At 44.4% G+C, this 72,089-nt stretch overlaps 1 protein-coding gene across 1 annotated transcript; it reads right to left on the bottom strand.

The window, feature by feature from the left end:
• Positions 1-28,346: 28,346 nt before the first annotated feature.
• LOC120022693 (hippocalcin-like protein 1) lies at positions 28,347-61,550 on the bottom strand. The gene is made up of 4 exons (XM_038966676.1): positions 61,440-61,550; positions 38,447-38,728; positions 28,848-28,953; positions 28,347-28,444 (listed from the first exon to the last, which is right to left on the bottom strand). The coding sequence occupies exons 1-4, from the start codon at positions 61,533-61,535 to the stop codon at positions 28,347-28,349; spliced, it is 582 nt and encodes a 193-aa protein (XP_038822604.1). The 5' UTR covers positions 61,536-61,550.
• Positions 61,551-72,089: the final 10,539 nt, after the last annotated feature.

Below are 72,089 nucleotides of genomic sequence, written 5' to 3'. Positions count from 1 at the left end.
CTTTCTACTGACTGAAAAACACCAAAAGAAAGATGCCCATAGTCTCTGCTCAACTGCGTAAATGTGCCTTGGGCATGCTGCAAGGAGGCATGAAGACTGCAGATGTGGCCAGGGCAATAAATTGCAATGTCCGTACTGTGAGACGCCTAAGACAGAGCTACAGGGAGACAGGACGGACAGCTGATTGTCCTCGCAGTGGCAGACCACGTGTAACAACACCTGCACAGGATCGGTACAGCCGAACATCACACCTGCAGGACAGGTACAGGATGGCAACAACAACTGCCCGAGTTACACCAGGAACGCACAATCCCTCCATCAGTGCTCAGATTGTCCGCAATAGGCTGAGAGAGGCTGGACTGAGGGCTTGTAGGCCTGTTGTAAGACAGGTCCTCACCAGACATCACCGGCAACAACGTTGCCTATGGGCACAAACCCACCGTCGCTGGACCAGACAGGACTGGCAAAAAGTGCTCTTCACTGACGAGTCGCGGTTTTGTCTCACCAGGGGTGATGGTCGGATTCGCGTTTATCGTCGAAGGAATGAGCGTTACACCGAGGGCTGTACTCTGGAGTGGGATCGATTTGGAGGTGGAGGGTCCGTCATGGTCTGGGGCGGTGTGTCACAGCATCATCGGACTGAGCTTGTTGTCATTGCAGGCAATCTCAACCCTGTGCGTTACAGGGAAGACTTCCTCCTCCCTCATGTGGTACCCTTCCTGCAGGCTCATCCTGACATGACCCTCCAGCATGACAATGCAGGAATTGTGCTTGCAATTTTGCAGACTTGGTTTAGGGATTTGGTACATGAGTTTCAGGTTTCGGTGATTGCGTTTCAAGTTCCAATTTTAGTGTGTAAACAATTGGGGAAAAACGGTATAATCTTGTTATTGAGGGATCTCGCCACCTGGTGGCGCCAAAGCACCATCATACATATCCTTGTCTTTGAGTATCTTTTATCAGATCAGTTCAACAACTTTAACTTAGTTTTTAACAGCACCCAATGTTTGTATTAAGGCTCTAGTTTTTTGTCATTTTGTTTCCCAAAGTACTAAGATTATATTAATGTTGTTTACAAATGTAAAATCTAAATCAAAACACAGAGTCACGTATGCCTTTAAATTCCAGACAGATCCTTCCCATTTGTTTTGTAAATAGATGCAAGTGTGGTCTGGATGGACTGACACAAAAAACGTATGAGGGGGTCGGAGGGAGAAGGAAAGAAGGCTGATTGAAACTGTTCTATTGTCAAAACAACATCTGGGCGGATGATGACAAACAACAACAGGTTGTCATGATGGAGACCAGGCGACTGAATTATCCGATTTAGTTACATTTTAATAACTCTTAAATCAGACAATTAACATGCAGTCCACCAAGCTACTACGTGCTAGTCCTCATTGCTAGGTTAGTCATATCCGATTATAACCATGACAGGCATAACCAATCAATTAACGGAGATATCTATTAGACATCACTACATCTCCCCTTTTCTGAGAGAAATCAAGACTATAACTCTCTACCTAATACAAATATTCACCCTGTGGACCGTTTCAATACAAACTATTTGTATTTCTATAACATATATATGTTTTGTAACACTTCACTTCAGTCCAACCCACACTTATACATACGTTTTAAAGAATTTAAATTGAAAGAAGTTTTGTTTTTCTTTAACGACAATACACGTAACTGTGTCAACTAGGACATGGGGGGTAGACAGCCCTTTGTCCACAGCAACGTGAGGATTATGCTGTCCTCAAACAGTTGCTGTTCCAATGCCTCTTTTTTAAATATTTTTGTCTCTCAAGCGTCTCTGAACCTCAGTGGTAGTTTTCCCTCTCGACCTCTGGAGGTCATTCTCGCCATTTGTAGTGAGGCTGGCTGAGGTGGTGATCTGAGCGAGGGGATGGGAGTTGGCTGGCTCACAGGTGGGGCCTGTGTGCTGTCCTCACTGGTAGACTGGGTGACTCTTTCGTTGTTCTGTCTCTCTGTAGTAGGGGACTCTGGAAAATCCCGGAGGTGTTCGCCTGTTTTCTCCGAGCGACGGTGCCGTGTTCAGTTGTTCCACAACGTAGGATCTCAATCTGTCCAGGGTGTAATTGAATGCTTCTTGTTATAGAAGAACTGGTTGGCCTGTTTGTCTTACTGGTCCTTCTGTTTAACACTGCCGTGGCTGATGCATTTTGGTTGGAGTTTCCCCATTCAGCATGGGGACCGTCTTCCGGATCTGACGTCCTGTCGTGCTGGGCTTGCTCCTGTTGTGCTGATGGGGCGTAGCTCGGTAGCACATCAGAACCATACGTGGGTTCTGGTTGTTTAAGAATTTGCTTAGCTGTCTGTACAGCTCTCTCCGCAGCTCCATTTGCCTGTGGATGATGGGGACTGGAGGTGGTATGAGCAAAATCATACTTCTTTCTGGACTCCTTGAACTCAGTGCAGACTAACTGAGTAGCGTTGTCGCTAACGAGCTCGGTAGGTATCCCCCATTTTACAAACATACCTTTGAGGAGGGGGATGACCTGCTGGCTATTGGCAGTGGGCAGGTGAGCTATTTCTATGTCCCTAGAATAGTAATCCAGCACTAGGAGGTATTTCTTGTCCTCTAGCTCACACAGGTTGGCTGTGATCTTCTGCCACGGACCCTTAGGTAAAGGTGTCAGGACAAGTGGTTCTCTCTTTTGAGTTGGTTTGTTGTCTGTACAGAACCTGCATGGCTGATGCCCGGCCACCACACCGACATCTTGGCTCTTTCTCTACACTTTGTCAGCCCACATGTGACCTTTTGTGTATCTGTAGTAGAACTTCTTCTCTCTGTGAAGCCGGGATGACAATCCTTTCTTGATATTGCACAAGCCTGTCCCACTCCGATAGATGTGCTCTCGCTGTGTGGTATCCCTGTAGCGAGTGGGGTAGCTGCTCCATTCTCTGAGGCTGTTCTGTTGTAGCCCGTGAACATTTGGAGGTCTGCATCTTTGCCTTGTCCACCTCTCTGATGTCATCCAGCCTGTGAGCAGACACTGGTCTGCTCTCCTCCACAGCTTCCCATATATGCTTTGAATTCTTCTTCTGTTTGCGACGTGTTTTCGTTCATTGCGATTCTTGACAGTGTGTCAGTCACCACTAACTGCTTTCCCAGGAAACACTGCTTTCACATTGACACTCATGAGGCGCATACTGTTATGAGCAGTCGCTGACACCTGAGTGGTGCTTTGTCCAGGTCGTACGTGTTGATCAATGGAAGGAGTGGCTTATGGTCTGTCTCTATAACAAAGCTGCCAATGCTCTGCCAGGCACTCTCTTTCGATTTGCGTGTACCTTCTCTCAGTCTCTGTTTGTGTGCGTGAACAAAATGCAACAGGACGGAACTCGCAACCATCTTGTTCCTGTAGGAGTGTAGCTCTGAGGCCATAGCTGCTTGCGTCAGCACTGACCACAGTTGGTTTGCCGGTGTCGTAGTATGCCAATACCTGTGTTGACTCTAACATAGCCTTGACCTTGAGAAAGGCCTGCTCCTGTGCGTCTCCCCATATCCACACTGTCTCTTTTTCTCAACAACTCATTGATGGAGTGTAGCACTGATGACAGGCCCGGCAAGAATTTGCCCAAGTAGTTCACCAGTCCCACCATTTGGTGAAGCTCAGTGATGTTTGTCGGACTGGGCATCTCGGCGAGACGGCTTTCACTTTGCTGTCATCTGGCTTAATCTCGTCCTCTCCGATCACAAGACTGGATTTCCGATTTCCCAAAGTGGCTCTGGTCTTTGTTCAGCTTTAATCCTGACTCTTTGATGGTCTGTAACACTTTACTTAGATTCCTGTCGCGTTCTTCCTTGTTCGCATCGTAGACCAGTATGTCATCCATCACAACAACTGTGCCCTCGTGTCCTCTCAGGAGCTTGCTCATCTCCCTCTGAAACATTTCTGGCGCACTGGTTATTCCAAAAGGTAGGCACTTGAAGCAGAATCTCCCCACAGGAGTGATGAAGCTGGGTTCAAGTGCTATCATCAAAAAACCACCAGACTGGACCAAAACTGAACCTTTCATAGATGTATGTTTCACAAGTTTAGTTTATTACATTTACATTTACATTTAAGTCATTTAGCAGACGCTCTTATCCAGAGCGACTTACAAATTGGTGCATTCACCTTATGATATCCAGTGGAACAGCCACTTTACAATAGTGCATCTAAATCTTTTAAGGGGGGGGGGGGGGGGGGGGGGGGGTTAGAAGGATTACTTTATCCTATCCTAGGTATTCCTTAAAGAGGTGGGGTCTGTAAGATGCTGGAGGTGTGAAGATGCTGGAGGAATCAGGTTTATACAGTGAGTAGAGAAAATGAGAATATTGTGGAGTACAGTATATTGTACTGTACAGTACTCTACTGTACTCTAATGAACTATACTCTACTGTACTCTACTGAACTCTACTCTACTGTACTCTACTGAACTCTACTCTACTGTACTCTACTGAACTCTACTATACTGTACGGTACTCTAATGAACTATACTGTACAGTACTGAACTATACTCTACTACACTGTACTGTACTGTACTGTACTGAACTATACTATACTATACTGTACTGAACTATACTCTACTGTACTGTACTGAACTATACTATACTGTACTCTACTGAACTATACAGTACTGAACAATACTCTACTGTACAGTACTGAAGTATACTGTGCTGAAGTTTACTGTACTGTACTCTACTCCACTGAACTATACTCTACCGAACTATACTCTACTGAACTCTACTCTACTGAACTCTACTGTACTGAACTCTACTGTACTGAACTATACTCCACTGAACTATACTCTACTGAACTATACTCTACCGAACTATACTCTACTGAACTATACTCTACTGAACTCTACTCTACTGAACTCTACTGTACTGAACTCTACTGTACTGAACTATACTCTACTGAACTCTACTGTACTCCACTGTACCGAACTATACTCTACTGAACTATACTCTACTATACTCTACTGTGCTGAACTATACTCTGCTGTACTCTACTGTACTGTACTGAACTATACTCTACTGTGCTGAACTATACTCTACTGTACTCCACTGTACCAAACTATACTCTACTGAACTATACTCTACTATACTCTACTGTGCTGAACTATACTCTGCTGTACTCTACTGTACTCTACTGTACTGAACTATACTCTACTGTGCTGAACTATACTCTACTGTACTCCACTGTACCAAACTATACTCTACTGAACTATACTCTACTATACTCTACTGTGCTGAACTATACTCTGCTGTACTCTACTGTACTCTACTGTACTGAACTATACTCTGCTGTACTCTACTGTACTCTACTGTACTGAACTATACTCTACTGTGCTGAACTATACTCTTCTGAACTATACTGTACGGAACTATACCCTACTCTACTGTACTGGACTTTACTCTACTCTGCTGAACTCTACTGTGCTGAACTATACTGTACTGTACTATTCTGTACTGAACTATACTGTATACTAAACTATACTGTATGGAACTATACCCTGCTGGACTGGACTGAACTGTACTGTAGGGTACTCTACTGAACTATACTGTACTGAACTATACTCTACTCTAATGAACTCTACTGAACTGTACTGAACTATACTCTACTGTACTAAACGTACTGTACTGTATTCTACGCTAATGTACCCTACTGTGCTCTGCTGTACTGTGCTGTGATGTATAAACTTGTGAAACAAGCAGAGAATGACATTCATATCCATAATTATGCATTTCTGTGTAGTACAGATCAGGGATCCATGATGTAATTACGTTACCACTTTTCCGTTACCGGATGTCAATCCACTACATTTCCTGTAGTTCAACAACCAAAATAGATGTTTTCAAACTCAAGGTGTCACCCCATTCTTCTTGCAGACGTCTTCGAATCATCATTCGGAGCAGATATTTACTCGTTTCTGGAAAACATGATCGCATAAAAACCTGAGGGAGATTTTAACGTAATTCCTTTTAAAGTTTGCATCTGACTTTATTTACTATGTGAAATCTTTCAGATACTGTTGAGCGTGTGGCTTCAGCCTGGAGGACCAGTTGGCCATTTTAGTCCATTTCAACAGGCAAGCACATCAAGCACAAGGTACCACGTTCATCTGTACAAACAATAGTACGCAAGTATAAACACCATGGGACTACGCAGCCGTCATACTGCTCAGGAAGGAGACGCGTTCTGTCTCCTAGAGATGAACGTACGTTGGTGTGAAAAGTGCAAATCAATCCCAGAACAACAGCAAAGGACCTTGTGAAGATGCTGGAGGAATCAGGTACAAAAGTATCTATATCCACAGTAAAACGAGTCCTATATTGACATAACCTGAAAGGCCGCTCAGCAAGGAAGAAGCCACTGCTCCAAAACCGCCATAAAAAAAGCCAGACTACGGTTTGCAACTGCACATTGGGACAAAGATCGTACTTTTTGAAAAAATGTCCTGTGGTCTGATGAAACAAAAATAGAACTGTTTGGCCATAATGACCAACGTTATGTTTGGAGGAAAAAGGGGGAGGCTTGCAAGCCAAAGAACACCATCCCAACCGTGAAGCACGGGGGTGGCAGCATCATGTTGTGGGGGTGCTTTGCTGCAGGAGGGACTGGTGCACTTCACAAAATAGATGGCATCATGAGGGAGGAAAATTATGTGGATATATTGAAGCAACATCTCAAGACATCAGTCTGGAAGTTAAAGCTTGGTCACAAATGGGTCTTCCAAATGGACAATGACTCCAAGCATACTTTCAAAGTTGTGGCAAAATGGCTTAAGGACAGCAAAGTCAAGGTATTGGAGTGGCCATCACAAAGCCCTGACCTCAATCCCATAGAAAATTTGTGGGCAGAACTGAAAATCATGTGCGAGCAAGGAGGCCTACAAACGTGATTCAGTTACACCAGCTCTGTCAGGAGGAATGGGACACAATTCACCCAACTTATTGTGGGAAGCTTGTGGAAAGCTATCTGAAACGTTTGACCCAAGTTAAAACCTGTTTGGGCTGCAGGGGCAGTATTGAGTAGCCGGATAAAAGGTGCCCATTTCAAATGGCCTCGTACTCAATTCTTGCTCGTACAATATGCATATTATTATTACTATTGGATAGAAAACACTCTCTAGTTTCTAAAACCGTTTGAATTATATCTGTGAGTAAAACAGAACTCGTTTTGCAGCAAACTTCCTGACAGGAAGTGGAAAATCTGAAATCGATGCTCTCTTCTAGGGGCTGCTTATTAAAGTCCTTGATATTTATTAGTTTAGATGCACTTCATACGTCTTCCACTAGATGTCGACAAGCAGTGAGAGAAGAAATTGAGTGTGTAACTTGATCTGGGGTCGCATAATAGCTCTTGGCATGACGTGTCACCAGTTTCCTGTTTTCTGGAGAGCGCGCGAAGGGACCTGGTTTTGCCTTCTGTACAGCTGTCGTTATAGACGACTAATATCTCCGGCTTTGATTTTATTTGATACATGTGACAATATCATCGTAAAGTATGTTTTTTCAATATAGTTTCATTAGATTATTGAAATTTTTTCGGGACGTTAGGCGTGTTGCGTTGTGTGCCTTTGTTCAGGAAGGAGAGCTTAGCGCCACTTTGCTAGCTTTCCGTGCTAATTGACTGGAGAAGAGGACATTCTAAATCCAAACAACGATTGTTCCCGACAAAGGACCCCTTGTACAACATTCTGATGGAAGATCATCAAAAGTAGGACCCATTTTATGATGTTATTTCATATATCTGTCGAACATGTGAACTAGTCGTTTGCGGCCAGGTTTTGGGTACTCTCTCGCCATAACGTAAACTGCATATCGTAATGAAGTTATTTTTAGAATTCTAACACGGCGATTGCATTAAGAACTAGTGTATCTATCATTTCCTATACAACATGTATTTTTTAGTTATGTTTATGAATAGTTATTTGGTCAGAATATGTGTGTCAGAAAAAGTGTCAGAAAAATATCCGGACATTGTGGGAAAAAGATGTTACGTTAGCACAATGTATAACCACTGATTTCAGCTCTAAATATGCACATTTTCGAACAAAACATAAGTGTATGTATAACCTGATGTTATAGGACTGTCATCTGATGAAGCTTATCAAGGTTAGTCAAAAATTATATATCTTACTGGTTTATTCGCTATCGCTAACGTGCCTATTGCTATCGCTAACGTGCCTTGATGAATGAATGCGGTAGTGTGGTAGGCTATTGTAGTAAGCTAATATAATGCTATATTGTGTTTTCGCTGTAAAACACTTAAAAAATCGGAAATATTGGCTGGATTCACAAGATGTTTGTCTTTAATTTGCTGTACACCATCGATTTTTCAGAAATGTTTTATGATGAGTATTTAGGTATTTGACGTTGGTGTCTGTAATTGTTCTGGCTGCTTTCGGTGCAATTTCTGATTGTAGCTGCAATGTAAACTATGATTTATACCTGAAATATGCAAATTTTTCAAACAAAACATAGATTTATTGAATAACATGTTATAAGACTGTCATCTGATGAAGTTGTTTGTTGGTTAGTTTGGTTGGTTCTTGGTTAGTTAGGTTGGCTTTGTGCATGCTACCTGTGCTGTGAAAAATGTTAGTGCTTTTTTGTATTTGGTGGTGAGCTAACATAAATATACGTGCTGTTTTCGCTGTAAAACATTTTAAAAATCGGACATGTTGGCTGGATTCACAAGATGTGTACCTTTCATTTGCTGTATTGGACTTGTTAATGTGTAAAAAATATATTTTGAATTTCGCGCCCTGCACTTGAAGTGGCTGTTGTCATATTGTGGCCGGCCTCGGGCTTGCAGCCAGAAGAAGTTAAACAATTTAAAGGCAATGCTACCAAATACTAATTGAGTGTATGTAAATATCTGACCCACTGGGAATGTGATGAAAGAAATAAAAGCTGAAATAAATAATTCTCTCTAATATTATTCTAACATTTAACATTCTTAAAAAAAAGTGGTGATCCTAACTGACCTAAAACAGGGAATTTTTACTAGGATTAAATGTCAGGAATTGTGTAAAACTGAGTTGAAATGTATTTGGCTAAGGTGTATGTAAAGTTCCGACTTCAACTATACAATGACAGCCAAACCTGGATGACGCTGGGCCAATTGAGCGCTGCCTATGGGACTCCTAATCACAGCCGGATGTGATACAGCCTGGATTCAAACCAGGTACTGTAGTGACGCCTCTTGCACTGAGATACAGTGCCATAGACCGCTGCGCCACTCGGGAGCCCACGTACTGTAGTGAGGCTGTGTTTGGAGAGAACCAGAGATTGTTCTAGAGATGTGTAGGTCATGTTTAACAGGTATTAATGCCTGTGACATCTCCACTGAATTCGCCACTGGCGCCCTGTGCTCTTGACAGATGAAAGCAGGTTCACACTGAGCACATGAGCACATGTGACAGACGTGACAGAGTCTGGAGACGCCGTGGAGAACGTTCTGCTGCCTGCAACATCCTCCAGCATGACCGGTTTGGCGGTGGGTCAGTCTCTGATCTGTTCTGTATTGGTAGTTGATTGATCCTGTATTATCTCTGATCTGTTCTGTATTGGTAGTTGATTGATCCTGTATTATCTCTGATCTGTTCTGTATTGGTAGTTGATTGATCCAGTATCATCTCTGATCTGTTCTGTACAGTCATAGGAAGCGGATAGTTCCAATCTCAGAATATTTATTATAGCAAAGGGGGCAGGGACAAGGCAGGTCGAGGGCAGTCAGCGACAGAACAGCAGGATCAGAACAGGCAGAACGATCAGAACCGGGAAGACTAGAAAACAAAGACTTGAGAATAGGCGAAACAGGAAACCCGCTGATAAGACCTGACACAAAACAAGACGAACTGGCAACAGACAGACATTAAACGCAGGTATAAATACACAGGGGAATAATGAGGGGAGATGGGAGACACCTGGTGGGGGGGTGGAGACAAAGACAAGTGAAACAGATATGGGTGTGACAGCCTCTACATTTCAGATGTGTGCCTGTGAAGTCTTTGCTGTAGTGATATGAGAATGCATGTCTGTCTATGGGGGAAATGTTTTTAGAGCTGTGTTGTTTGTCGAGTGAACGGTTTTTGGTTCCTGTGATGCTTTACTTCCTGTATTCTCTCTCCTCTGTCTCTTGGTGATTGGCACTGATTTCTCCCTCCATTTATTTTTCCTCCTTTTTTCTTCTTTAATTTCGGTCTTTCCCTCTGGTTCTCCTGTTTCCTGTTTCCTGTCAGATGAAAGAGAATTGACTGTTTTTCTGTCATTGGAGTTATTTTTGATCTCTTGAAGGAAACTTTATTTCCCTTCAAAAACGGGGAGGTTGGAAGACTGGGCAAGTGAACGCAATCTCCTCGCTCTCTGTTTCTCACTCTCTCGCTAGCTCACTCACGCTCTCTCTCGCTCTACAGTCTTCTCTCTCTTTCTCGACAGTCTTCTCATTCTCTCTCTCTCTCTCTCTCTCTCTCTCTCTCTCTCTCTCTCTCTCTCTCTCTGTCTTGCTCTCTCTCTCTTGCTCTCGCTCTCCCTCTACAGTCCTATGTCTCTCTCTCTCTCTCTCTCTCTCTCTCTCCCTCTACAGTCCTCTGTCTCTGTCTCTCTCTCCCTCTCTCTCTCTCGCTCTCCCTCTACAGTCCTCTGTCTCTCTCTCTGTCTCTCTCTCTGTCTCTGTCTCTCTCTCTCTCTCTCTCTCTCTCTCTCTCTCGCTCTCTCTCTCTCTCTCTCTCTCTCTCTCTCGCTCTCCCTCTACAGTCCTCTCTCTCTCTCTCTCTCTCTCTCTCTCTCTCTCTCTCTCTCTCTCTCTCTCTCTCTCTCTCTCTCTCTCTCTCTCTCTCGCTCTCTCTCTTGCTCTCTCGCTCTCCCTCTACAGTCCTCTGTCTCTCTCTCTGTGTGTGTCAGACATGGTTGTTGTTTATGATCAGCATGTTTGCTAATCTTCTGGCCACAGCCTCTGGCGTTGGTCTGCCTGTTTCCGTAGTGAGGACCATAGTTCATGGGGGGCGGAGCCTCTTGACTCACTGCTGGTTCCCAGACGCTATTGGCTATGCCAGCATCACCTACGAGTACCCCTTCGACCCCACACGTATTTACTTAAGTCACATATGGAGTGTGTGTGTTTAGTGGGTCATGATGATGTATTCATTTTATGTAACCTTAATTTAACCAGAACATTTATTTTGTGAGGGAGACCTGGTAAAAGGCAGTACTGGTCAGTGTTACATACAACAACACAATTCCAGCGGTCAACAACAATTTCCTCTTAGTGAGATGGATGTGGGATATTACCAGAAGTGTGTGTGTGTGTGTGTGTGTGTGTGTGTGTATGTGTGTGTGTGTGTGTGTGTGTGTGTGTGTGTGTGTGTGTGTGTGTGTGTGTGTGTGTGTGTGTGTGTGTGTGTGTGTGTGTGTGTGTGTGTGTGTGTCAGTCAGTCAGTCAGTCAGTCAGTCAGATGGATGTGGGATATTCTGGAGGGTTACACTACATCATGGAGAGTCGGAGATACACCAGTCCTGGAGGGTTACACTACATCATGGAGAGTCGGAGATACCCCAGTCCTGGAGGGTTACACTACATCATGGAGAGTCGGAGATACCCCAGTCCTGGAGGGTTACACTACATCATGGAGAGTCGGAGATACCCCAGTCCTGGAGGGTTACACTACATCATGGAGAGTCGGAGATACACCAGTCCTGGAGGGTTACACTACATCATGGAGAGTCGGAGATACACCCGTCCTGGAGGGTTACACTACATCATGGAGAGTCAGAGATAGACCCGTCCTGGAGGGTTACACTACATCATGGAGAGTCAGAGATAGACCAGTCCTGGAGGGTTACACTACATCATGGAGAGTCGGAGATACACCCGTCCTGGAGGGTTACACTACATCATGGAGAGTCGGAGATACCCCAGTCCTGGAGGGTTACACTACATCATGGAGAGTCGGAGATACACCAGTCCTGGAGGGTTACACTACATCATGGAGAGTCGGAGATACACCCGTCCTGGAGGGTTACACTACATCATGGAGAGTCGGAGATACCCCAGTCCTGGAGGGTTACACTACATCATGGAGAGTCGGAGATACCCCAGTCCTGGAGGGTTACACTACATCATGGAGAGTCGGAGATACCCCAGTCCTGGAGGGTTACACTACATCATGGAGAGTCGGAGATACCCCAGTCCTGGAGGGTTACACTACATCATGGAGAGTCGGAGATACCCCAGTCCTGGAGGGTTACACTACATCATGGAGAGTCGGAGATACCCCAGTCCTGGAGGGTTACACTACATCATGGAGAATCACCTGGGTAACCAGGTACACAGTCCCACTGGTCCTTGACTATTTGAATGGTTATTTGTATAAAAAACAAATACTTTGCCAAATTGTATTTCAAATACTAAAATACACTGACTCAAATACACTCCCATGCATTTAACCCAGGTGTTGGAAAATAGTATTTAAAATGCGTATTTGAAAATACTGTCATACTTTCCAAGTCAATTTCCAAATACATTCAAATATTCAACTATTCAACTACTTAACAAATATAATACTTGAATACTTACTTGTATGTGAAAGTCTTTGAGATATTAGAACCCTTGTCTGCTTGTCTTAGAGATGGAACCTGATTGAAACCATGGTAACCAGGTCCAGATATGCTAATTATCAGTGGTGTAAAGTACTTAAGTAAAAAATACTTTCAAGTACTACTTTAGTAATTTTGGGGGTTATCTGTACTTTACTATTTCTATTTTTGACAACTTTTACTTCACTACATTCCTAAAGAAAATAATATAATTTTTACTCCATACGTTTTCCCTGACACCCAAAAGTACTCTTTACATTTTGAATGCTTAGCAAGACAATAAAGTGGTCTAATTCACACACTTATCAAGAGAACATTCCTGGTCATATCTACTGTCTCTGATCTGGCGGACTCACTAAACACATGCTTTGTTTGTAAATTATGTCTGAGTGTTGGATAGCGCCCCTTGCTATCTGTAAATAAAAACTAGAAAATGTGGCTGGAATTTGAAATTATTTATAATTCTACTTTTATTTTTTGATACTTAAGTATATTTTAGCAATTTCGTTTACTTTTTACACTTAAGTATATTTAAAACCAAAAACTTTTAGACTTTTACTCAAGTAGTATTTTACTGGGTGACTTTCACTTTTACTTGAGTCATTTTCTATTAAGGTGTCTATACTTTTACTCAAGTAGGACAATTGGGTACTTTTTCCATCACTGCTACATAATCTAGCCAATGGCATCAAGGAAAAACCAGTTGGGTCATGCTAGTTTTCTGTGAAGTGATCTGACCAGTATAGCTTGCAATCCTACAAACACTAGTCTACAGTGGCACTCAACACTTGCTTCTTCCTAGAAGCAGACTGTGTTTGTACCAGGGGCGTATTGAATGTTATGTAAGATGTGTTTCATCATGAATGCCAGAGACAGTTCCTGAGCTAGGCTTTAGTTCCCACCACAGAGACTGGCTTTGCGTTCCAAAATCAGCGTTCTGAACCTCACGGTGTCTCTCCTGTCATCTGGAAGTTTGGAAGGACTTTTTTCTCTCCCTGCTACTGATTTTCACTCTCCAGTGTAAATTAAATAATCTGTCTGATTTTCCTCAAAGCTGAGACTTCCTCTTCTTCCTTGTAATTTCTCACAGATCATTTCTCAGGTAAACTCGTTCTTGCAAACACATTCCTGGCACACTTTTCTCAATTTTCTCTTTCTGTCTCTCCAGAATACAAAACAGATTTTGTGGGTGACTCTGGTCGTAACTTTCAAAGTCCATTTGGGTGTTTTCTGTACAGACAAACACACACACACACACACACACACACACACACACACACACACACACACACACACACACACACACACACACACACACACACACACACACACACACACAGTGAAAAAGAGCGCCGACACACACACACACACACACACAGTGAAAAAGAGCGCCGACACACACACACACACACACAGTGAAAAAGAGCGCCGACACACACACACACACACACACACAGTGAAAAAGAGCGCCGACACACACACACACTGACCGGTCTCGCTCCTCTCTCCAGAGCACTACCGATCCTGTGTGGTTCCTCTGATCGTGACCTGTGTAGTCCGGCTGGTGATGCTGTGTGGTTCCTCTGATCGTGACCTGTGTAGTCCGGCTGGTGATCCTGTGTGGTTCCTCTGATCGTGACCTGTGTAGTCCGGCTGGTGATCCTGTGTGGTTCCTCTGATCTTGACCTGTGTAGTCCGGCTGGTGATCCTGTGTGGTTCCTCTGATCGTGACCTGTGTAGTCCGGCTGGTGATGCTGTGTGGTTCCTCTGATCGTGACCTGTGTAGTCCGGCTGGTGATGCTGTGTGGTTCCTCTGATCGTGACCTGTGTAGTCCGGCTGGTGATCCTGTGTGGTTCCTCTGATCGTGACCTGTGTAGTCCGGCTGGTGATCCTGTGTGGTTCCTCTGATCGTGACCTGTGTAGTCCGGCTGGTGATCCTGTGTGGTTCCTCTGATCGTGACCTGTGTAGTCCGGCTGGTGATGCTGTGTGGTTCCTCTGATCGTGACCTGTGTAGTCCGGCTGGTGATCCTGTGTGGTTCCTCTGATCGTGACCTGTGTAGTCCGGCTGGTGATGCTGTGTGGTTCCTCTGATCGTGACCTGTGTAGTCCGGCTGGTGATCCTGTGTGGTTCCTCTGATCGTGACCTGTGTAGTCCGGCTGGTGATGCTGTGTGGTTCCTCTGATCTTGACCTGTGTAGTCCGGCTGGTGATGCTGTGTGGTTCCTCTGATCTTGACCTGTGTAGTCCGGCTGGTGATCCTGTGTGGTTCCTCTGATCGTGACCTGTGTAGTCCGGCTGGTGATGCTGTGTGGTTCCTCTGATCGTGACCTGTGTAGTCCGGCTGGTGATGCTGTGTGGTTCCTCTGATCGTGACCTGTGTAGTCCGGCTGGTGATGCTGTGTGGTTCCTCTGATCGTGACCTGTGTAGTCCGGCTGGTGATCCTGTGTGGTTCCTCTGATCGTGACCTGTGTAGTCCGGCTGGTGATGCTGTGTGGTTCCTCTGATCGTGACCTGTGTAGTCCGGCTGGTGATGCTGTGTGGTTCCTCTGATCGTGACCTGTGTAGTCCGGCTGGTGATGCTGTGTGGTTCCTCTGATCGTGACCTGTGTAGTCCGGCTGGTGATCCTGTGTGGTTCCTCTGATCGTGACCTGTGTAGTCCGGCTGGTGATCCTGTGTGGTTCCTCTGATCGTGACCTGTGTAGTCCGGCTGGTTTTCTCAGCGCAGCGTTTCTCTGTTTATGTCTTTCTTGGGTCTAACCTGCTGTCCTTACAAGAAGATCAGGCCCAGACACCACGGCAGAACTGTGAGGTTTTGGTTCTTCTCAGCCACCGTCCAGCCATAAGATATTTTTTTCAGTTTTCTCATTGACATTATTTATACCTGGGTTCAGTGTAGCGTACATATTGCAAATGAGTATTCGATCCATTCAGTTCTAGTCAGTGTTGATCAGCTACTGTTGATGGATGCTATGTATTACATATGCGTGTGTGTGTGTGTGTGTGTGCGCGCGCGCGTGCGTGTGCATATGCATTTCAGATAGCTGCAGTAGCGCCAGCTGAGTCGTCCAACTCTCCCTAGCTCCGTGCCCCAACATGCTCCTCCTCATCTTCATCACTCGGCCTCATCTCAAGCAAGTCCCAGCACCAACCTCTTCATCATCCTCAGCAGTATCAGAACCTGAGAGATGGGCAGCCTGACGGGAGGAGGAGGGGGGGGGGGCAGCTGAGACCGCAAGAGGAACATGAGCTGCTGGAACAAGGTTCCCAGCAGAGATCCAGCTTCTGGATATAACGATGAACAATGGACACCCAGATACGGCTCCGTACCCATCTATCAAACCCTTAACCCAGATACGGCTCCATACCCATCTGTGAAACCCCTAACCCAGATACGGCTCCGTACCCATCTATCAAACCCCTAACCAGATACGGCTCCGTACCCATCTGTGAAACCCCTAACCCAGATACGGCTCCATACCCATCTGTGAAACCCCTAACCCAGATACGGCTCCGTACCCATCTGTGAAACCCCTAACCCAGATACGGCTCCATACCCATCTGTGAAACCCCTAACCCAGATACGGCTCCATACCCATCTATCAAACCCCTAACCCAGATACGGCTCCGTACCCATCTGTGAAACCCCTAACCCAGATACGGCTCCATACCCATCTATCAAACCCCTAACCCAGATACGGCTCCATACCCATCTGTGAAACCCCTAACCCAGATACGGCTCCGTACCCATCTATGAAACCCCTAACCCAGATACGGCTCCATACCCATCTATCAAACCCCTAACCCAGATACGGCTCCATACCCATCTATCAAACCCCTAACCCAGATATGGCTCCGTACCCATCTATCAAACCCCTAACCCAGATACGGCTCCATACCCATCTGTGAAACCCCTAACCCAGATACGGCTCCATACCCATCTATCAAACCCCTAACCCAGATACGGCTCCATACCCATCTGTGAAACCCCTAACCCAGATACGGCTCCATACCCATCTATCAAACCCCTAACCCAGATACGGCTCCGTACCCATCTATCAAACCCCTAACCCAGATACGGCTCCGTACCCATCTATCAAACCCCTAACCCAGATACGGCTCCGTACCCATCTATGAAACCCCTAACCCAGATACAGCTCCGTACCCATCTGTGAAACCCCTAACCCAGATACGGCTCCATACCCATCTATCAAACCCCTAACCCAGATACGGCTCCATACCCATCTATCAAACCCCTAACCCAGATACGGCTCCATACCCATCTATCAAACCCCTAACCCAGATACGGCTCCGTACCCATCTATCAAACCCCTAACCCAGATACGGCTCCGTACCCATCTATCAAACCCCTAACCCAGATACGGCTCCATACCCATCTGTGAAACCCCTAACCCAGATACGGCTCCGTACCCATCTATGAAACCCCTAACCCAGATACGGCTCCGTACCCATCTGTGAAACCCCTAACCCAGATACGGCTCCATACCCATCTATCAAACCCCTAACCCAGATACGGCTCCGTACCCATCTATCAAACCCCTAACCCAGATACGGCTCCGTACCCATCTGTGAAACCCCTAACCCAGATACGGCTCCATACCCATCTATCAAACCCCTAACCCAGATACGGCTCCGTACCCATCTATCAAACCCCTAACCCAGATACGGCTCCATACCCATCTGTGAAACCCCTAACCCAGATACGGCTCCGTACCCATCTATCAAACCCCTAACCCAGATACGGCTCCGTACCCATCTGTGAAACCCCTAACCCAGATACAGCTCCATACCCATCTATCAAACCCCTAACCCAGATACGGCTCCATACCCATCTATCAAACCCCTAACCCAGATACGGCTCCGTACCCATCTGTGAAACCCCTAACCCAGATACGGCTCCATACCCATCTATCAAACCCCTAACCCAGATACGGCTCCGTACCCATCTGTGAAACCCCTAACCCAGATACGGCTCCGTACCCATCTGTGAAACCCCTAACCCAGATACGGCTCCATACCCATCTGTGAAATCCCTAACCCAGTGATGAACAGCCAGACCTGCCTCCATTTACGAAATCCTTACACCAGCCCACGCACCCCTCATAGACCCCCTCAACCAGCCTTAACATATAACACACGCCTCCCCACATTTACCATATCCTGACCTCACCCCAGTTTATTGGCTACTACTGTGCTGCTGTCTGTCTGTGCTCAACTGGTTAGGCCTGCCCTGCCCAGACTGTACTAGATGATCCAGCCTTCCTGCCTTTGTAGAGGACTGATATCCCATATGGCACCCTATTCCCTATATAGTGCACTACTTTTAACCAGATCCCTATGGGTGTCCTTTCCTTTCCTGACTTACCCACTCTTTCTTCTTTTGATAGGACTCTGTGGTTCCCGTGTCAACAGCCTGGTGATTGTGTGTGTGTGTGTGTGTGTGTGTGTGTGTGTGTGTGTGTGTGTGTGTGTGTGGAAATATCTGCATTATCCAGCAATCGGACTCCCCCCTCCCCAAAAAGTGATTGGTGTTTGCATATGAATATTATATATATATATACATATTTAATTTTCCATTAAAAAAATTCCTGATTTGTTGTCACCTTACTTACTTTAATCCAGCGAGTCCCACCGAAACGCCGACACGTTTTGGACCCCTTTTAAACATTATGTGCTGGAGTTCAGACTTCTTGGTTTCATAATTTATTCTGTATCCGTAGGTTCTAATTATTAGTCTGTGTGATTTAATGGGGGCTGAGTAAGAGTGGTGTTTGTCTGTGTGATTTAATGGGGGCTGAGTAAGAGTGGTGTTTGTCTGTGTGATTTAATGGGGGCTGAGTAAGAGTGGTGTTTGTCTGTGTGATTTAATGGGGGCTGAGTAAGAGTGGTGTTTGTCTGTGTGATTTAATGGGGGCTGAGTAAGAGTGGTGTTTGTCTGTGTGATTTAATGGGGGCTGAGTAAGAGTGGTGTTTGTCTGTGTGATTTAATGGGGGCTGAGTAAGAGTGGTGTTTGTCTGTGTGATTTAATGGGGGCTGAGTAAGAGTGGTGTTTGTCTGTGTGATTTAATGGGGGCTGAGTAAGAGTTGTGTTTGTCTGTGTGATTTAATGGGGGCTGAGTAAGAGTGGTGTTTGTCTGTGTGATTTAATGGGGGCTGAGTAAGAGTGGTGTTTGTCTGTGTGATTTAATGGGGGCTGAGTAAGAGTGGTGTTTGTCTGTGTGATTTAATGGGGGCTGAGTAAGAGTGGTGTTTGTCTGTGTGATTTAATGGGGGCTGAGTAAGAGTGGTGTTTGTCTGTGTGATTTAATGGGGGCTGAGTAAGAGTGGTGTTTGTGAAACAAGGCCAGATTCCGGAGGGGGGACAGGTCTTTTTTACAAAAGTATCTGTTTTGCTCTATGATGCACCTCTACTATGGGCTCCCAGTTCACTGCCCCCTGCACCTCTACTATGGGCTCCCAGTTCACTGCCCCCTGCACCTCTACTATGGGCTCCCAGTTCACTGCCCCCTGCACCTCTACTATGGGCTCCCAGTTCACTGCCCCCTGCACCTCTACTATGGGCTCCCAGTTCACTGCCCCCTGCACCTCTACTATGGGCTCCCAGTTCACTGCCCCCTGCACCTCTACTATGGGCTCCCAGTTCACTGCCCCCTGCACCTCTACTATGGGCTCCCAGTTCACTGCCCCCTGCACCTCTACTATGGGCTCCCAGTTCACTGCCCCCTGCACCTCTACTATGGGCTCCCAGTTCACTGCCCCCTGCACCTCTACTATGGGCTCCCAGTTCACTGCCCCTGGTGAGAGTCGTTAGAAGGTAAGAGGTTAAGAGTCGTTAGAAGGTAAGAGGTTAAGAGTCGTTAGAAGGTAAGAGTCGTTAGAAGGTAAGAGGTTAAGTCGTTAGAAGGTAAGAGGTTAAGAGTCGTTAGAAGGTAAGAGGTTAAGAGTCGTTAGAAGGTAAGAGGTTAAGAGTCGTTAGAAGGTAAGAGGTTAAGAGTCGTTAGAAGGTAAGAGGTTAAGAGTCGTTAGAAGGTAAGAGGTTAAGAGTCGTTAGAAGGTAAGAGGTTAAGAGTCGTTAGAAGGTAAGAGGTTAAGAGTCGTTAGAAGGTAAGAGGTTAAGAGTCGTTAGAAGGTAAGAGGTTAAGAGTCGTTAGAAGGTAAGAGGTTAAGAGTCGTTAGAAGGTAAGAGGTTAAGTCGTTAGAAGGTAAGAGGTTAAGAGTCGTTAGAAGGTAAGAGGTTAAGTCGTTAGAAGGTAAGAGGTTAAGTCGTTAGAAGGTAAGAGGTTAAGAGTCGTTAGAAGGTAAGAGGTTAAGAGTCGTTAGAAGGTAACGACTCTTAAGAGACTCTTAAGATATATATATATATATATATATATATATATATATATATACAGTGCATTCGGAAAGTATTCAGACCCCTTGACGTTTTCCACATTTATGTTACGTTACAGCCTTATTCTAAAATTGATTAAAACTAAAAAATGATCATCAATCTACACACAAAACCCCACAGTGACAAAGTGAAAACAGGTTTTGAGACATTTTTACAAATTTAGATTTAAAAAAAATGGAAATACATTATTTACATAAGTATTCAGACCCTTTACTATGAGACTCGAAATTGAGCTCAAGTGCATCCTGTTTCCATTGATCATCCTTGAGATGTTTCTACAACTTGAGCGGAGTCCACCTGTGGTAAATTCAATTGATTGGACATGATTTGGAAAAGCACACACCTGTCTATATAAGGTTCCACAGTTGACAGTGCATGTCAGAGCAAATACCAAGTCATGAGGTATTTGAGCCACGGGACAGGATTGTGTTGAGGCACAGATCTGGGGAAGGGTACCAAAAAATGTCTGCAGCATTGCAGGTCCCCATGAACACAGTGGCCTCCATCATTCTTAAATGGAAGAAGTTTGGAACCACCAAGACTCTTCCTAGAGCTGGCCGCCCAGACAAACTGAGCAATCAGGGGAGAAGGGCCTTGGTCAGGGAGGTGACCAAGAACCCGATGGTCACTCTGACAGAGCTCTAGAGTTCCTCTGTGTAGACGGGAGAACCTTCCAGAAGGACAACCATCTCTGCAGCATTCCAAAAATCAGGCCTTTAAGGTAGAGTAGCCAGACTGAAGCCACTCCTCAGTAAAAGGCACATGACAGCCCGCTTGTATTTTGCCAAAAGGGACCGAAAGACTCTCAGACCATGATAAACAAGATTCTCTGGTCTGATGAAATCAAGATTGAACTCTTTGGCCTGAATGCCAAGAGTCACTTCTGGAGGAAACCTGGCACTATCCCTGTTTTTCAGCGGAAGGGACTGGGTGTCACGCCCTGACCATAGAGAGCTGTTTATTCTCTGTTGGTTGCGGCGTGATAGTGACTAGGGTGGGTCATCTAGGGGAATTGTATTTCTATGGTGGCCTGATATGGTTCCCAATCAGAGGCAGCTGTTTGTTTATCGTTGTTGCTGATTGGGGATCATATTTATGCAGCCATTTCCCCTTTGTGTTTTGTGGGATCTTGTCTACAGTTAGTTTCTTGTGTGCACACCAGTAGTTTCACGTTTCGTTTGTGCTTTTGTTGTTTTGTTTGGTGAGTTTCTGTTTATTAAAAGATGTGGAACTCTACGCCTCGGTCCGATTACTATGACGAACGTGACACTGGGAGACTAGTCAGGATCGAGGGAAAGATGAACGGAGCAAAGTACACAGAGATCATTGATGAAAACCTGCTCCAGAACGCTCAGGACCTTCAACTGGGGTGAAGGTTCACCTTCCAACAGGACCACGACCATAAGCACACAGCCAAGACAATGCAGGAGTGGCTTCGGGACAAGTCTCTGAATGTCTTTTATATTTATTTTATTTGACCTTTATTTAACTAGGCAAGTCAGTTATGAACAAATTCTTATTTTCAAATGACGGCCTAGGAACAGTGGGTTAACTGCCTTGTCCAGGGGCAGAACGACAGATTTTTACCTTGTCAGCTCGGGGATTCGATCATGCAACCTTTCGGTTACAAGTCCAACGCTCTAACCACTAGGCTTTGAGTGGTCCTGTCAGAGCCCGGACTTGAACCCGATCAAACATCTCTGGAGAGACCTGAAAATCGCTGTGCAGCGACGCTCCCCATCCAACCTGACAGAGCTTGAGAGGATCTGCAGAGAAGAATGGGAGAAACTCCCCAAATACAGGTGTGCCAAGCTTGTAGCGTCATACCCAAGAAGACTTGAGGCTGTAATCGCTGCCAAAGGTGCTTCAACAAAGTACTGAATAAAGAGTCTGAATACTTATGTAAATGTCATATTTCAGATTAAAAAAAAAAATTGTTGCCTAAATGTCAGAACCTGTTAACTTTGTCATTATATATTTGTATTACTTTATTAATATGTGTATATATATATATTGTGTGTGTATGTTTTCAATGTTTTGGCGTCAAACCGGTGGCAGTTGTGACAGAAATCAGTCGTTTGAAGAGCTGCAGAGTTAATTGAAAATAATTCCATTGTTGATTAGATGCTTTTATCATTAATTAGGCTATTTATTTTTAACCATATGGTCCATCTACTATAAACTTACGGACAATATAGACACAGCGATAATAAATTAATAGTATATAAGAATAGATTTTTTTTTTTAATTATTAAAATATAAATTACCAAAGTTACGATAGATTGCCATAGATTTTCTGTTTAAAACCTCTTGAGCCTATGGGGGGTGCTATTTCGATCTTGGAAAAATTGGTCTCCAAATTAAACTGCCTCGTACTCAATTCTTGCTCGTACAATATGCATATTATTATTACTATTGGATAGAAAACAATCTCTAGTTTCTAAAACCGTTTGAATTATGTCTGTGGGTGAACCAGAACCCTTTCTGCAGCGAAATCCATGACAGGAACTGCGAAGGTCTGAAAACGAGGCTCTGTTCTCAGATCAGTTTAAAGCTCTGTATGTATCCTATGGGTCGACATGAACTGCACCAGCCTTCCCCTGGATGTCAGTAACCAATGAGAAGTGGAATGGAGTTTCTACGTAGTTCTCAGAGCTTATAAAAGGCCAAGGAACGAGGGGAGCTCTCTTTTCGACGTTCGTCATTGCGCAAAGCAAGACCTCAGGATGGCATTTTGAAACGCTCAGTTATCAACCTTAGATATATCCATCTGTAATTGAATTCGATATAGGTGTTAGAAACATCATAACGAAGTTATTTTAAACCGAGTTATATCAGTTTATGCGAGTATATTGCTATTTTCGGAATTTCCTTAGTATTGCGTTTTGAGGATTTGGGCATGTTGTGGCCACATAGCTATTGTTAGCTGCTAATTCCGAAGTTGAAGACGACGATTTACAACCAAGCAACGACTCTTTTGGACAAAGGACCACTTGCCCAAGATTCTGATGGAAGCTCGTCCAAAAGTAAGAGCTATTTATGATGTTATTCCGTATTTATGTGGAAAAATGTAAACGGATTTGTCCGCCATTATTGCGGCACTAGTCTGGCTGTAACGCACACTGTATGTCTAGTAACGTTAATTTTAAAAATCTAACTCAGCGGTTGCATTAATAACTAATGCATCTTTCATTTGATGTCCAACCTGTATTTTTTAGTCAAGTTTACGATTATTTATTGATTAGATTAGGTGCCTTTCCAAGATGGCGCCGGCCAGAATGCATGACCTGTTGCCACTGATCACATTGTATAACCACGATTTGTGCTGCTAAATATGCACATTTTCAAACAAAACCTATATGCATTGTGTAATATGATGTTACAGGACTGTCATCTGAAGAATTCTGAGAAGGTTAGTGAAAAATTAATTTATTTTGGTGGTGAATACGTTATCGCTATGTTTGGCTGGAATCAATGCTGTTGTCTGGTTTGCTATTGTGGTAAGCTAATATAACGATATATTGTGTTTTCGCTGTAAAACACTTAGAAAATCTGAAATATTGTCTGGATTCACAAGATCTGTGTCTTTCAATTGCTGTACGCTGTGTATTTTTAAGAAATGTTTTATGATGAGTAATTAGGTAATACACGTTGCTCTCTGTAGTTATTCTAGTCGCTTTGGTGAGAGTTGTGATGGTGGCTGCAATGGTAAACTATGATTTATACCTGAAATATGCACATTTTTCTAACAAAACATATGCTATACAATAAATATGTTATCAGACTGTCATCTGATGAAGTTTTTTCTTGGTTAGTGGCTATTTATATCTTTATTTGGTCGAATTGGTGATAGCTACTGATGGAGTGAAAAAATGGTGGAGTAAGAAAAATTGTGTCTTTTGCTAACGTGGTTAGCTAATAGATTTACATATTGTGTCTTCCCTGTAAAACATTTTAAAAATCAGAAATGGTGGCTGGATTCACAAGAAGTGTATCTTTCATCTGGTGTCTTGGACTTGTGATTTAATGATATTTAGATGCTAGTATTTACTTGTGACGCTATGCTAGGCTATGCTAGGCTATGCTAGTCAGCTTTTTTACTGGTGGGGGTGCTCCCGGATCCGGGTTTGGGAGGAACTAGAAGTTAATTATCTAAATAACTGAAGATTCCTGAAAGGAATGACATGTTACCACACACACAGCAGTATCTCTCTCCACCTCCCTGAGTGGTATTAACAGTGAGCTCTGTCTTTGTCCAACACGTCAGAGAAAACAGAGATATGCATTGAGTAGAACTAAAATGATTTTCTGTCATACGGAACACTGAATGTCATACGGAACACTGGAACACTGAATGTCATACGGAACACTGAATGTCATACGGAACACTGAATGTCATACGGAACACTGAATGTGTTCTATACATCTGACATCTTTTATCATTTGCACGTTTTACTCCTAATAAACTCTTAACCAGAATCATAATATTCCTTAAAATGACTTGTTTTAATACAACCATAAGAAAAACCCAGACACGCACATGTTTGAAACACAGAAGGTATATTTGTTATCGATTTCGGGTCAAAACAGAACAATCCATCCTCACTAGAGGTTGTCATGCAACAGAAAAAAGGGAGGAAGAAAGAGTTAAAAAAAATATCTTGATCCAACTCAAGTTATTAGTCTGAGGCAGTTAGAACAGAAAAAGGGTAGGTAGGACGGTATAGGGTAACTTTACCACATTGTCCAGGTTTTTCCAGAAATCCAAATTGGAAGAATTCCTGGAATAAGCAGGACATCTGGGAATCTTTTTTTTTATCAGGATTTCTAGAAAACCTGGACATTTTGGGAATGTTACCAAAATTTTGCAGCAAATATTCCCCATCCAACCACCAGGGGGCAGTGAACTGGGAGCCCATCCAACCACCAGGGGGCAGTGACCCTGGAAGCTCATCCAACCACCAGGGGGCAGTGACCCTGGAAGCTCATAGGTGAGGTGCAGTGCAGTACACATTGTGGGAAACTAGGGGTGCATTCCAAATAATATGTCCTTTCTCCTGAAGTGTCCACTCGGTAACGCTTTATTTGAAGGGTTTGTAATAAATAATGTATAAGGCATGTCTAAAGTGTGTGTGTTCACCATGTATTAATCATTAATCCAACGTTTGTAAACCATTTACTAATCACCAGTAAGGTATTTTTGCAGGCCCTAATCTAAAGTGAACGCCATTTATGTTATAAATACTTTATAACATGGAGTGAGCAGTGTAATTTGTCACAACAAGATGGAGTTGGTAGACATTCCAGCAGTACCTGGTGATAGAACCAACACACAACACAGGATGTTTAAGGAACTATATATACACATGTCTGAATAACTAGCTTCCTGACATTACACATGTCTGAATAACTAGCTTCCTAACATTACACATGTCTGAATAACTAGCTTCCTGACATTCATTCATTATATTTTTATGTACATATTCGTATTCATTCCTTTACACTTGTGTTTGTATAAGGTGGTCGTTGTGAAATTGTTAGGTTAGATTACTCGTTGGTTATTAGTGCGTTGTCGGCACTAGAAGCACAAGCATTTCGCTACACTCGCATTAATAACATCTGCTAACCATGTGTATGTGACAAATAAAATTAGATTTGACATTTACACATATGGGAGTCATGATTAATACATGGTGAGCAAACGGTTTATAAATGCCTCATTAATGGTTTATTAATGGTTTATAAATGGTTTATTAACTACCCTTATACTAAAGTTTTACAGTGCGCTCATTCAGAGTCCTCTGGGCCTTGACGGTCACCAGTAGTGGAGTGTATAGGGTTCAGGGTGTCACTTGGAATGCAACCTCTAAGTGATCAGTGCCTTAAAACAATTCCACTATCTACTGATCGATGTCTCGGTTAACACATTGAAAAGGAAGGTAGAACAGCACTGGGATTGAGATAATCAAGACCAGCAGGGGTAGAGATAATCAAGAACAGCACTGGGATAGAGATAATCAAGAACAGCACTGGGATAGAGATAATCAAGAACAGCACTGGGATAGAGGTCATCAAGACCAGCACTGGGATAGAGATAATCAAGAACAGCACTGGGATAGAGATAATCAAGAACAGCACTGGGATAGAGATAATCAAGAACAGCACTGGGATAGAGATAATCAAGAACAGCACTCGGATATCGATAATCAAGACATGCACTGGGATAGAGATAATCAAGACCAGCACTGGGATAGAGATAATCAAGAACAGCACTGGGATAGAGATAATCAAGACTAGCACTGGGACAGAGATAATCAAGAACAGCACTGGGATAGAGATAATTAAGACCAGCAGAGATAGAGATAATTAAGACCAGCATTGGGACAGAGATAATCAAGAACAGCATTGGGACAGAGATAATCAAGAACAGCATTGGGACAGAGATAATCAAGACCAGCAGGGATAGAGATAATCAAGACCAGCAGGGATAGAGATAATCAAGACCAGCAGGGATAGAGATAATCAAGACCAGCAGGGATAGAGATAATCAAGCCCTTAGTGTATTGTGCTCTGTGTCTGGCAGAAGGCGGGAGGGAGGGGGTTTGTCCCAAAGTGACACACACACACAAGAGTGCGCAAAGACGGCATGTCGGTGTGTCTTCTGTGTGCGGTCTGGTAGGCTGAAGGGACAGTGCTGCTGAAGAGAGTAGAGCTATAAAATGGAACTGTTTTGTGATGTTTTTTGTTGTTGTGTTGTTTTGTGTACCATGCAGTGAGGTGTGTGACGATGTGGCTACTGTACTTCACTGCTCAGTGATGCGATAAAGTGTTAAAATAACTAACTTTAAATACTTATATGACATATTAATAATAAACAACACAAATGTATTATACTGTTAAAGTTTAAAGCCTGGACATGCACACAAACCGTACACATGCATACTATACACACATGCACACAAAAACATACACATACACACACTCAGACATACACACACATACATGCATGCATACACTTGTGGAGACTCAAATTATATGATGTGTTGCTACTGGTTTCATTGATCAAATGCATTATGGAATCACCTGATATAAATATTCTAGAATTTTCCAATTTTTCCCTTCCAATGCCAAATTTTGGAATCTCAACATTCCATCTTGGACAGATATGTGACGGACGGTTTCCAAAGACAAGTCATTGTCCATATGTGACGGACGGTTTCCAAAGACAAGTCATTGTCCACATGTGACGGACGGTTTCCAAAGACAAGTCATTTGTCCACATGTGACGGACGGATTCCAAAGACAAGTCATTATCATTTCTTTCTTTTTTTCTTTCCAACGATTCCTCTCCAGTACTGTGTCATAATCATCTTCAATGACAAATCAAATTAAAACCACAATAATGAAAATAAATAAATACAAGTAAACAACATGAGGAAAACAATATTATGTACAAAAAAATAATAACAATAAAACATTTAAATGAATCAATATAACAATACATTTAAGTACATCAGTATTAAAAACCCAATGGGGTCTTCAACAGCTTTCTTTTCCGCAGTGAAAGATCACATATCAGAAAGATCACAACTTCCTGTCCCGGTCCCATGTTCCCTCTATGAACAAACGGTTAGGCAATTCCCATATCGGATCAGAGCAAATAAAACATCTACATGATACTGCCTTCTGAATGCAACAAGAGTTATAAAGACAGATATATATACTTGCCTATTCATTTCGTATAATGTCATATACACATGTATATACACATAAATATGGATATAAAAGTGGAAGAGGATTGGAGGAGCTGTGCCTTAATTGGAGGGAAACAGAATCTATGGAACAGAATGATTAGAACACAGATGGCCCATGCATGGTTCTCAGGATGGAATGTTCCCTTCATTTTCTTCCCCATAATAAACAGACTGTAAAAATGGCAGACGGACTTTCTGACGATGTGAGGCAGCGGAGCTCAGTGGAATTCCATCCCGTTCTTCCAGAATTCCATCCCATTCTTCCAGAATTCCATCCTTCCGGACCCAGAGAGAGACAGTAAAACACATCGGACAACGGCTTGTTTTTTGTATTCTCAGTTGTCGTATCATCTTCTGAATAATAATGTATGCATGCCCCTTCTTTCCTTTAAAAAAAAAAGGTTAAGTAAAATGATCATGATTTTTGCTTTATCTCCTTTTAAAACTCTTCCCCCATCTTGTACACCAAAAATATATGAGTGATGAGAACCATCATAAACTAATTGGAGTTACTATTTCCATAGCAATCAGGGTGGGCGTGGCAGGCCAGGTGGGCGGGGTTAGAACTGGGAGGCGGAGCTGGGGTCACACTGTAACAGACGCACGATGGAGGGGTCACTTTTAGCCCCTTTAATGAACTCTTCCAGAGACAGTTTACCTGGGGGGGATGGAGGGAAAGAGAGAGAGAGAGAGAGAGAGAGAGAGAGAGAGAGAGAGAGAGAGAGAGAGAGAGAGAGAGAGAGAGAGAGAGAGAGAGAGAGAGAGAGAGAGAGAGAGAGAGAGAGAGAGAGAGAGAGAGAGAGAGAGAGAGAGAGAGAGAGAGAGAGAGAGAGAGAGAGAGAGAGAGAGAGAGAGAGGAAAGGAAAAACGATACAGGGAGGGGAATGTTAAAAGGGGAACAGAGAGGGGGAAGAGAAAGCGATAGGAGAACAGGAATAGAAAGAGAGTAAAGGGAAGAATTGTAATACTCAGACAAATACTGCTCAGACACTCTCAAAACTGTAACATGACAGTGATCCCCACCCAATTCTCCCCCATCCCTTGTCCCCTCCCTCTCTCACCATCATTATTGAGGTCCATCTGTCTGAAGATCTTGTCTGTTCTCTTCTCCGGCGTGGCCTCATCCTCCGGCATCTTCATCACAGATGACACCATCTTATAAATGGCCTAAGGAGAGAGGGAGGGAGCAAGTAAGCGAGGGAAGTAGGGAGAGGAAGGGAGGTAGGGAGAGGGAGAAAGAGAGGGAGGTAGGTAGGGAGAGGGATGGAGGTAGGGAGAGGGATGGAGGTAGGGAGAGGGAGAAAGAGAGGGAGAGGGGTAGGGAGAGGAAGGTAGGTAGGGAGATGGAGAGGGAGAGCGAGGGAGGGAGGGAGGGAGAGGGAGGGAGGTAGATAGGGAGAGGGGGGAGGTAGGGAGGGGGAAAGAGGGAGGGAGAGGGAGGTATGTAGATAGGGAGAGGGAGGTATGTAGATATGGAGAGGGAGGGAGGTAGGGAGGGAGGGAGAGAGGGAGGGAGGTAGGGAGAGGGAACGAGAGAGGGAGAGAGGGAGGGAGAGGGAGGTAGGTAGGGAGAGGGAGGTAGGGAAAGGGAAAGAGAGAGGGAGAGAGGTAGGGAGAGGGAGGGAGGTAGGGAGAGGGAAAGAGAGAGGGAGAGAGGTAGGGAGAGGGAGGGAGGTAGGGAGAGGGATGGAGGTAGGGAGAGGAAAAGAGAGAGGGAGAGAGGGAGGGAGGTAGGGAGAGGGATGGAGGTAGGGAGAGGAAAAGAGAGAGGGAGAGAGGTAGGGAGAGGGAGGTAGGTAGGGAGAGGGAGAGAGGTAGGGAGAGGGAAAGAGAGAGGGAGAGAGGTATGGAGAGGGAGGTAGGTAGGGAGAGGGAGGGAGAGAGGGAGAGAGGTAGGGAGAGGGAAAGAGAGAGGGAGAGAGGTAGGGAGAGGGAGGTAGGTAGGGAGAGAGGTAGGGTGAGGGAGGGAGGTAGGGAGAGGGATGGAGGTAGGGAGAGGAAAAGAGAGAGGGAGAGAGGTAGGGAGAGGGAGGTAGGTAGGGAGAGGGAGAGAGGTAGGGAGTGGGAGGTAGGGAGAGGGAAAGAGAGAGTGAGAGAGGTAGGGAGAGGGAGGTAGGTAGGGAGAGGGAGAGAGGTAGGGAGAGGGAGGTAGGGAGAGGGAAAGAGAGAGTGAGAGAGGTAGGGAGAGGGAGGTAGGGAGAGGGAAAGAGAGAGTGAGAGGGAGGGAGGTAGGGAGAGGGAAAGAGAGAGAGGGAGAGAGGGAGAGGGAGGGAGCAGCTTCTTCTTGTTTTTAGCTGATAGAAGTGGAACCCCGGTGTGGTCGTCTGCTGCAAATAGCCAATCCGTGACGAGGATCAACGAGTTCTGAGATGCCGTTCTGCACATCACTGTTGTACTGCGGCGTTATTGTCCTGTTTGTTGCCCGTCTGTTAGCTTGCCCGATTCTTGCCATTCTCGACAATTAGCTGTTTTCGCCGCTGACTGGATGTTGTTTGTTTGTCGCCCCGTTCTCAGGAAACCCTCGACAGTGGCGTGCATGAAAAGTCCAGGAAGGCAGCTGTTTCTGAGGTCCTGGATCCTCCCACGCTCAACGTCGCTTAGGTCACTAGTTTTGCCCATTCTAACGTTCAAATGAACAGTAAGTGAATTCCTGTCTGCCTGTCTGCCTGTCTGCCTGTCTGCCTGTTTTAATGAGTAACTACGGACATGTGACTCACAGTCTGTAGGAGTGATCGTTTTCGGTGAACGGAGTGGTGTACCTGATAAGCTGGCCAGTGAGTGTAGGATAGTAATAGCAATAGTTAAATAGGATAGGCCTTGACTAGAATACAGTATATACATTATACATATGAATTGGGTAAAACACTGTGTAAACCAGTGTTACATGACTATGTACATAGGGCAGCAGTCTCTAAGGTGCAGGGTAGAGTACCGGGTGGTAACCCGCTAGTTTAAGTGTCTGAGGTTCAGGGCAGGGTACCGGGCGGAGGCTGGCTAGTGGTGACTGTTTAACAGTCTGATGGCATGGAGATAGAAGCTGTTTATCAGTCTCTCTGTCCCAGCTTTGATGCACCTGTACAGGGTCCACACCTCCTCCTTCTAGATGGTAGCGGGGTGAACAGGCCGTGGCTCGGGTGGCTGAGGTCCTTGATAATCTTCTAGATGGTAGCGGGGTGAACAGGCCATGGCTCGGGTGGCTGAGGTCCTTGATAATCTTCTAGATGGTAGCAGGGTGAACAGGCCGTGGCTCGGGTGGCTGAGGTCCTTGATAATCTTCTAGATGGTAGCAGGGTGAACAGGCCGTGGCTCGGCTGGTTGAGGTCCTTGATGATCTTCTAGATGGTAGCAGGGTGAACAGGCCGTGGCTCGGGTGGCTGAGGTCCTTGATAATCTTCTAGATGGTAGCGGGGTGAACAGGCCGTGGCTCGGGTGGCTGAGGTCCTTGATAATCTTCTAGATGGTAGCGGGGTGAACAGGCCGTGGCTCGGCTGGTTGAGGTCCTTGATGATCTTCTAGATGGTAGCAGGGTGAACAGGCCGTGGCTCGGGTGGCTGAGGTCCTTGATAATCTTCTAGATGGTAGCAGGGTGAACAGGCCGTGGCTCGGGTGGCTGAGGTCCTTGATAATCTTCTAGATGGTAGCGGGGTGAACAGGCCGTGGCTCGGGTGGCTGAGGTCCTTGATAATCTTCTAGATGGTAGCGGGGTGAACAGGCCGTGGCTCGGGTGGCTGAGGTCCTTGATAATCTTCTAGATGGTAGAGGGGTGAACAGGCCGTGGCTCGGGTGGCTGAGGTCCTTGATGATCTACTTCGCCTTCCTGTGACACCGAGTGCTGTAGATACCTGGAGGGCAGGCAGTGTGCCTCCGGTGATGAGTTGGGCTGATCACACCACCCTCTGGAGAGCGGACGGTGTGCCTCCGGTGATGAGTTGGGCTGATCACACCACCCTCTGGAGAGCAGGCAGTGTGTCTCCGGTGATGAGTTGGGCTGATCACACCACCCTCTGAAGAGCAGGCAGTGTGTCTCCGGTGATGAGTTGGGCTGATCACACCACCCTCTGGAGAGCGGACGGTGTGCCTCCGGTGATGAGTTGGGCTGATCACACCACCCTCTGAAGAGCAGGAAGTGTGCCTCCGGTGATGAGTTGGGCTGATCACACCACCCTCTGGAGAGCGGACGGTGTGCCTCCGGTGATGAGTTGGGCTGATCACACCACCCTCTGGAGAGCGGACGGTGTGCCTCCGGTGATGAGTTGGGCTGATCACACCAACCTCTGGAGAGCAGACAGTGCAATTGCCGTACCAGGCGGTGATACAGCCCGACAGGATGCTCTCAATGGTGCTTCTATAGAAGAGTTTCTGAGGGTCTTTGGGGCCAAGCATAATTTCTTCAGCCTCCTGAGGTTGAAGAGTAGCTGTTGCGCCTTCTTCAACACACTGTCTGCGTGAATGGAACATTTCAGGTTGTCCAGTGATCTGCACTCAGAGTAACTTGAAGCTTTTCACCCTCTCCACTGTTTACAATGTAACTCCCTTCTCCCTCTCTCTCTATAGCTAGCTCTCTTTCTCTCCACACCCTTCATCACCCCTCATCCATCTCTCTCTCTCTCCACACCCTTCATCACCCCTCATCCATCTCTCTCTCTCTCCACCCCCTTCATCACCCCTCATCCATCCATCTCTCTCTCTCCACCCCCTTCATCACCCCTCATCCATCTCTCTCGCTCTCCACCCCTTCATCACCCCTCATCCATCTCTACCCCCTTCATCACCCCTCATCCATCTCTCTCTCTCTCTCCACCCCTTTCATCACCCCTCATCCATCTCTCTCTCTCTCCATCCCACCATCCTCAGTGATAATATCTTGGCCTCTCCCTCTCCTCTCATCTCTTCCTCTCCTTGCCTCCCTCTCCCTTCTCCTCTCTCCTTTTCTTATTTCCTCTCTCTCTCCTCCTCTCCCCTCTCTCTCCTCCTCTCCTCTCCCCTCCCTCTCCTCTCCTCCGTCTCTCCTCCTCTCATTCACCAGAGCAGAACCTCAGTGAGCCAGGGGATAATCCCAGTATTCTGCATACTCAGGGATAAACCCTGGTTAAATTTAACTCACTAATCCTGGAACACACAGCGCTTGCAACCATACTGCTCTCAGTACAATACAGACCCATCTATTCTCTCCACCCGTTCTCATTCTCTTTATCAAACTTTCCCTATATCTATGTACCCCAATCTGTCTCTTCCTCACTCTCTCTTGTAACTGTCTCCTCAGCTAAACTGGTAAAGACTTCCCAGTTACAACAAAAACTCGAAAGAACACACAACACTGTAATTCCCGCCCCAAAATATTCATGACCAACCCTACGTAACCTCTTTACTGGCCAGCTAACGAAACAATGCTGATGTCACAGGTGTGGCTAATTGCCTTCCCATTGGGCACACACTGGATTGAATCAATGTTGTTTATACGTCATTTCAATGAAATTAAGTTGAACCAATGCAGAATAGACTTTGAATTGACGTCTGTGCCCAGTGGGTTACAATCAAGACAGAAATGTCATTGGTTCAATTGACAAATTAGTTGTTTATTTTGTTGTGTTTCTCTCTGTTTGAGGTGTGGCCACCCACACGAGGGGCTGCAGTTCAGAGGCGTGGTTTGTTTCTGGGGAGCATTTGGGGAAAATGGATGGATGAGGGAGACAATATGGATGCCTGCCTTCCTGTTCGGAACAACTTCCCCTGTCTTTTTAGCTCCTTTGATTGTTCCGTTAGTGTCATTTTAAACGGTGTGTAAGATGTTCCCTGAGCCAGCTGAAGAATGACTAACCATACCCAAATTCTGTATTAACTGCTGACCCTGGTCCTGTTGTGTTTGGTCTCTACTTCACTCTGCCTGCTCAACCTAGATCCTAAGAATCAGTCACTTTCCACCACTTGACACTAGCATCTCTAACAACCATGCTGACAGCAAACTATGCAACGCTCAGCCGTTCCTTCTATTGGATTGTGCAGCAAACAATCTCCCCACTAGGGGGCAGACTTCTTCACTTCTATCTGTCAATCTGAGAATCCTTTGCATTGTTTGTCCAGATGTTTTACCATATGACAGCATTAGTCCTAATCCCTTATACAGGGATGGTTTGAGGTGAACGTTTTTATTTTAGTACAGTTGTAGCAGTAAGATGGTGGATGTAGTTAAACCGATCAAGCGATGAGGTTCCTTAAGGTTAACTTCTCTAGGGTAGGGGGCGGCATTTTCACGTTTGGATGAAAAGCATACCCAAATTCATCTGCCAGCTACTCATCCCCAGGAGATAAGATATGCATATTATTAGTAGATTTGGATAGAAAACACTCTGAAGTTTCTAAAACTGTTTGAATCATGTCTGTGAGTAAACAGAACTTATTTAGCAGGCGAAACCCCGAGGACAAACCATTCAGATTTTTTTCTTTTTGAGGTCAGTGTCTTTTCAATGAGCTTTCATTGGGAAACCAGATTTCTAAGCGAATTGCTTGCAGTTCCTACGGCTTCCACTAGATGTCAACAGTCTTGAGAAATAGGTTGAGGTTATTCCTTTGTGTAATGAAGAAATACGGCCATCTTGAAGTCGAGTCACTCCAGGTGTCGTGTTTGATTGAAGTGCATGTCCAAAAGGCATGCTACATTTCGTTTTAATCCTGTATTGAACACAGATCATCCCGTCTTCAATTTTATCGATTATTAACGTTAAAAAATACCTAAAGTTATATTACAAAAGTAGTTTGACATTTTTTGGCAAAGTTTACAGGTAACCTGTCCTATGTTGCTATGTCTTGCTTGTTCTATGTTGCTATTGTCTATATTGTAATTGTTTTTAATAACCTGCCCAGGGACTGCGGTTGAAAATTAGCCGGCTGGCTAAAACCGGCACTTTTACTGAAACGTTGATTAATGTGCACTGTCCCTGTAAAAATAAAAATAAACTCAAACTCAAACCTTTGAGATATTTTGTCGTCACGTTTGAGCAAGTTGGAAGCGGTGTTTTTCTGGATCAAACGCGCCAAATAAATGGACCATTTGTGATGTTTATGGGACATATTGGAGTGCCAACAACAGAAGCTCGTCAAAGGTAAAGCATGAATTATATTTTTATTTCTGCGTTTTGTGTCGCGCCTGCAGGCTTGAAATATGCTTCTCTCTCTTTGTTTACTATTGTGCTATCCTCAGATAATAGCATCGTATGCTTTCGCCGAAAAGCATATTTGAATTCTGACACGTTGGCTGGATTCACAACCAGTGTAGCTTTAATTTGGTATCTTTCATGTGTGATTTAATGAAAGTTTGATTTTATAGTAATTTTCATAGTAATTAATATTAATTTGGCGCTCTGCATTTTCTCAGGCTTTTTGCCAAGTGATACAATAGCGTCTTGCCTAAACTCAGATTTTTGGATATAAATATGAACTTTACCGAACAAAAAATACATGTATTGTGTAACATGAAGTCCTATGAGTGTCATCTGATGATCATCAAAGGTTAGTGATTAATTTGATCTCTATTTCTGCTTTTTGTTACTGCTCTCTTTAGCTGGAAAAATGGCTGTCTTTTTCTGTGACTTCGCTCATACCTTACATAATCGTTTGGTGTGCTTTCGTCGTAAAACCTTTTTGAAATCGGAGACTTTGGCTGGATTTACAACAAGTCTATCTTTAAAATGGTGTAAAATACTTGTATGCTTGAGGAATTTAAATTATGGGATTTCTGTTGTTTTGAATTTGGCGCCCTGCAGTTTCATTGGCTGTTGACGAGGTGGGACGCTACCGTCCCACATACCCTAGAGAGGTTAAAGCTTTTAGTACAGTTGTAGCAGTAAGATAATGGATGTAGTTAAACGGATCAAGCGATGAGGTTCCTTAAGGTTAAAGCTTTCAGTACAGTTCGATAGTCATACACTACTGGTCAAAAGTTCTAGAACACCTAGTCATTCAAGGTTTTTTCTTAATTTTTACTATTTTAATACATTGTAGAATATTAGTGAAGACATCACAACAAGAGTGTGCAAAGCTGTCATCAAGGCAAAGGGTGGCTACTTAGAAGAATCTCCAACATAAAATATATTTTGATTTGTTTAACACTTTTTTGGTTACTACATGATTCCATATGTGTTATTTTATAGTTTTGATTTCTTCACTATTATTCTACAATGTAGAAAATAGTAAAAATAAAGAAAAACCCTTTAAAACGTTTGACCGATAGTGTACAATAAACAGATTACGTTTACCGTGGTTGCAGCTGTTAAACTAGTTGTTGACATGCTTTTGGGTTCATTTTAAGGCTAAATGTTTTAATACAGTAGGATAGTAGTATATTTAAGCAATATGGCCTGAAGGGGTGTGGTATATGGCCAATATACCACGGCTAAGGGCTGTTCTTAGGTACGAGGTGATGCGGAGTGCCTGGATAGTCCTTAGCCGTGGTATATTGGCCAGATACCACAAACCCCAGAGGTGCCTTATTGCTATTATAAACTGGTTACCAACGTAATTAGAGCAGTAAAAATATGTTTTTGTCACACACCCGTGGTATATGGTCTCATATACCACTGTTCTCAGCCAATCAGCATTCAGGATTCGAACCACACAGTTTATAATACAAACATATAAAGCTTTACTCTTGTACCGTATATTTTCGGAATGTCCAAATGGTCAATGACGGGTAATTCTCAGAGTAAAAGGGACACTACTAGTCTCACGCCATACGGCAGAGGGTTGAAAACATAATTCTGTTAACACTCTCACTGCCTTGCAAGATTCTACTTTACTTTCTATCTAAATACAAAGCTGGAATCACCCAGGTTTAAAAAAGGCTTATTTTAGGAAAGTTACATTATTTTATTTTTTTTGCGTGATAATCTGGCCAATGACACATAGACCGGGTGGTGATGACGGCCCAGTACATCACTGGGGACCGTGCTGTCACCCATCCAGGACATCTACTACTTGAAAGTACGAGCTGTTTTCTCCCTTACCATCTGGCCAACAGTAAGGGAGTGAACAGCTCGTGGCTGGGGGGGGGGTGTGGGGGTCCTTGATTATGTGTGGGGTCTGTCACCCTATGGGCTCTAGTGAAAAGTAGTGCACTATATAGGGAATAGGGTTCCATAGGGCTCTGGTCAAAAGTAGTGCACTATATAGGGACTAGGGTGCCATTTGGGATGCAACCGGTACTCTAAAAGTTCATAAAAGTAGTTCAGGATTCCCAGCTGGTACAGCTTGTAGAGACAACACAATGCTACAGTTGGCTAAGCTAGCAATGAACAGTTCACCTCTGTTACATTTGCCATCTTAGTGCTAAACAATTTCAGCCCAAAAAAAAACCAAACTGTTTTCTCTGTTTCTCCTGTAGGATCTCCATCCCTTCATCATGACTGGTGTGTCTATTGTCCTGTAGGATCTCCATCCCTTCATCATGACTGGTGTGTCTATCGTCCTGTAGGATCTCCATCCCTTCATCATGACTGGTGTGTCTATTGTCCTGTAGGATCTCCATCCCTTCATCATGACTGGTGTGTCTATTGTCCTGTAGGATCTCCATCCCTTCATCATGACTGGTGTGTCTATTGTCCTGTAGGATCTCCATCTCTTCATTGTCCTGTAGGATCTCCATCCCTTCATCATGACTGGTGTGTCTATTGTCCTCTAGGATCTCCATCCCTTCATCATGACTGGTGTGTCTATTGTCCTGTAGGATCTCCATCCCTTCATCATGACTGGTGTGTCTATTGTCCTCTAGGATCTCCATCTCTTCATTGTCCTGTAGGATCTCCATCCCTTCATCATGACTGGTGTGTCTATTGTCCTGTAGGATCTCCATCCCTTCATCATGACTGGTGTGTCTATTGTCCTGTATAATCTCCATCCCTTCATTATAACTGGTGTGTCTATTGTCCTGTAGGATCTCCATCCCTTCATCATGACTGGTGTGTCTATTGTCCTCTAGGATCTCCATCCCTTCATCATGACTGGTGTGTCTATTGTCCTGTAGGATCTCCATCCCTTCATTATAACTGGTGTGTCTATTGTCCTGTAGGATCTCCATCCCTTCATCATGACTGGTGTGTCTATTGTCCTCTAGGATCTCCATCCCTTCATCATGACTGGTGTGTCTATTGTCCTGTAGGATCTCCATCCCTTCATCATGACTGGTGTGTCTATTGTCCTCTAGGATCTCCATCCCTTCATCATGACTGGTGTGTCTATTCATCAATCAATCAATTTCAAATGTAATTTATGAATCCCTTTTCACATCAGCTGATGTCACAAAGTGCTGTATAGAAACCCGGCCTAAAACCCCAAAGAGCAAGCAATGCAGAGGAAGAAGCACGGTGGCTAAGAGCAACTACCTAGAAGGCAGGAACCTAGGAAGAAACCCAGAGAGGAACCAGGAGGAAGTATTTAACCACATTTAAATGAGAAACATAGGTTACTAAAACGAGCTGGGCAAGCTTGAGCATTGCTTACTTAAACGAGCTGGGCAAACTGGAGCAGAAACTGAAGTGGACCTCCTCACCTGTACGACCTCCACCAGGACTACAAATCCCACGTCTCACCTGTACGACCTCCGCCAGGACTACAAATCCCACGTCTCACCTGTACGACCTCCACCAGGACTACAAATCCCATGTCTCACCTGTACGATCTCCAACATCTCATCACGGCTGATGTACCCATTCCCATCCAGGTCATACATGCTGAAGGCCCACTTCAGTTTCTGCTCCAGCTTTCCCCGTGACGTGACACTCAGCGCAATGATGAACTCCCGGAAGTCGATGGTTCCGTCGTTGTTGGTGTCGAACGTTCGGAAGACGTGCTCGGCGAACTTGGAGGCATCTCCGTACGGGAAGAAGTTGGCGTAGATCTTCTTGAACTCCTCCACGTTCAGGTTGCCGCTGGGACAGTCTTTCAGAAAGCCCTAAGGAGAGCGAGAGAGAGAGAGAGTGTGAGAAAGAGAGAACAGAGAGAGAGAGAGAACAGAGAGAGAGAGAACCGAGAGAGAGAGAGAGAGAGAGAGACAGAACAGAGAGAGAGAGAGAGAACAGATAGAGAGAGAGAGAGAGAGAACTGAGATAGAGAGAGAACAGAGAGAACAGTGGGAGAGAGAGAGAGAGAGAGAGAACAGAGAGAACAGTGGGAGAGAGAGAGAGAGACAGAGAGAGAACTGAGAGAACAGTGGGAGAGCGAGAGAACAGAGAGACCAGAGAGAGCGAGAGAGAGAGAACAGAGAGAGGTACTTGCAGGTTCCTTCTCAACAACTAAACAACAATAAGAACATATAAAATATAAGACGAGGAACTTAAAGTAAATGGCTCAGTAGAATAGAACATTTTTTATATAAATAGAGTAAAATAATACAAATTTGAGCACAAGTATAAATCAAATCAAATGCTATTTGTCACATACAGGTGTAGACTAAATGCTATTTGTCACCTACAGGTGTAGACTAAATTCTATTTGTCACATACAGGTGTAGACTAAATGCTATTTGTCACCTACAGGTGTAGACTAAATGCTATTTGTCACATACAGGTGTAGACTAAATGCTATTTGTCACATACAGGTGTAGACTAAATGCTATTTGTCACATACAGGTGTAGACTAAATGCTATTTGTCACATACAGGTGTAGACTAAATGCTATTTGTCACATACAGGTGTAGACTAAATGCTATTTGTCACATACAGGTGTAGACTAAATGCTATTTGTCACATACAGGTGTAGACTAAATGCTATTTGTCACATACAGGTGTAGACTAAATGCTTACTTATGGGTCCTTTTCCAAAAATGCAGAGTTAAGATAAAGATTTTTTTTTTTAAATACATAAACAAATTAATATAGTGACATGAGGAATAAATACACAGTGAATAACGAATAATAATAACAAATAAAAGTAACATGGCTGAATACTAATCAAATCAAAAAGTGTATTTCTTACATACGCCTAATACAACATGTGTAGACCTGTACGCCTAATACAACATGTGTAGACCTGTATTCCCTGACAAAGGCCATGCAGCTGAAACGCGTCAGAGGTTTTAAACTTCTTTTCCATTGAACATGCCATACAAATACAGATATTTTAATGAATTATATGAAGAGTGCCTTGGTCCTCCTTTCTTTCTGATGACCGTGAAATGCTTACTTAAGAGACCTTACAAGCCCTACAGAAAGTAGAAAGTACCATGTTTATATACAGGAAGTAGAAAGTACCATGGCTATATACAGGAAGTAGAAGGTAACATGGCTATATACAGGAAGTAGAAAGTAACATGGCTATTTACAGGAAGTAGAAAGTACCATGTCTATATACAGGAAGTAGAAAGTACCATGTCTATATACAGGAAGTAGAAAGTACCATGTCTATATAAAGGGAGTAGAAAATACCAGCACCGAGTCGATGTGCAGGGGTGCGCAATAATTGAGGTAGCTTTGAGCATATATACAGTGCCTTCAGAAAGTATTCAGACCCCTTGACTTTTCCACATTTTCTTACATTACAGCCTTATTCTAAAATGGATGAAAAAAAAAAATCCTCATCAATCTACACACAATTCCCCATAATGACAAAGTGAAAATAGGTTTTTAGAAATTTTTGCAAATGTATTCAAAATAAAAAGAGAAACACCTTATTTACATAAGTATTCAGACCCTTTGCTATGAGACTCCAAATTGAGCTCAGGTGCATCCTGTTTCCATTGATCATCCTTGAGATGTTTCTACAACTTGATTGGAGTCCACCTGTGGCAAATTCAATTGATTGAACATGATTTGGAAAGGCACACACCTGTCTATATAAGGTCCCACAGTTGACAGTGCAAGTCAGAGCAAAAACCAAAGTCATGAGGTCGAAGGAATTGTCCGTAGAGCTATGAGACAGGATTGTGTCGAGGCACAGATCTGGGGAAGGGTATCAAAAATGTCTACAGCACCATGTCTATATACAGGAAGTAGAAAGTAACATCCCCAAGAACACAGTGGCCTCCATCATTCTTAAATGGAAGAAGTTTGGAACCACCAAGACTCTTCCTAGAGCTGGCCGCCCAGACAAACTGAGCACTCGGGGGAGAAGGGCCTTGGTCAGGGAGGTGACCGAGAACCTGATGGTCACTCTGACAGAGTATGAGAGGAGAAGGGCCTTGGTCAGGGATGGTCACTCTGACAGAACAAAGTTGGTGGTACTACGCACATCCTTAAAAACATAGGTGCTGGGCTAATAAAGAATACTAGTATAGAATAACTCTCTGACAGAGCTCCAGAGTTCCTCTGTGGAGATGAGAGAACCTTCCAGAAGGACAACCATCTCTCCACCACGTCCGTGGTTGAAGGAAGATCAAAGTGCAGCGTGGTGAGCGTACATTTTCCTTTATTACGGAATGACGCCAACAAAACAAGAAACAAAATAAACGACCGTGAAGCTTCCGAGGGCTATAGTGCCACTAACACAAGTCAACTACCCACAATCACAGGTGGGAAAAAGGGCTGCCTAAGTATGATTCCCAATCAGAGACAACGATAGACAGCTGTCCCTGATTGAGAACCACACCCGGCCAAAACATAGAAAACCAAATCATAGAAATAAAGGACATAGAATGCCCACCCAAATCACACCCTGACCAAACCAAATAGAGACATAAAAAAGGCTCTCTAAGGTCAGGGCGTGACAACAGAAGCCACTCCTCAGTAAAAGGCACATGACAGCCCACTTGGAGTTTGCCAAAAGGGACCTAAAGGACTCTCAGACCATGAGAAACAAGATTCTCTGGTCTGATGAAACCAAGATTGAACTCTTTGGCCTGAATGCCGAGCATCATGTTTGGAGGAAACCTGGCACCATCCCTACGGTGAAGCACGGTGGTGGCAGCAGCATCATGCTGTGGGGATGTTTTTCAGTGGCAGGGACTGGGAGACTAGTCAGGATTGAGGGAAAGAAGAACAGAGCAAAGTAAAGAGAGATCATTGGTGAAAACTTGCTTTGGAGCGCTCAGGACCTCAGACTGGGGCGAAGGTTCACCTTCCAACAGAACAACGACCCTAAACACACAGCCAAGACAACGCAGGAGTGGTTTCGGGGCAAGTCTCTAAATGTCCCTGAGTGGCCCAGTCAGAGACCGGAAATGAACCCGATCAAGCATCTCTGGAGAGACCTGAAAATCAATCAATCAAATGTATTTATGAAGCCCTTCTTACACCAGCTGATATCTCAAAGTGCTGTACAGAAACCCAGCCTAAAACCCCAAACAGCAAGCAATGCAGAAGTAGAAGCACGGTGGCTAGGAAAATCTCCCTAGAAAGGCCAGAACCTAGGAAGAAACCTAGAGGGGAACCAGGCTCTGAGGTGTGGCCAGTCATCATCTGGCTGTGCCGGGTGGAGATTATAACAAGATGTTATGTTCAAATGTTCATAGATGACCAGCACGGTCAAATAATAATAATATCAGTGGTTGTCGAGGGTGCAACAGGTCAGCACCTCAGGAGTAAATGTCAGTTGGCTTTTCATAGCCGATCAATAGCTGTGCAGCAACGTTCCACATCCAACCTGACAGAGCTTGAGAGGATCTGCAGAGAAGAATGGGAGCAACTCCCCAAATACAGGTCTGCCAAGCTTGTAGCGTCATACCCAAGAAGACTCAATGCTGTAATCGCTGCCAAAGGTGCTTCAACAAAGTACTGAGTAAAGGGTCTGAATGCTTATACAAATGTGATATTTAAGTTTTTTATTTGTAATAAATTAGCACATTTTTTACAAAACTATTTTTGCTTCGTCATTATGGGGTATTGTGTTCAGATTGATTAGGATTTTTTTTTCTCCAGAAATTATAGAATAAGCCTGTAACTTTTTTAAAGTCAAGGGGTCTGAATACTTTCGTAGGCACTATAGGTAGGGGTAAAGGATAGATAAGACAGTAACAGCAGTATACTGTAGGTAGGGGTAAAGGATAGATAATAGACAGTAACAGCAGTATACTGTAGGTAGGGGTAAAGGATAGATAATAGACAGTAACAGCAGTATACTGTAGGTAGGGGTAAAGGATAGATAATAGACAGTAACAGCAGTATACTGTAGGTAGGGGTAAAGGATAGATAATAGACAGTAACAGCAGTATACTGTAGGTAGGGGTAAAGGATAGATAATAGACAGTAGCAGCAGTATACTGTAGGTAGGGGTAAAGGATAGATAATAGACAGTAGCAGCAGTATACTGTAGGTAGGGGTAAAGGATAGATAATAGACAGTAACAGCAGTATACTGTAGGTAGGGGTAAAGGATAGATAATAGACAGTAACAGCAGTATACTGTAGGTAGGGGTAAAGGATAGATAATAGACAGTAGCAGCAGTATACTGTAGGTAGGGATAAAGGATAGATAATAGACAGTAACAGCAGTATACTGTAGGTAGGGGTAAAGGATAGATAATAGACAGTAACAGCAGTATACTGTAGGTAGGGGTAAAGGATAGATAATAGACAGTAACAGCAGTATACTGTAGGTAGGGATAAAGGATAGATAATAGACAGTAACAGCAGTATACTGTAGGTAGGGGTAAAGGATAGATAATAGACAGTAACAGTAGTATACTGTAGGTAGGCGTAAAGGATAGATAATAGACAGTAACAGCAGTATACTGTAGGTAGGGGTAAAGGATAGATAATAGACAGTAACAGCAGTATACTGTAGGTAGGGGTAAAGGATAGATAATAGACAGTAACAGCAGTATACAGTAGGTAGGGGTAAAGGATAGATAATAGACAGTAACAGCAGTATACTGTAGGTAGGGGTAAAGGATAGATAATAGACAGTAACAGCAGTATACTGTAGGTAGGGGTAAAGGATAGATAATAGACAGTAACAGCAGTATACTGTAGGTAGGGGTAAAGGATAGATAATAGACAGTAGCAGCAGTATACTGTAGGTAGGGGTATAGGATAGATAATAGACAGTAGCAGCAGTATACTGTAGGTAGGGGTAAAGGATAGATAATAGACAGTAGCAGCAGTATACTGTAGGTAGGGGTAAAGGATAGATAATAGACAGTAGCAGCAGTATACTGTAGGTAGGGGTAAAGGATAGATAATAGACAGTAACAGCAGTATACTGTAGGTAGGGGTAAAGGATAGATAATAGACAGTAACAGCAGTATACTGTAGGTAGGGGTAAAGGATAGATAATAGACAGTAGCAGCAGTATACTGTAGGTAGGGGTAAAGTGACTAGACAACAGGATAGATACTAGACAGTAACAGCAGCGTATTTGGTGTGTGAATGTGTGTGTGTTGGTGTGTGGCGTCAGTATGCGTGTGTTTGGGATGTCAGTGTCAGTGTGTGTGAGTGTGTTGGGTAGAGTCCAGTGTGTGTGTTGAGTAGAGTCCAGTGTGTGTGAGTGTGTTGGGTAGAGTCCAGTGTGTGTGAGTGTGTTGGGTAGAGTCCAGTGTGTGTGAGTGTGTTGGGTAGAGTCCAGTATGTGTGAGTGTGTTGGGTAGAGTCCAGTGTGTGTGAGTGTGTTGGGTAGAGTCCAGTGTGTGTGAGTGTGTTGGGTAGAGTCCAGTGTGTGTGAGTGTGTTGGGTAGAGTCCAGTGTGTGTGAGTGTGTTGGGTAGAGTCCAGTGTGTGTGAGTGTGTTGGGTAGAGTCCAGTATGTGTGAGTGTGTTGGGTAGAGTCCAGTGTGTGTGTATAGAGTCAGTGCAAGACAGTTAGTGCAGTTAGTTCGGGTAGCCATTTGATTAGCTATGTAGCAGTATTGTTTAGTAGTCTTATGGTTTGGGAGTAAAAGCTGTTCAGGGTCCTGTTGTTTTCAGACTTGGTGCACTGGTACCGCTTGCCATGCGGTAGCAGAGAGAACAGTCTATGACTTGGGTGCCTGGAGTCTTTGACACTTTTTCGTGGGCCTTCCTCTGACACCGCCTGGTGTAGAGGTCCCGGATGGCAAGGAGCTCGGCCACAGTGATGTACTGGGCTGTATCACCACCCTCTGTAGCGCCTTGCAGTTGCCGTACCAAGTGGTGATCCAGCCAGTCAAGATGCTCTCGATGGTGCAGCTGTATAACTCTTTGAGGATCTGAGAGCCCATGGCAAGTTTTTACAGCCTTCTGAGGGGGAAGAGGCACTGACATGCCCTCTTCACGACTGTGTTGGTGTGTGTGGAGCATGTTAATTCCTTCGTGATGTGAACATCGAGGAACTTGAAGCTCTCGACCCAAATCCACTACAGCCTTGTCGATGTGAATGGGGGCGTGCTCGCCTCTCCATTTCCTGTAGTCCACAATGAGCTCCTTTGTCTTGCTGACGTTGAGGGAGAGGTTGTTATCCTGGCACCACACGGCCAGCTCTCTGACGTCCTCCCTATAGGCTGCCTCATCATCGACGGTGATCAGGCCAAGCAACTTGGTGTCGTCAGCAAACTTAATGACGGTGTTGGAGTTGTGTTTGGCCACGCAGTTGTTGGTGAACAGGGAGTACAGGAGGGGACTAAGCACATGCCCCTGAGGGGCCCCCGTGTTGAGGATCAGCGTGGTGGATGTGTTGTTACCTACCCTTACCACCTGGGGGTGGCCCGTCAGGAAGTCCAGGATCCAGTTGCAGGAGGGAGGTGTTCAGTCCCAGGGTCCTTAGCTTAGTGATGAGCTTTGAGGGCACTATGGTGTTGAACACTGAGCTGTAGTCAATGAACAGCATTCTCACATAGGTGCACCTTTTGTCCAGGTGGGTGAAGGCAGTGTGGATTGCAATAGAGATTGCATCCTCTGTGGATCTGTTTCGGGCGGTATACGAATTGAAATGGGTCCAGGGTTTCTGGGATGATGGTGTTGATGTGAGCCATTACCAGCCTTTCAAGTATAATACTGGAAGGAACGATTTATAGTGAAATATTTACACATGTTTTGGGGGAAGGGAGAATTGTCTGGAAAAGTGTTCAAATTGTGCAGTATTTTACAATAATAATAAGAGACTGGAAGCAGCAGATGTGATGTGTGTCTGTAGCTTGTGTGCGTGTGTGTGTGTGTGTGTGTGTGTGTGTGTGTGTGTGTGTGTGTGTGTGTGTGTGTGTGTGTGTGTGTGTGTGTGTGTGCGTTAAGGTGTGTTAAGGTATGCGTGTGTGTGTGTGTGTGTCTGTCTGTAGCTTGTGTGTGTGTGTGTGTGTATGTGTGTGTGTGTGTGTGTGCGTGCTAAGGTGCAGAGAATCAGAGCAGGTGGTCCGTCCAGTTCAAGTGTTCAGCAGTCTGATGGCTGAGCCCAGAGCCCAAAAGGGACCAGAACCTAGGGAGCCATTTGAGATGCAGCCCAGCCTGCTGATGAAGAGGAAGGGTAGAGGAAGAGGACAGATAGGCGACAGCTCCATATGCTTGTTGTTAAGCTGCTTAGGGGGTTAGGGTTTAGGGGGTTAGGGGTTAGGGGTAATCGGTTAGGGGTAAGGGGTAAGGGTTTAGGGGGTTAGGGGTAAGGGTTTAGGGGTTAGGGTTTGGGGGGTTAGGGGTAAGGGTTTAGGGGGTTAGGGTTTAGGGGGTTAGGGGTAAGGGGTTAGGGGGTAAGGGGTAAGGGGTAAGGGTTTAGGGGTAAGGGTTTAGGGGTAAGGGTTTAGGGGTAAGGGTTTAGGGGTAAGGGTTTAGGGGGTTAGGGGTAAGGGTTTAGGGGTTAGGGGTTTCCCTGGTTAATTCAGTATTATCGTTTCAGTAGTGGTTTCCCTGGTTAATTCAGTATTATCGTTTCAGTAGTGGTTTCAGTGGTCTGAAAAGGCCAGGGATAAACACCTGTTGGAGATTAGGAATATGGTCTATCCATCTGTCCGCTGTCACCTTCTACCACTATATTAGGAATAAGGTCTGTCTGTCGGCTGTCACCTTCTACCACTATGTTAGGAATAAGGTCTGTCTGTCGGCTGTCACCTTCTACCACTATGTTAGGAATAAGGTCTGTCTGTCTGTCTGCTGTCACCTTCTACCACTATGTTAGGAATAAGGTCTGTCTGTCTGTCTGCTGTCACCTTCTACCACTATGTTAGGAATAAGGTCTGTCTGTCCGCTGTCACCTTCTACCACTATGTTAGGAATAAGGTCTGTCTGTCCGCTGTCACCTTCTACCACTATGTTAGGAATAAGGTCTGTCTGTCGGCTGTCACCTTCTACCACTATATTAGGAATAAGGTCTGTCTGTCGGCTGTCACCTTCTACCACTATGTTAGGAATAAGGTCTGTCTGTCGGCTGTCACCTTCTACCACTATGTTAGGAATAAGGTCTGTCTGTCGGCTGTCACCTTCTACCACTATGTTAGGAATAAGGTCTGTCTGTCCACTGTCACCTTCTACCACTATGTTAGGAATAAGGTCTGTCTGTCCACTGTCACCTTCTACCACTATGTTAGGAATAAGGTCTGTCTGTCGGCTGTCACCTTCTACCACTATGTTAGGAATAAGGTCTGTCTGTCGGCTGTCACCTTCTACCACTATGTTAGGAATAAGGTCTGTCTGTCTGTCGGCTGTCACCTTCTACCACTATGTTAGGAATAAGGTCTGTCTGTCTGCTGTCACCTTCTACCACTATGTTAGGAATAAGGTCTGTCTGTCTGTCTGCTGTCACCTTCTACCACTATGTTAGGAATAAGGTCTGTCTGTCTGTCTGCTGTCACCTTCTACCACTATGTTAGGAATAAGGTCTGTCTGTCGGCTGTCACCTTCTACCACTATGTTAGGAATAAGGTCTGTCTGTCGGCTGTCACCTTCTACCACTATGTTAGGAATAAGGTCTGTCTGTCGGCTGTCACCTTCTACCACTATGTTAGGAATAAGGTCTGTCTGTCGGCTGTCACCTTCTACCACTATGTTAGGAATAAGGTCTGTCTGTCGGCTGTCACCTTCTACCACTATGTTAGGAATAAGGTCTGTCTGTCGGCTGTCACCTTCTACCACTATGTTAGGAATAAGGTCTGTCTGTCGGCTGTCACCTTCTACCACTATGTTAGGAATAAGGTCTGTCTGTCGGCTGTCACCTTCTACCACTATGTTAGGAATAAGGTCTGTCTGTCGGCTGTCACCTTCTACCACTATGTTAGGAATAAGGTCTGTCTGTCGGCTGTCACCTTCTACCACTATGTTAGGAATAAGGTCTGTCTGTCTGTCTGCTGTCACCTTCTACCACTATGTTAGGAATAAGGTCTGTCTGTCTGTCTGCTGTCACCTTCTACCACTATGTTAGGAATAAGGTCTGTCTGTCTGTCTGCTGTCACCTTCTACCACTATGTTAGGAATAAGGTCTGTCTGTCTGTCTGCTGTCACCTTCTACCACTATATTAGGAATAAGGTCTGTCTGTCCACTGTCACCTTCTACCACTATGTTAGGAATAAGGTCTGTCTGTCTGTCCGCTGTCACCTTCTACCACTATGTTAGGAATAAGGTCTGTCTGTCAGCTGTCACCTTCTACCACTATGTTAGGAATAAGGTCTGTCTGTCTGTCCACTGTCACCTTCTACCACTATGTTAGGAATAAGGTCTGTCTGTCTGCTGTCACCTTCTACCACTATGTTAGGAATATGGTCTGTCTGTTTGTCCGCTGTCACCTTCTACCACTATGTTAGGAATAAGGTCTGTCTGTCTGCTGTCACCTTCTACCACTATGTTAGGAATAAGGTCTGTCTGTCTGTCTGTCCACTGTCACCTTCTACCACTATGTTGGGAATAAGGTCTGTCTGTCAGCTGTCACCTTCTACCACTATGTTAGGAATAAGGTCTGTCTGTCTGCTGTCACCTTCTACCACTATGTTAGGAATATGGTCTGTCTGTTTGTCCGCTGTCACCTTCTACCACTATGTTAGGAATAAGGTCTGTCTGTCTGCTGTCACCTTCTACCACTATGTTAGGAATAAGGTCTGTCTGTCTGTCGGCTGTCACCTTCTACCACTATATTAGGAATAAGGTCTGTCTGTCTGTCTGCTGTCACCTTCTACCACTATGTTAGGAATAAGGTCTGTCTGCTGTCACCTTCTACCACTATATTAGGAATAAGGTCTGTCTGCTGTCACCTTCTACCACTATGTTAGGAATAAGGTCTGTCTGTCTGTCCACTGTCACCTTCTACCACTATGTTGGGAATAAGGTCTGTCTGTCAGCTGTCACCTTCTACCACTATGTTAGGAATAAGGTCTGTCTGTCGGCTGTCACCTTCTACCACTATGTTAGGAATAAGGTCTGTCTGTCGGCTGTCACCTTCTACCACTATGTTAGGAATAAGGTCTGTCTGTCCGCTGTCACGTTCTACCACTATGTTAGGAATAAGGTCTGTCTGTCTGTCTGTCTGTCCACTGTCACCTTCTACCACTATGTTGGGAATAAGGTCTGTCTGTCTGTCCACTGTCACCTTCTACCACTATGTTAGGAATAAGGTCTGTCTGTCAGCTGTCACCTTCTACCACTATGTTAGGAATAAGGTCTGTCTGTCGGCTGTCACCTTCTACCACTATGTTAGGAATAAGGTCTGTCTGTCTGTCCGCTGTCACCTTCTACCACTATGTTAGGAATAAGGTCTGTCTGTCTGTCCACTGTCACCTTCTACCACTATGTTGGGAATAAGGTCTGTCTGTCTGTCCACTGTCACCTTCTACCACTATGTTAGGAATGAGGTCTGTCTGTCAACTGTCACCTTCTACCACTATGTTAGGAATAAGGTCTGTCTGTCGGCTGTCACCTTCTACCACTATGTTAGGAATAAGGTCTGTCTGTCGGCTGTCACCTTCTACCACTATGTTAGGAATAAGGTCTGTCTGTCCACTGTCACCTTCTACCACTATGTTAGGAATAAGGTCTGTCTGTCGGCTGTCACCTTCTACCACTATGTTAGGAATAAGGTCTGTGTCTGTCCACTGTCACCTTCTACCACTATGTTGGGAATAAGGTCTGTCTGTCTGTCCACTGTCACCTTCTACCACTATGTTAGGAATAAGGTCTGTCTGTCGGCTGTCACCTTCTACCACTATGTTAGGAATAAGGTCTGTCTGTTTGTCCGCTGTCACGTTCTACCACTATGTTAGCAATAAGGTCTGTCTGTCTGTCCACTGTCACCTTCTACCACTATGTTAGGAATAAGGTCTGTCTGTCGGCTGTCACCTTCTACCACTATGTTAGGAATAAGGTCTGTCTGTCTGTCCACTGTCACCTTCTACCACTATGTTAGGAATAAGGTCTGTCTGTCTGCTGTCACCTTCTACCACTATGTTAGGAATAAGGTCTGTCTGTCTGTCCACTGTCACCTTCTACCACTATGTTAGGAATAAGGTCTGTCTGTCTGTCCGCTGTCACCTTCTACCACTATGTTAGGAATAAGGTCTGTCTGTCTGCTGTCACCTTCTACCACTATGTTAGGAATAAGGTCTGTCTGTCTGTCCGCTGTCACCTTCTACCACTATATTAGGAATAAGGTCTGTCTGTCCGCTGTCACCTTCTACCACTATGTTAGGAATAAGGTCTGTCTGTCCACTGTCACCTTCTACCACTATGTTAGGAATAAGGTATGTCTGTCTGCTGTCACCTTCTACCACTATGTTAGGAATAAGGTCTGTCTGTCTGTCGGCTGTCACCTTCTACCACTATATTAGGAATAAGGTCTGTCTGTCTGTCTGCTGTCACCTTCTACCACTATGTTAGGAATAAGGTCTGTCTGCTGTCACCTTCTACCACTATGTTAGGAATAAGGTCTGTCTGTCGGCTGTCACCTTCTACCACTATATTAGGAATAAGGTCTGTCTGCTGTCACCTTCTACCACTATGTTAGGAATAAGGTCTGTCTGTCTGTCGGCTGTCACCTTCTACCACTATGTTAGGAATAAGGTCTGTCTGTCCACTGTCACCTTCTATCACTATGTTAGGAATAAGGTCTGTCTGTTTGTCCGCTGTCACCTTCTACCACTATGTTAGGAATAAGGTCTGTCTGTCGGCTGTCACCTTCTACCACTATGTTAGGAATAAGGTCTGTCTGTCGGCTGTCACCTTCTACCACTATGTTAGGAATAAGGTCTGTCTGTCGGCTGTCACCTTCTACCACTATGTTAGGAATAAGGTCTGTCTGTCGGCTGTCACCTTCTACCACTATGTTAGGAATAAGGTCTGTCTGTCCGCTGTCACGTTCTACCACTATGTTAGGAATAAGGTCTGTCTGTCTGTCTGTCCACTGTCACCTTCTACCACTATGTTGGGAATAAGGTCTGTCTGTTTGTCCGCTGTCACCTTCTACCACTATGTTAGGAATAAGGTCTGTCTGTCGGCTGTCACCTTCTACCACTATGTTAGGAATAAGGTCAGTCTGTCGGCTGTCACCTTCTACCACTATGTTAGGAATAAGGTCTGTCTGTCTGTCGGCTGTCACCTTCTACCACTATGTTAGGAATAAGGTCTGTCTGTCGGCTGTCACCTTCTACCACTATGTTAGGAATAAGGTCTGTCTGTCTGTCTGCTGTCACCTTCTACCACTATGTTAGGAATAAGGTCTGTCTGTCCGCTGTCACCTTCTACCACTATATTAGGAATAAGGTCTGTCTGTCGGCTGTCACCTTCTACCACTATGTTAGGAATAAGGTCTGTCTGTCGGCTGTCACCTTCTACCACTATGTTAGGAATAAGGTCTGTCTGTCGGCTGTCACCTTCTACCACTATGTTAGGAATAAGGTCTGTCTGTCGGCTGTCACCTTCTACCACTATGTTAGGAATAAGGTCTGTCTGTCGGCTGTCACCTTCTACCACTATGTTAGGAATAAGGTCTGTCTGTCGGCTGTCACCTTCTACCACTATGTTAGGAATAAGGTCTGTCTGTCGGCTGTCACCTTCTACCACTATGTTAGGAATAAGGTCTGTCTGTCCACTGTCACCTTCTACCACTATGTTAGGAATAAGGTCTGTCTGTCGGCTGTCACCTTCTACCACTATGTTAGGAATAAGGTCTGTCTGTCGGCTGTCACCTTCTACCACTATGTTAGGAATAAGGTCTAGCTGTCTGTCCACTGTCACCTTCTACCACTATGTTAGGAATAAGGTCTGTCTGTCTGCTGTCACCTTCTACCACTATGTTAGGAATAAGGTCTGTCTGTCTGTCTGCTGTCACCTTCTACCACTATGTTAGGAATAAGGTCTGTCTGTCGGCTGTCACCTTCTACCACTATGTTAGGAATAAGGTCTGTCTGTCGGCTGTCACCTTCTACCACTATGTTAGGAATAAGGTCTGTCTGTCGGCTGTCACCTTCTACCACTATGTTAGGAATAAGGTCTGTCTGTCGGCTGTCACCTTCTACCACTATGTTAGGAATAAGGTCTGTCTGTCGGCTGTCACCTTCTACCACTATGTTAGGAATAAGGTCTGTCTGTCGGCTGTCACCTTCTACCACTATGTTAGGAATAAGGTCTGTCTGTCGGCTGTCACCTACCACTATGTTAGGAATAAGGTCTGTCTGTCGGCTGTCACCTTCTACCACTATGTTAGGAATAAGGTCTGTCTGTCGGCTGTCACCTTCTACCACTATGTTAGGAATAAGGTCTGTCTGTCGGCTGTCACCTTCTACCACTATGTTAGGAATAAGGTCTGTCTGTCGGCTGTCACCTTCTACCACTATGTTAGGAATAAGGTCTGTCTGTCTGTCTGCTGTCACCTTCTACCACTATGTTAGGAATAAGGTCTGTCTGTCTGTCTGCTGTCACCTTCTACCACTATGTTAGGAATAAGGTCTGTCTGTCCGCTGTCACCTTCTACCACTATATTAGGAATAAGGTCTGTCTGTCCACTGTCACCTTCTACCACTATGTTAGGAATAAGGTCTGTCTGTCTGTCCGCTGTCACCTTCTACCACTATGTTAGGAATAAGGTCTGTCTGTCAGCTGTCACCTTCTACCACTATGTTAGGAATAAGGTCTGTCTGTCTGTCCACTGTCACCTTCTACCACTATGTTAGGAATAAGGTCTGTCTGTCTGCTGTCACCTTCTACCACTATGTTAGGAATATGGTCTGTCTGTTTGTCCGCTGTCACCTTCTACCACTATGTTAGGAATAAGGTCTGTCTGTCTGCTGTCACCTTCTACCACTATGTTAGGAATAAGGTCTGTCTGTCTGTCTGTCCACTGTCACCTTCTACCACTATGTTGGGAATAAGGTCTGTCTGTCAGCTGTCACCTTCTACCACTATGTTAGGAATAAGGTCTGTCTGTCTGCTGTCACCTTCTACCACTATGTTAGGAATATGGTCTGTCTGTTTGTCCGCTGTCACCTTCTACCACTATGTTAGGAATAAGGTCTGTCTGTCTGCTGTCACCTTCTACCACTATGTTAGGAATAAGGTCTGTCTGTCTGTCTGTCCACTGTCACCTTCTACCACTATGTTGGGAATAAGGTCTGTCTGTCAGCTGTCACCTTCTACCACTATGTTAGGAATAAGGTCTGTCTGTCGGCTGTCACCTTCTACCACTATGTTAGGAATAAGGTCTGTCTGTCGGCTGTCACCTTCTACCACTATGTTAGGAATAAGGTCTGTCTGTCCGCTGTCACGTTCTACCACTATGTTAGGAATAAGGTCTGTCTGTCTGTCTGTCCACTGTCACCTTCTACCACTATGTTGGGAATAAGGTCTGTCTGTCTGTCCACTGTCACCTTCTACCACTATGTTAGGAATAAGGTCTGTCTGTCAGCTGTCACCTTCTACCACTATGTTAGGAATAAGGTCTGTCTGTCGGCTGTCACCTTCTACCACTATGTTAGGAATAAGGTCTGTCTGTCTGTCCGCTGTCACCTTCTACCACTATGTTAGGAATAAGGTCTGTCTGTCTGTCCACTGTCACCTTCTACCACTATGTTGGGAATAAGGTCTGTCTGTCTGTCCACTGTCACCTTCTACCACTATGTTAGGAATGAGGTCTGTCTGTCAACTGTCACCTTCTACCACTATGTTAGGAATAAGGTCTGTCTGTCGGCTGTCACCTTCTACCACTATGTTAGGAATAAGGTCTGTCTGTCGGCTGTCACCTTCTACCACTATGTTAGGAATAAGGTCTGTCTGTCCACTGTCACCTTCTACCACTATGTTGGGAATAAGGTCTGTCTGTCTGTCCACTGTCACCTTCTACCACTATGTTAGGAATGAGGTCTGTCTGTCAACTGTCACCTTCTACCACTATGTTAGGAATAAGGTCTGTCTGTCGGCTGTCACCTTCTACCACTATGTTAGGAATAAGGTCTGTCTGTCGGCTGTCACCTTCTACCACTATGTTAGGAATAAGGTCTGTCTGTCCACTGTCACCTTCTACCACTATGTTAGGAATAAGGTCTGTCTGTCGGCTGTCACCTTCTACCACTATGTTAGGAATAAGGTCTGTCTGTCCACTGTCACCTTCTACCACTATGTTAGGAATAAGGTCTGTGTCTGTCCACTGTCACCTTCTACCACTATGTTGGGAATAAGGTCTGTCTGTCTGTCCACTGTCACCTTCTACCACTATGTTAGGAATAAGGTCTGTCTGTCGGCTGTCACCTTCTACCACTATGTTAGGAATAAGGTCTGTCTGTTTGTCCGCTGTCACGTTCTACCACTATGTTAGCAATAAGGTCTGTCTGTCTGTCCACTGTCACCTTCTACCACTATGTTAGGAATAAGGTCTGTCTGTCGGCTGTCACCTTCTACCACTATGTTAGGAATAAGGTCTGTCTGTCTGTCCACTGTCACCTTCTACCACTATGTTAGGAATAAGGTCTGTCTGCTGTCACCTTCTACCACTATGTTAGGAATAAGGTCTGTCTGTCTGTCCACTGTCACCTTCTACCACTATGTTAGGAATAAGGTCTGTCTGTCTGTCCGCTGTCACCTTCTACCACTATGTTAGGAATAAGGTCTGTCTGTCTGCTGTCACCTTCTACCACTATGTTAGGAATAAGGTCTGTCTGTCTGTCTGTCCGCTGTCACCTTCTACCACTATATTAGGAATAAGGTCTGTCTGTCTGCTGTCACCTTCTACCACTATGTTAGGAATAAGGTCTGTCTGTCCACTGTCACCTTCTACCACTATGTTAGGAATAAGGTATGTCTGTCTGCTGTCACCTTCTACCACTATGTTAGGAATAAGGTCTGTCTGTCTGTCTGCTGTCACCTTCTACCACTATGTTAGGAATAAGGTCTGTCTGCTGTCACCTTCTACCACTATATTAGGAATAAGGTCTGTCTGCTGTCACCTTCTACCACTATGTTAGGAATAAGGTCTGTCTGTCTGTCGGCTGTCACCTTCTACCACTATGTTAGGAATAAGGTCTGTCTGTTTGTCCGCTGTCACCTTCTACCACTATGTTAGGAATAAGGTCTGTCTGTCTGCTGTCACCTTCTACCACTATGTTAGGAATAAGGTCTGTCTGTCGGCTGTCACCTTCTACCACTATGTTAGGAATAAGGTCTGTCTGTCCACTGTCACCTTCTACCACTATGTTAGGAATAAGGTCTGTCTGTCGGCTGTCACCTTCTACCACTATGTTAGGAATAAGGTCTGTCTGTTTGTCCGCTGTCACGTTCTACCACTATGTTAGGAATAAGGTCTGTCTGTCAGCTGTCACCTTCTACCACTATGTTAGGAATAAGGTCTGTCTGTCGGCTGTCACCTTCTACCACTATGTTAGGAATAAGGTCTGTCTGTTTGTCCACTGTCACCTTCTACCACTATGTTAGGAATAAGGTCTGTCTGTCTGCTGTCACCTTCTACCACTATGTTAGGAATAAGGTCTGTCTGTCTGTCCACTGTCACCTTCTACCACTATGTTAGGAATAAGGTCTGTCTGTCTGTCCGCTGTCACCTTCTACCACTATGTTAGGAATAAGGTCTGTCTGTCTGCTGTCACCTTCTACCACTATGTTAGGAATAAGGTCTGTCTGTCTGTCCGCTGTCACCTTCTACCACTATATTAGGAATAAGGTCTGTCTGTCTGCTGTCACCTTCTACCACTATGTTAGGAATAAGGTCTGTCTGTCCACTGTCACCTTCTACCACTATGTTAGGAATAAGGTATGTCTGTCTGCTGTCACCTTCTACCACTATGTTAGGAATAAGGTCTGTCTGTCTGTCTGCTGTCACCTTCTACCACTATGTTAGGAATAAGGTCTGTCTGCTGTCACCTTCTACCACTATATTAGGAATAAGGTCTGTCTGCTGTCACCTTCTACCACTATGTTAGGAATAAGGTCTGTCTGTCTGTCGGCTGTCACCTTCTACCACTATGTTAGGAATAAGGTCTGTCTGTTTGTCCGCTGTCACCTTCTACCACTATGTTAGGAATAAGGTCTGTCTGTCTGCTGTCACCTTCTACCACTATGTTAGGAATAAGGTCTGTCTGTCGGCTGTCACCTTCTACCACTATGTTAGGAATAAGGTCTGTCTGTCCACTGTCACCTTCTACCACTATGTTAGGAATAAGGTCTGTCTGTTTGTCCGCTGTCACCTTCTACCACTATGATAGGAATAAGGTCTGTCCTCTGTCACCTTCTACCACTATGTTAGGAATAAGGTCTGTCTGTCGGCTGTCACCTTCTACCACTATGTTAGGAATAAGGTCTGTCTGTCCGCTGTCACGTTCTACCACTATGTTAGGAATAAGGTCTGTCTGTCTGTCTGTCCACTGTCACCTTCTACCACTATGTTAGGAATAAGGTCTGTCTGTCTGTCTGCTGTCACCTTCTACCACTATGTTGGGAATAAGGTCTGTCTGTTTGTCCGCTGTCACCTTCTACCACTATGTTAGGAATAAGGTCTGTCTGTCGGCTGTCACCTTCTACCACTATGTTAGGAATAAGGTCTGTCTGTTTGTCCGCTGTCACCTTCTACCACTATGTTAGGAATAAGGTCTGTCTGTCGGCTGTCACCTTCTACCACTATGTTAGGAATAAGGTCTGTCTGTTTGTCCGCTGTCACGTTCTACCACTATGTTAGGAATAAGGTCTGTCTGTCTGTCTGTCCACTGTCACCTTCTACCACTATGTTGGGAATAAGGTCTGTCTGTCTGTCCACTGTCACCTTCTACCACTATGTTAGGAATAAGGTCTGTCTGTCGGCTGTCACCTTCTACCACTATGTTAGGAATAAGGTCTGTCTGCTGTCACCTTCTACCACTATGTTAGGAATAAGGTCTGTCTGTTTGTCTGCTGTCACCTTCTACCACTATGTTAGGAATAAGGTCTGTCTGTCTGTCCACTGTCACCTTCTACCACTATGTTGGGAATAAGGTCTGTCTGTCAACTGTCACCTTCTACCACTATGTTAGGAATAAGGTCTGTCTGTCGGCTGTCACCTTCTACCACTATGTTAGGAATAAGGTCTGTCTGTCGGCTGTCACCTTCTACCACTATGTTAGGAATAAGGTCTGTCTGTCCACTGTCACCTTCTACCACTATGTTAGGAATAAGGTCTGTCTGTCGGCTGTCACCTTCTACCACTATGTTAGGAATAAGGTCTGTCTGTTTGTCCACTGTCACCTTCTACCACTATGTTAGGAATGAGGTCTGTCTGTCAACTGTCACCTTCTACCACTATGTTAGGAATAAGGTCTGTCTGTCCGCTGTCACCTTCTACCACTATGTTAGGAATAAGGTCTGTCTGTCGGCTGTCACCTTCTACCACTATGTTAGGAATAAGGTCTGTCTGTCCGCTGTCACCTTCTACCACTATGTTAGGAATAAGGTCTGTCTGTCGGCTGTCACCTTCTACCACTATGTTAGGAATAAGGTCTGTCTGTCCACTGTCACCTTCTACCACTATGTTAGGAATAAGGTCTGTCTGTTTGTCCGCTGTCACGTTCTACCACTATGTTAGCAATAAGGTCTGTCTGTCTGTCCACTGTCACCTTCTACCACTATGTTAGGAATAAGGTCTGTCTGTCGGCTGTCACCTTCTACCACTATGTTAGGAATAAGGTCTGTCTGTCTGTCCACTGTCACCTTCTACCACTATGTTAGGAATAAGGTCTGTCTGTCTGCTGTCACCTTCTACCACTATGTTAGGAATAAGGTCTGTCTGTCTGCTGTCACCTTCTACCACTATGTTAGGAATAAGGTCTGTCTGTCTGTCCACTGTCACCTTCTACCACTATGTTAGGAATAAGGTCTGTCTGTCTGCTGTCACCTTCTACCACTATGTTAGGAATAAGGTCTGTCTGTCTGCTGTCACCTTCTACCACTATGTTAGGAATAAGGTCTGTCTGTCTGTCGGCTGTCACCTTCTACCACTATATTAGGAATAAGGTCTGTCTGCTGTCACCTTCTACCACTATGTTAGGAATAAGGTCTGTCTGCTGTCACCTTCTACCACTATGTTAGGAATAAGGTCTGTCTGTCTGTCGGCTGTCACCTTCTACCACTATGTTAGGAATAAGGTCTGTCTGTTTGTCCGCTGTCACCTTCTACCACTATGTTAGGAATAAGGTCTGTCTGTCGGCTGTCACCTTCTACCACTATGTTAGGAATAAGGTCTGTCTGTCCACTGTCACCTTCTACCACTATGTTAGGAATAAGGTCTGTCTGTTTGTCCGCTGTCACCTTCTACCACTATGATAGGAATAAGGTCTGTCCTCTGTCACCTTCTACCACTATGTTAGGAATAAGGTCTGTCTGTCGGCTGTCACCTTCTACCACTATGTTAGGAATAAGGTCTGTCTGTCTGTCCACTGTCACCTTCTACCACTATGTTAGGAATAAGGTCTGTCTGTCTGCTGTCACCTTCTACCACTATGTTAGGAATAAGGTCAGTCTGTCGGCTGTCACCTTCTACCACTATGTTAGGAATAAGGTCTGTCTGTCTGCTGTCACCTTCTACCACTATGTTAGGAATAAGGTCTGTCTGTCGGCTGTCACCTTCTACCACTATGTTAGGAATAAGGTCTGTCTGTCCACTGTCACCTTCTACCACTATGTTAGGAATAAGGTATGTCTGTCTGCTGTCACCTTCTACCACTATGTTAGGAATAAGGTCTGTCTGTCCACTGTCACCTTCTACCACTATGTTAGGAATAAGGTATGTCTGTCTGCTGTCACCTTCTACCACTATGTTAGGAATAAGGTCTGTCTGTCTGTCGGCTGTCACCTTCTACCACTATATTAGGAATAAGGTCTGTCTGTCTGTCGGCTGTCACCTTCTACCACTATATTAGGAATAAGGTCTGTCTGCTGTCACCTTCTACCACTATGTTAGGAATAAGGTCTGTCTGCTGTCACCTTCTACCACTATGTTAGGAATAAGGTCTGTCTGTCTGTCGGCTGTCACCTTCTACCACTATGTTAGGAATAAGGTCTGTCTGTTTGTCCGCTGTCACCTTCTACCACTATGTTAGGAATAAGGTCTGTCTGTCGGCTGTCACCTTCTACCACTATGTTAGGAATAAGGTCTGTCTGTCCACTGTCACCTTCTACCACTATGTTAGGAATAAGGTCTGTCTGTTTGTCCGCTGTCACCTTCTACCACTATGATAGGAATAAGGTCTGTCCTCTGTCACCTTCTACCACTATGTTAGGAATAAGGTCTGTCTGTCGGCTGTCACCTTCTACCACTATGTTAGGAATAAGGTCTGTCTGTCTGTCCACTGTCACCTTCTACCACTATGTTAGGAATAAGGTCTGTCTGTCTGCTGTCACCTTCTACCACTATGTTAGGAATAAGGTCAGTCTGTCGGCTGTCACCTTCTACCACTATGTTAGGAATAAGGTCTGTCTGTCTGCTGTCACCTTCTACCACTATGTTAGGAATAAGGTCTGTCTGTCCACTGTCACCTTCTACCACTATGTTAGGAATAAGGTCTGTCTGTCGGCTGTCACCTTCTACCACTATGTTAGGAATAAGGTCTGTCTGTTTGTCCGCTGTCACCTTCTACCACTATGTTAGGAATAAGGTCTGTCTGTCTGTCCACTGTCACCTTCTACCACTATGTTAGGAATGAGGTCTGTCTGTCAACTGTCACCTTCTACCACTATGTTAGGAATAAGGTCTGTCTGTCGGCTGTCACCTTCTACCACTATGTTAGGAATAAGGTCTGTCTGTCGGCTGTCACCTTCTACCACTATGTTAGGAATAAGGTCTGTCTGTCCACTGTCACCTTCTACCACTATGTTAGGAATAAGGTCTGTCTGTCGGCTGTCACCTTCTACCACTATGTTAGGAATAAGGTCTGTCTGTCCACTGTCACCTTCTACCACTATGTTAGGAATAAGGTCTGTCTGTCGGCTGTCACCTTCTACCACTATGTTAGGAATAAGGTCTGTCTGTCTGTCCACTGTCACCTTCTACCACTATGTTAGGAATAAGGTCTGTCTGTCTGCTGTCACCTTCTACCACTATGTTAGGAATAAGGTCTGTCTGTCTGTCCACTGTCACCTTCTACCACTATGTTAGGAATAAGGTCTGTCTGTCTGCTGTCACCTTCTACCACTATGTTAGGAATAAGGTCTGTCTGTCTGCTGTCACCTTCTACCACTATGTTAGGAATAAGGTCTGTCTGTCTGTCCGCTGTCACCTTCTACCACTATGTTAGGAATAAGGTCTGTCTGTCGGCTGTCACCTTCTACCACTATATTAGGAATAAGGTCTGTCTGTCCGCTGTCACCTTCTACCACTATGTTAGGAATAAGGTCTGTCTGTCCACTGTCACCTTCTACCACTATGTTAGGAATAAGGTATGTCTGTCTGCTGTCACCTTCTACCACTATGTTAGGAATAAGGTCTGTCTGTCCACTGTCACCTTCTACCACTATGTTAGGAATAAGGTCTGTCTGTCTGCTGTCACCTTCTACCACTATGTTAGGAATAAGGTCTGTCTGTCTGTCGGCTGTCACCTTCTACCACTATATTAGGAATAAGGTCTGTCTGTCTGTCGGCTGTCACCTTCTACCACTATATTAGGAATAAGGTCTGTCTGTCTGTCGGCTGTCACCTTCTACCACTATATTAGGAATAAGGTCTGTCTGCTGTCACCTTCTACCACTATGTTAGGAATAAGGTCTGTCTGCTGTCACCTTCTACCACTATGTTAGGAATAAGGTCTGTCTGTCTGTCGGCTGTCACCTTCTACCACTATGTTAGGAATAAGGTCTGTCTGTCCACTGTCACCTTCTACCACTATGTTAGGAATAAGGTCTGTCTGTCGGCTGTCACCTTCTACCACTATGTTAGGAATAAGGTCTGTCTGTCTGTCCACTGTCACCTTCTACCACTATGTTAGGAATAAGGTCTGTCTGTCTGCTGTCACCTTCTACCACTATGTTAGGAATAAGGTCAGTCTGTCGGCTGTCACCTTCTACCACTATGTTAGGAATAAGGTCTGTCTGTCTGCTGTCACCTTCTACCACTATATTAGGAATAAGGTCTGTCTGTCTGCTGTCACCTTCTACCACTATATTAGGAATAAGGTCTGTGTCGGCTGTCACCTTCTACCACTATGTTAGGAATAAGGTCTGTCTGTCCGCTGTCACCTTCTACCACTATGTTAGGAATAAGGTCTGTCTGTCTGTCGGCTGTCACCTTCTACCACTATGTTAGAGTTATGATTACGGTGTGCGTGGGTATTTGTCTGTGTGTGTGTCTGTGTGTGTGTGTGTGTCTGTGTGTGTGTGTGTGTGTGTGTCTGTGTGTGTGTGTATACTGTCTACTGACCTTGTACCACTCCTGTAGTTCGTGGTCGGAGAACTCGGTGTTCTCTCTCAGGTCCTGAAGCATCTCTGGCCGCAGCTTGCTGTTCTGTTTCCCCATGGCAACGACGCAACACCGTGGCGACACACACTTGGTCTCTGAGACAACCTCAGCGATGGACTACAGTGGCAACAACACCTACCAGGTCCCTGGTCACAACCTGCCAATCACAGAGGGAGAGGACGTGAGCGACCAATAACAGACTAGAGAGAAAAGGTCAGCAACCAATTAAATCAGGAAGGAATCTGAAACCAAATAATGAATTAGATACGTTTCTATGGGCTGTAGCCATGACAACTGGTGTATGCCCAATCAAAGGTCATCCCTACAGTTGTAGAGAGACAGGCAATGATCAGTGACCAACACAAGGCCACCTGCCTACTGTATGTAATGTCTTCCATTACAACAAAAGTCAGGCAAATAAAGAATCGGACACTTTGAGCCTAGGATTCGAACTGTGTAGCAACATCTTGTAGTGTTTCCGCCCAGTGGTTGTAATTTCTGCCCAGTGGTTGTAAACCATTCCGCCCAGTGGTTGTAATACCACGCAAAATGCAATGGTATTACAACCACTGGGCGGAATGGTTCAATATCAGGGGTTATCTGTATCTATATAACTCCAGATATCTGACATGTTATTCGATATATGGAGTAGACAATGCATGTCCTTAGTTTCATCTACGGAGCTAGGATATTCTCCATAATGGGAAAGATTCTACATGTATCCAATGCGGACCTCAGAAATATCCCTGCTACCGTCATATTACATCATATTCAGTAGTAGGATACAAGGCACGGAAAGACAAACATCATCATCATTTAATCCAAGTAGTTGCTATTTCCAAAGAACATCTCTGCTATTTCTGTTTTTAAAAATGCAGCATAGCAAATCCAGAGCTCCAATCACAACACCTGTTTTCTGTAGAGACGCAGACGTAGGACAATCTTGCAAAAAATATGCCATGCCCTGTTTGTTACGGACGGTGGATGCCGATCGGGTCGTCATCAACGGTCCCTCACAGTACAGATCCAATGTGGTGATAGTGTTGGCCTGTGATCCCCCTCCAAACTGTCAATGCATAAATCATGAATCGAAATTGTGTCGATATTGCAAGAAATTATTGTTATTTCACAAGGTAGCTATAGAGATCGGCTTCATTCCCGACGAGAAAATGAACTGGAACAAGCTAGCTAGCCAGCCAAGTCGGTAGTTAGCTAGCTAAGTTAGTTAGATAGCTTATATTAACCAGTAAAACAAAATATGCCTAAATGTTTTAAAACGTTAGCTGTCACCTTAAATCTTGATAGGGGGTAAAAAAATGAAATAAAGAATCCCTCGACCACGTCCACAAACTGGGGAAAACAAACAGTCCATCCCATTCACCCCCATTGTAAAACAGCCAACTTTGTCATACATTTTTTGTTATACAGAAATGACAAAAATGCAGAAAAGCTGCTGTGTTGTTCAATGTACATGTAACCAGGTCAAAAAAATCCTGACCAACGGATGGCAATGTAGGGAAACAGCGCCTGCGAGAAGAGCCCTGTGGCTTGCGTTTGAAAAGGATAACGTTTTTGCCAACGGGGTAACCTAGGTAACCACAGGTTGTTTTCCCCACAGGCGGACTTCTATCTAATACCGACTGCGAATAGCTAGATAGCTAGCGCTACTGGCTGCTGGCGAAATTAACAAACGCGCTATGTTACCAGTTACTGTGCTTTTAGATTGTGGTTTGCGAGCGCCTTTATCCAGACGGATTATAGCTAGTGTCTGAAAGACTTATATGGATTTAATATTTGTAAACGTATTGAGTATGTCCTCAAAACTCAAGTAAGCATCAGAAACTGTGCCCATTTTAATATTAGGGAGGACAATGATTGGTTTTATAAGCATGGCCTTGTTTCTATTATATTGGATGACTTTCATTCATATTCCGTTCACCCAGTGTAACGGTGTTGAGGAGGAGTAGTGATTGAACCAAGGCGCAGCGTTGTGAAATGACATATTTTAATTAAACAAGACGGAATAAACACGAAACGAAAACACTAGAATAATTAACAAAATAACGAAACGAAAACGTAGACAGACCTGAACTATACGAACTTACATATAACACGAAGAACGCACGAACAGGGAAAATAGACTACACAAAAAAACGATGTACAAACAAACCGAACAGTCCCGTATGGTGCGACAAACACTGACACAGGAGACAACCACCCACAACGAACACTGTGAAACAACCTACCTAAATATGACTCTCAATTAGAGGAAACGCCAAACACCTGCCTCTAATTGAGAGCCATACCAGGCAACCCTTAAACCAACATAGAAACAGAAAACATAGAATGCCCACCCAAACTCACGTCCTGACCAACTAACACATACAACAAACTAACAGAAATAGGTCAGGAACGTGACATAACCCCCCCCCCCTAAGGTGCGAACTCCGGGCGCACCAGCACAAAGTTTAGGGGAGGGTCTGGGTGGGCATCTGACCACGGTGGTGGCTCAGGCTCAGGACGAGGTCCCCACCCCACCATAGTCAATCCCAACTTGCTAATCCCCCTCAGAATGACCACCCCTCTCTTCCACCCACCTAATATAGGCAACACAAAATAAAGGGACAGCTCCGGGACAAGGTAGCTCAGGACATAGAGGTAGGTGAGAATAGAGAGGTAGATAGAGAGGTAGCTCAGGATAGAGAGGTAGCTCAGGATAGAGGGGCAACTCCGGACTGAAAGGCAGCTCCGGACAGAGAGACAGCTCTGGACTGAGGGGCAGTTCTGGATTAATGGCCGCTCTGGGCTGAGGGGCAGCTCATGACTGGCTGACGGCTCTGGACGCTCATGGCTGGCTGACGGCTCTGGATGCTCATGGCTGGCTGACGGCTCTGGACGCTCATGGCTGGCTGACGGCTCTGGACGCTCATGGCTGGCTGACGGCTCTGGACGCTCATGGCTGGCTGACGGCTCTGGACGCTCATGGCTAGCTGACGGCTCTGGACGCTCATGGCTGGCTGGCGGCTCTGGACGCTCATGGCTGGCTGGCGGCTCTGGCAGATCCTGTCTGGTTGGCGGCTCTGGCAGATCCTGTCTGGTTGGCGGCTCTGGCAGATCCTGTCTGGTTGGCGGCTCTGGCAGATCCTGACTGACGAATGGCTCTAGCGGCTCCTGACTGACTAACGGCTCTGACGGCTCGGGACAGACGGGCGGCTCAGACGGCGCTGGGGAGACGGATGGCTCAGACGGCGCTGGGGAGACGGATGGCTCAGACGGCGCTGAGGAGACGGATGGCTCAGACGGCGCTGAGGAGACGGATGGCTCAGACGGCGCTGAGGAGACGGATGGCTCAGACGGCGCTGAGGAGACGGATGGCTCAGACTGATCCTGTCTAGCGGAAGGCTTTGGCTGCTCCTGTCTGGTGGAAGGCTCTAGCGGCTCCTGTCTGGCGGAAGGCTCTAGCGGCTCCAGTCTGGCGGAAGGCTCTGTAGGCTTATGGCAGACGGGCGGCTTTGCAGGCTCATGGCAGACGGGCGGCTTTGAAGGCTCAATACAGACGAGCAGTTCATGCGGCGCTTGGCAGACGGACAGTTCAGGCGCCGTTGGGCAGACGGCAGACTCTGGCCGGCTGAGACGCACTGTAGGCCTGGTGCGTGGTGCCGGAACTGGAGGCACCGGACTGGAGACACGCACTTCAAGCCTAGTGCGGGGAGCAGGGACAGGGCACACTGGACTCTCAAAGCGTACTATTTGCCTGGTGCGTGGTACCGGCACTGGGGGCACCGGGCTGAGTGCACGCACATCAGGACGAGTACGGGGAGAAGGAACAGTGTGTACAGGGCTCTGGAGACGCACAGGTGGCTTAGTGCGTGGTGCCGGAACTGGAGGCACTGGGCTGGAGACACGCACCATAGGGAGAGTGCGTGGAGGAGGAACAGGGCTCTGGAGACGCACTGGAAGCCTGGTGCGTAGTGTAGGCACTGGTGGTACTAGGCTGGGGCGGGGAGGTAGTGCCGGAAATACCGGACCGTGCAAGCGTACTGGCTCCCTTGAGCATTGAGCCTGCCCAACCTTACCTGGTTGAATGCTCCCCGTCGCCCGACCAGTGCGGGGAGATGGAATAACCCGCACCGGGCTATGTAGGTGAACCGGGGACACCATGCGTAAGGCTGGTGCCATGTAAGCCGGCCCGAGGAGACGTACTGGTGGCCAGATATGAAGGGCCGGCTTCATGACATTTGGCTCAATGCCCAATCTAGCCCTACCAGTGCGGGGAGGTGGAATAACCCGCACCGGGCTATGAACACGTACAGGAGACACCGTGCGCTCTACTGCGTAACACGGTGTCTGCCCGTACTCCCGCTCTCCACGGTTAGCCTGGGAAGTGGGCGCAGGTCTCCTACCTGCCCTTGGCCCACTACCTCTTAGCCCCCCCCCAAGAAATTTTTGGGTAGTACTCACGGGCTTTTCGGGCTTCCGTGCCAGACGCGTCCCCTCATAATGCCGGTTCCTCTCTCCAGTTTCCTCCGCTCTCTGAGCTGCCTCCAGCTGTTCCCATGGGCGGCGATTCACCTCCACTTTAGCCCATGGTCCTTTTCCTTCCATGATCTCCTCCCAAGACCATAAATCCTGCTTCGTGCGCTGTCCGTTCCTCCCGTTACACCGCTGCTTGGTTCTGGTTATTTGGTGGGTGGTTCTGTAACGGTGTTCCTCCTCCTCTTCACACGAAGAGGAGGAGTAGTGATTGAACCAAGGCGCAGCGTTGTGAAATGACATATTTTAATTAAACAAGACGGAATAAACACGAAACGAAAACACTAGAATAATTAACAAAATAACGAAACGAAAACGTAGACAGACCTGAACTATACGAACTTACATATAACACGAAGAACGCACGAACAGGGAAAATAGACTACACAAAAAGAACGATGTACAAACAAACCGAACAGTCCCGTATGGTGCGACAAACACTGACACAGGAGACAACCACCCACAACGAACACTGTGAAACAACCTACCTAAATATGACTCTCAATTAGAGGAAACGCCAAACACCTGCCTCTAATTGAGAGCCATACCAGGCAACCCTTAAACCAACATAGAAACAGAAAACATAGAATGCCCACCCAAACTCACGTCCTGACCAACTAACACATACAACAAACTAACAGAAATAGGTCAGGAACGTGACACCCAGTTCAATGTAACATTAATAGGTTTAGGCTACTACATGATACTAACATTTTCCCTATACCCATCAAGAGGTTGCTACAACCTAGCCTATGATTTTACAACGTGGGTGCACAGGTTGAGATATATATATTTTTGTAATCAAGATGACAGACAGTGACACATTCAATACCGCCTTGCACATTCTTGCCTGCATCTAGCTGATCTAGAGTGTAATCATTAGTCCAACAGTTGCAAACAAGAGTTTCTATTGGACAAAATTCAGGTATGTTTATCCCCATTTCATTCCGTTTGCTTCCGTTAAATTTAAGAAAGGTTTTTCAACAGAATCGGCGGAATGAATACACCCCTGATCACACACAAACACAGTTCACTTTCATAGCAGCCACATACAAACAGCACTTTGCTCATTGTAATTCCTTCTTGCATCTACATGCTCTTCTCCTCTCTCACCATTTCCCTTCACTTGTGGACTTCAGTGCACAACACATTAGCTGTCTGTTACCAGGCAAAAAACCTTTCCAAGTCAAATCTTCATATCATAACCGCTAACCGCTACACACAGCATACATCGTTGTCACCATATTAGGTAGCTACTGTAATATTATAGTCAACATAGCCAATAGAACTAACACATTAGTAAACCCGCTACAATCGTGCACTACAGTTTACAGTCAGCAACAGTTTAGCAGTTACACCGGCGGGCACCGGTGGCAATCAATTAATACAACCAAAAGCTTACTTTGACTTGGAAGGGTCCCAGTGTTCGATAGCCATAGCCAGCTAGCTAACATGGCATCCCTAGAGGTTTAAGCTGGGTGTTTGAGTAGGCTAAACTAGCTAGCTGCATTCACTAGCTAAGTAAGGGAAAGTTTAAAAAAATACTACGAAATATAACTTCCTCTAGAAGTTGTCATAATTACTGTGTAAGTCTATGGAAGGGGGTGAGAACCATGCGCATCCTAGGTTTTGTATTGAAGTCAATGTACCCTTAGGAGGATGGAAGCTAGCTGTCCTCCGGCTACACCATGGTGCTACCCTACAGAGTGCTGTTGAGGCTACTGTAGTCCTTCATTGCAAAACAGTGTGTTTTTATCAATTATTTGATGACCTGAATATATTTAATATAGTTTTATCCATCATTTTATTTTCATGAATTTCACTGAGGAGGATGGTCCTCCCATTCCTCCTCTGAGGAGCCACCACTGATCAAATAGCATATCAAGATCCAGATCTGGACCTCAGCCAGGAGAAGCATATCTGGAATCAATACAGCGTCATACCTTGAACGTGCTGAGAAAACACAGATACACAATGTATACAGTCAGTATTTTTATCAACAGGAAGAGAGAAAACAGGACGTGACATATCTCAGGACATTGAATGAGTCCATATCCGGCCATAGGCAATGTCCATGTGTGATATTCTGAGTAATCCCAATATCATATCTGTCTAAAAGACGCATCTGTATTCAGAGTGTCAGGATACGGTGCAAATCCACACAACTCTAAATATATACATTGGACATGGTCTGTATTCTGTAGAATATCAAACACATGTCATGTAAAGATATCCACTGATATGGACCCTTTTCCACCCAGTGAGATGTATAATGCATTCGTGTTTAGAAGTGTTTTATCTCAATGTGCAACAGTTCATGTTCTGTTCTCTCCTATTTAACTTGTAACTATTTAGTATGTAGGGCTTTCCAACACTCACTACACGAAGGCTCAAAACAATTCACAACCCGTTCGGGTTAATCCTAAACGTCAACGTTAGCCTCCGCTATGACGTCAATGAGACAGACTGGGTTGATCTGTGGTCAGCTGTGTGTTTAATATGAGTCAGAGAAGAGAAGATCCACTCATCTCTACCTCATCGGAATGATACAATACCAGACAGTAGCCTATATCACCAGCTATTAGATATATATAGTCTATATCTGGAGCAGTCTTTTAACCAGCTATTAGATATATATAGTCTATATCTTCAGCAGTCTTTTAACCAGCTATTAGATATATAGTCTATAATATAGTCTATATCTGGAGCAGTCTTTTAACCAGCTATTAGATATATAGTCTATAATATAGTCTATATCTGGAGCAGTCTTTTAACCAGCTATTAGATGTATAGTCTATAATATAGTCTATATCTGGAGCAGTCTTTTAACCAGCTATTAGATATATATAGTCTATATCTGGAGCAGTCTTTTAACCAGCTATTAGATATATAGTCTATAATATAGTCTATATCTGGAGCAGTCTTTTAACCAGCTATTAGATATATAGTCTATAATATAGTCTATATCTGGAGCAGTCTTTTAACCAGCTATTAGATATATATAGTCTATATCTGGAGCAGTCTTTTAACCAGCTATTAGATATATATAGTCTATATCTGGAGCAGTCTTTAAACCAGCTATTAGATATATATAGTCTATATCTGGAGCAGTCTTTTAACCAGCTATTAGATATATATAGTCTATATCTGGAGCAGTCTTTAAACCAGCTATTAGATATATATAGTCTATATCTGGAGCAGTCTTTTAACCAGCTATTAGATATATATATAGTCTATATCTGGAGCAGTCTTTAAACCAGCTATTAGATATATATAGTCTATATCTGGAGCAGTCTTTAAACCAGCTATTAGATATATATAGTCTATATCTGGAGCAGTCTTTAAACCAGCTATTAGATATATATAGTCTATATCTGGAGCAGTCTTTTAACCAGCTATTAGATATATATATAGTCTATATCTGGAGCAGTCTTTTAACCAGCTATTAGATATATATAGTCTATATCTGGAGCAGTCTTTAAACCAACTATTAGATATATATAGTCTATATCTGGAGCAGTCTTTTAACCAGCTATTAGATATATATAGTCTATATCTGGAGCAGTCTTTTAACCAGCTATTAGATATATATAGTCTATATCTGGAGCAGTCTTTAAACCAGCTGTTAGATATATATAGTCTATATCTGGAGCAGTCTTTAAACCAGCTATTAGATATATATAGTCTATATCTGGAGCAGTCTTTTAACCAGCTATTAGATACAGTATATAGTCTATATCTGGAGCAGTCTTTAAACCAGCTATTAGATATATATAGTCTATATCTGGAGCAGTCTTTTAACCAGCTATTATAAATATAGTCTATATCTGGAGCAGTCTTTTAACCAGCTATTAGATATATATAGTCTATATCTGGAGCAGTCTTTAAACCAGCTATTAGATATATATAGTCTATATCTGGAGCAGTCTTTTAACCAGCTATTAGATACAGTATATAGTCTATATCTGGAGCAGTCTTTTAACCAGCTATTAGATATATATAGTCTATATCTGGAGCAGTCTTTAAACCAGCTATTATATATATATAGTCTATATCTGGAGCAGTCTTTTAACCAGCTATTAGATATATATAGTCTATATATGGAGCAGTCTTTAAACCAGCTATTAGATACAGTATATAGTCTATATCTGGAGCAGTCTTTAAACCAGCTATTAGATATATATAGTCTATATCTGGAGCAGTCTTTAAACCAGCTATTAGATATATATAGTCTATATCTGGAGCAGTCTTTTAACCAGCTATTAGATATATATAGTCTATATCTGGAGCAGTCTTTAAACCAGCTATTAGATACAGTATATAGTCTATATCTGGAGCAGTCTTTTAACCAGCTGTTATAAATATAGTCTATATCTGGAGCAGTCTTTAAACCAACTATTAGATATATATAGTCTATATCTGGAGCAGTCTTTTAACCAGCTATTAGATATATATAGTCTATATCTGGAGCAGTCTTTTAACCAGCTATTAGATATATATAGTCTATATCTGGAGCAGTCTTTAAACCAGCTGTTAGATATATATAGTCTATATCTGGAGCAGTCTTTAAACCAGCTATTAGATATATATAGTCTATATCTGGAGCAGTCTTTTAACCAGCTATTAGATACAGTATATAGTCTATATCTGGAGCAGTCTTTAAACCAGCTATTAGATATATATAGTCTATATCTGGAGCAGTCTTTTAACCAGCTATTATAAATATAGTCTATATCTGGAGCAGTCTTTTAACCAGCTATTAGATATATATAGTCTATATCTGGAGCAGTCTTTTAACCAGCTATTAGATATATATAGTCTATATCTGGAGCAGTCTTTAAACCAGCTATTAGATATATATAGTCTATATCTGGAGCAGTCTTTTAACCAGCTATTAGATACAGTATATAGTCTATATCTGGAGCAGTCTTTTAACCAGCTATTAGATATATATAGTCTATATCTGGAGCAGTCTTTAAACCAGCTATTATATATATATAGTCTATATCTGGAGCAGTCTTTTAACCAGCTATTAGATATATATAGTCTATATCTGGAGCAGTCTTTAAACCAGCTATTAGATACAGTATATAGTCTATATCTGGAGCAGTCTTTTAACCAGCTGTTATAAATATAGTCTATATCTGGAGCAGTCTTTAAACCAGCTATTATATATATATAGTCTATATCTGGAGCAGTCTTTTAACCAGCTATTAGATATATATAGTCTATATATGGAGCAGTCTTTAAACCAGCTATTAGATACAGTATATAGTCTATATCTGGAGCAGTCTTTAAACCAGCTATTAGATATATATAGTCTATATCTGGAGCAGTCTTTAAACCAGCTATTAGATATATATAGTCTATATCTGGAGCAGTCTTTTAACCAGCTATTAGATATATATAGTCTATATCTGGAGCAGTCTTTAAACCAGCTATTAGATACAGTATATAGTCTATATCTGGAGCAGTCTTTTAACCAGCTGTTATAAATATAGTCTATATCTGGAGCAGTCTTTAAACCAACTATTAGATATATATAGTCTATATCTGGAGCAGTCTTTTAACCAGCTATTAGATATATATAGTCTATATCTGGAGCAGTCTTTTAACCAGCTATTAGATATATATAGTCTATATCTGGAGCAGTCTTTAAACCAGCTGTTAGATATATATAGTCTATATCTGGAGCAGTCTTTAAACCAGCTATTAGATATATATAGTCTATATCTGGAGCAGTCTTTTAACCAGCTATTAGATACAGTATATAGTCTATATCTGGAGCAGTCTTTAAACCAGCTATTAGATATATATAGTCTATATCTGGAGCAGTCTTTTAACCAGCTATTATAAATATAGTCTATATCTGGAGCAGTCTTTTAACCAGCTATTAGATATATATAGTCTATATCTGGAGCAGTCTTTTAACCAGCTATTAGATATATATAGTCTATATCTGGAGCAGTCTTTAAACCAGCTATTAGATATATATAGTCTATATCTGGAGCAGTCTTTTAACCAGCTATTAGATACAGTATATAGTCTATATCTGGAGCAGTCTTTTAACCAGCTATT

This window comes from Salvelinus namaycush, chromosome 27 (assembly GCF_016432855.1).
Source record: "Salvelinus namaycush isolate Seneca chromosome 27, SaNama_1.0, whole genome shotgun sequence".
NCBI classification, from domain to species: domain Eukaryota; kingdom Metazoa; phylum Chordata; class Actinopteri; order Salmoniformes; family Salmonidae; genus Salvelinus; species Salvelinus namaycush.
This window is presented reverse-complemented; position numbering and strand designations above follow the sequence as displayed.

Excerpts from the sequence above, each read along its gene's own strand:
- LOC120022693 (XM_038966676.1), bottom strand. The coding sequence starts at position 61,535 with ATGGGGAAACAGAACAGCAAGCTGCGGCCAGAGATGCTTCAGGACCTG. Across the intron at positions 38,729-61,439 it reads AACTACAGGAGTGGTACAAG|GGCTTTCTGAAAGACTGTCC; the intron begins GTCAGTAGACAG and ends CGCTCTCCTTAG. Across the intron at positions 28,954-38,446 it reads AGATGTTGGAGATCGTACAG|GCCATTTATAAGATGGTGTC; the intron begins GTGAGACATGGG and ends CTCTCTCCTTAG.